We start from the raw sequence: 72,089 nt of genomic DNA on the forward strand, positions 1-72,089 counted from the left end.
ATCGATTTATTTCTGTACATCTAACTGTGGACAACTAGTTATAGGTTACTAATGAGGACAGCTGACTTAATAAACTTAAAACATCAAAATATATTAAAAGTGTTGTAAATATATTTTGAACATACTTTAATATATATGTATATATTGTTATAGGTTCGTGAATCAACAGTGGCCAAGTCTTACTTCCCGACGAAGTAAAAATCTGTGAAAGTGAGTTATAGTCCCACTTTTAAAATCTAATATTTTTGGGATGAGAATACATGCAGGTTTTATAAATGATTTACAAAATAGACACAAGTACGTGAAACTACATTCTATGGTTGAATTATCGAAATCGAATATGCCCCTTTTTATTAAGTCTGGTAATCTAAGAATTAGGGAACAGACACCCTAATTGACGCGAATCCTAAAGATAGATCTATCGGGCCCAACAAGCCCCATCCAAAGTACCGGATGCTTTAGTACTTCGAAATTTATATCATATCCGAAGGGTGTCCCGGAATGATGGGGATATTCTTATATATGCATCTTGTTAATGTCAGTTACCAGGTGTTCACCATATGAATGATTTTTATCTCTATGTATGGGATGTGTATTGAAATATGAAATCTTGTGGTCTATTGTTACGATTTGATATATATAGGTTAAACCTATAACTCACCAACATTTTTGTTGACGTTTAAAGCATGTTTATTCTCAGGTGAATATTAAGAGCTTCCGCTGTTGCATACTAAAATAAGGACAAGATTTGGAGTCCATGTTTATATGATATTATGTAAAAACTGCATTCAAGAAACTGATTTCGATGTAACATATTTGTATTGTAAACCATTATGTAATGGTCGTGTGTAAACAGGATATTTTAGATTATCATTATTTGATAATCTACGTAAAGCTTTTTAAACCTTTATTTATGAAATAAAGGTTATGGTTTGTTTTAAAAATGAATGCAGTCTTTGAAAAACGTCTCATATAGAGGTCAAAACCTCGCAACGAAATCAATTAATATGGAACGTTTTTAATCAATAAGAACGGGACATTTCAGTTGGTATCCGAGCGTTGGTCTTAGAGAACCAGAAAATTTGCATTAGTGTGTCTTATCGAGTTTGTTAGGATGCATTAGTGAGTCTGGACTTCGACCGTGTTTTCTTTAAAAATGATTACTTAACATTTTTGTTGGAAACTATATATTTTTAACATATGAATATTATGTGATATATTAATCTCTTAACGTGTTTGATATTATGTGATAGATGTCTACCTCTAGAACAAGTCCCATTGACTCACCTAATAATAATGAAGAGTCAAATGTAAATTGGAATGATTTGTGGACTGATTCACAAGTTCCCGAAGAGGAACCGGAAGAAGAGTCGGAACCGGAAGAAGAATCGGAACCGGAAGAAGAATCGGAACCGGATGAAGAAATAGAACCGGTGGGGGAAATAATAAAACGGTTAAGTAAAAGAAAATCCTCAACCAACTGACCAAAGTTAATTATGGTCAATGGTGTTTCCGCCAAGGAAGCAAAATATTGGGAGGATTACCAATTCTCCGATGAATCGGATTCCGACGAGAATTCCGATGATGTTATAGAAATTACCCCAACTGAATTTAAAAAGCCAAAAGAAAATAATAAGGGAAAGGGCATAAAAATAGAGAAATCTAATTCCAACCCCGATGAACTTTATATGTATCGTCAACCCCCGAAGTCCTTAAGTTGTAACAATGACCCGGGAACCTCTAAACCACCAGGTTTTTCTAAACCAATGTGGACAACGACGGCTCGTATTAGGGGAACATCATATATCCCTAGAAACTTGACAAAACGAACCAAAACCGAAGAAGAAGAAACGACCGAGTCGGAATAAGATAGTTGTATTCGTGTGGTGTAATATATGTAATATAGTGTTCTTATGCTTTATGATATATGTAAAAATTTCTTGTATTAATAAGTATTTTTTTATGAATCTAACTCTTGTCTATTTTACAGTTTAAAAACACATAATGGATAGACAACCCAATATTTTAAGAGACCTACCCGGAGACATGATTGATGAAATCTTGTCTAGAGTCGGCCAGAATTCCTCGGCACAACTATTTAAGGCGAGATCAGTTTGTAAGACATTCGAAGAACGTTCCAAGAATGTCTTGGTTTATAAGAGACTCTCGTTTGAAAGATGGGGGATATCACATTGGGAAACCCATAAGTTACGATGTGTTTACTTTGACGCATATATTGCGGGGAACCCAAATGCTATTTTACGCAACGGGTTAAGAAATTATTTTGACTCAATATATCCGAATATTGGACTTCGTGATTTAGAAAAAGCGGCTAACATGCAACATAAAGAAGCATGTTATGCTTACGGATTAGTAATGTTCGCTTCTCACCAAAGTGAGAACAAGAACATCGGGCTACAACTATTAAACAAAACGTTTCCACAAGTGACGGAGTCGGTAATTGGGGTAAGAAATGAGGTTTTTAGATTATTACGGGACTGTTGGACATTACGTAACCCTCGTCCCTTTGATGACGTTACAACACGCTGTCTTATCAACGGCCATAACGGTTATGTTGCACAAGACCAAGGATGGGAAGTAGTCCTAGTAAAACCAGAATGCATGACTTGTTTCTGGACGTATGAATTACGTGTCTTTATTGCCTTTGCTGAACGACTTGTGTACTAGCTAGAATTGTCTTCACAACTATCTTGTATCAAAGTTATTGTGTGCTATATTTCATGCTTTATGTAAAATAAGCGGTATTGTAAGTTTGTAAAATATTGTATAAAAGTTTGAACGCGAAATATTATTATAATCAGTTTTTCATATAGAATTGTAGTAGTTGAATTGTATATTAGCTACTAAGTATGAACTTAACGGGTAGGTACTACCCGAATTTAAACTTATAAAACGCTAATATGAAGAAAAAGCTTTTATAAATGAGTTCATATTATGCTACGAAATACTATTAACTACTCTTAATATTCTGTATGATTAACTTGTTCCATTTAACTACTTTGAAGGAAATGGCACCGACTACTCGACACACCGTAAATATGAATGAAGAGGAATTCCGTACTTTTCTAGCTTCAAACATAGCCGCAGTACAGGCTGCGCTACATACCAACAATAACCTTGGATCTAGCAGTACAGGAAATCGTGTAGGATGCACCTACAAAGAATTCACTGCCTGCAAACCTTTGGAATTTGATGGAACCGAAGGACCGATCGGATTGAAACGGTGGACCGAGAAGGTTGAATCGGTGTTTGCCATAAGTAAGTGTACTGAAGAGGACAAAGTGAAGTACGCTACGCATACCATCACAGGTTCTGCGTTAACATGGTGGAATACCTATCTAGAGCAAGTGGGACAAGATGATGCGTACGCACTACCGTGGTCAGCATTCAAGCACTTGATGTACGAGAAGTACCGTCCCAGAACCGAGGTCAATAAGCTCAAGACAGAACTTAGAGGGTTACGAACCCAAGGATTTGATATTACCACGTACGAAAGACGATTCACAGAATTGTGCCTATTGTGTCCGGGAGCATTCGAAGATGAGGAAGAGAAGATCGACGCGTTTGTGAAAGGATTACCGGAAAGAATCCAAGAAGATATAAGTTCACACGAGCCCGCCTCCATACAACAGGCATGTATAATGGCTCACAAACTAGTGAACCAGATTGAAGAAAGAATTAAAGAACAGACTGCTGAAGAGGCCAATGTAAAGCAAGTCAAAAGAAAGTGGGAGGAAAACGGTGATAAGAATCACCAATACAACAACAACAGCAATTACAACAATAATCGCAACAATTATCCCAACAATCGCAACATCAATCGCAACTACAACAAACGGCCCAACAACAACAACAACAACATCAACTACAACAATCATCCCAACAACAATAATAACCGCAACAACAACAACAATCAGAAGCAGCTATGCCAAAGGTGTGAAAAGAATCACTCGGGGTTCTGCACCAAATTTTGCAACAAGTGTAAAAGAAATGGTCATAGCGCGGCGAAGTGTGAGGTCTACGGACCAGGGGTTAATAGAACGAAAGGAACAAATGGTGTCGGAACGAGTAATGGCGGAGCAAGTAGTGTCGGAGCAAGTTATGCCAATGTAGTTTGTTATAAATGTGGAAAACCAGGCCACATTATTAGAAATTGCCCGAACCAGGAGAACACGAATGGACAAGGCCGTGGAAGAGTTTTCAATATTAATGCGGTAGAGGCACAGGAAGACCCGGAGCTTGTTACGGGTACGTTTCTTATTGACAATAAATCTGCTTACGTTTTATTTGATTCGAGTGCGGATAGAAGCTATATGAGTAGAGATTTTTGTGCTAAATTAAGTTGTCCATTGACGCCTTTGGATAGTAAATTTTTACTCGAATTAGCAAATGGTAAATTAATTTCAGCAGATAATATATGTCGGAATCGAGAAATTAAACTGGTTAGCGAAACATTTAAGATTGATTTGATACCAGTAGAGTTAGGGAGTTTTGATGTGATAATCGGTATGGACTGGTTGAAAGAAGTGAAAGCGGAGATCGTTTGTTACAAAAATGCAATTCGCATTATACGAGAAAAAGGAAAACCCTTAATGGTGTACGGAGAAAAGGGCAACACGAAGCTACATCTTATTAGTAATTTGAAGGCACAAAAACTAATAAGAAAAGGTTGCTATGCTGTTTTAGCACACGTCGAGAAAGTACAAACTGAAGAAAAGAGCATCAATGATGTTCCCATTGCAAAAGAATTTCCCGATGTATTTCCGAAAGAATTACCGGGATTACCCCCACATCGATTCGTTGAATTTCAAATAGATCTTGTACCAGGAGCTGCACCAATAGCTCGTGCTCCTTACAGACTCGCACCCAGCGAGATGAAAGAACTGCAAAGCCAATTACAAGAACTTTTAGAGCGTGGTTTCATTCGACCAAGCACATCACCGTGGGGAGCTCCTGTTTTGTTTGTCAAGAAGAAAGATGGTACATTCAGGTTGTGTATCGACTACCGAGAGTTGAACAAACTTACCATCAAGAACCGCTACCCACTACCGAGAATCGATGACTTATTTGATCAACTACAAGGCTCGTCTGTTTATTCAAAGATTGACTTACGTTCCGGGTATCATCAAATGCGGGTGAAAGAAGATGATATTCCAAAGACTGCTTTCAGAACACGTTACGGTCATTACGAGTTTATGGTCATGCCGTTTGGTTTAACTAATGCACCAGCTGTGTTCATGGACCTTATGAACCGAGTGTGTGGACCATACCTTGACAAGTTTGTCATTGTTTTCATTGATGACATACTTATTTACTCAAAGAATGACCAAGAACACGGTGAACATTTGAGAAAGGTGTTAGAAGTATTGAGGAAGGAAGAATTGTACGCTAAGTTTTCAAAGTGTGCATTTTGGTTGGAAGAAGTTCAATTCCTCGGTCACATAGTGAACAAAGAAGGTATTAAGGTGGATCCGGCAAAGATAGAAACTGTTGAAAAGTGGGAAACCCCGAAAACTCCGAAACACATACGCCAGTTTTTAGGACTAGCTGGTTACTACAGAAGGTTCATCCAAGACTTTTCCAGAATAGCAAAACCCTTGACTGCATTAACACATAAAGGGAAGAAATTTGAATGGAATGATGAACAAGAGAAAGCGTTTCAGTTATTGAGGAAAAAGCTAACTACGGCACCTATATTGTCATTGCCTGAAGGGAATGATGATTTTGTGATTTATTGTGATGCATCAAAGCAAGGTCTCAGTTGTGTATTAATGCAACGAACGAAGGTGATTGCTTATGCGTCTAGACAATTGAAGATTCACGAACAAAATTATACGACGCATGATTTGGAATTAGGCGCGGTTGTTTTTGCATTAAAGACTTGGAGGCACTACTTATATGGGGTCAAAAGTATTATATATACCGACCACAAAAGTCTTCAACACATATTTAATCAGAAACAACTGAATATGAGGCAGCGTAGGTGGATTGAATTGTTGAATGATTACGACTTTGAGATTCGTTACCACCCTGGGAAGGCAAATGTGGTAGCCGATGCCTTGAGCAGGAAGGACAGAGAACCCATTCGAGTAAAATCTATGAATATAATGATTCATAATAACCTTACTACTCAAATAAAGGAGGCGCAACAAGGAGTTTTAAAAGAGGGAAACTTAAAGGATGAAATACCCAAAGGATCGGAGAAGCATCTTAATATTCAGGAAGACGGAACCCGGTATAGGGCTGAAAGGATTTGGGTACCAAAATTTGGAGATATGAGAGAAATGGTACTTAGAGAAGCTCATAAAACCAGATACTCAATACATCCTGGAACGGGGAAGATGTACAAGGATCTCAAGAAACATTTTTGGTGGCCGGGTATGAAAGCCGATGTTGCTAAATACGTAGGAGAATGTTTGACGTGTTCTAAGGTCAAAGCTGAGCATCAGAAACCATCAGGTCTACTTCAACAACCCGAAATCCCGGAATGGAAATGGGAAAACATTACCATGGATTTCATCACTAAATTGCCAAGGACTGCAAGTGGTTTTGATACTATTTGGGTAATAGTTGATCGTCTCACCAAATCAGCACACTTCCTGCCAATAAGAGAAGATGACAAGATGGAGAAGTTAGCACGACTGTATTTGAAGGAAGTCGTCTCCAGACATGGAATACCAATCTCTATTATCTCTGATAGGGATGGCAGATTTATTTCAAGATTCTGGCAGACATTGCAGCAAGCATTAGGAACTCGTCTAGACATGAGTACTGCCTATCATCCACAAACTGATGGGCAGAGCGAAAGGACGATACAAACGCTTGAAGACATGCTACGAGCATGTGTTATTGATTTCGGAAACAGTTGGGATCGACATCTATCGTTAGCAGAATTTTCCTACAACAACAGCTACCATTCAAGCATTGAGATGGCGCTGTTTGAAGCACTTTATGGTAGAAAGTGCAGGTCTCCAATTTGTTGGAGTGAAGTGGGGGATAGACAGATTACGGGTCCAGAGATTATACAAGAAACTACCGAGAAGATCATCCAAATTCAACAACGGTTGAAAACCGCCCAAAGTCGACAAAAGAGCTACGCTGACATTAAAAGAAAAGATATAGAATTTGAAATCGGAGAGATGGTCATGTTTAAAGTTGCACCTTGGAAAGGCGTTGTTCGATTTGGTAAACGAGGGAAATTAAATCCAAGGTATATTGGACCATTCAAGATTATTGATCGTGTCGGACCAGTAGCTTACCGACTTGAGTTACCTCAACAACTCGCGGCTGTACATAACACTTTCCACGTCTCGAATTTGAAGAAATGTTTTGCTAAAGAAGATCTCACTATTCCATTAGATGAAATCCAAATCAATGAAAAACTTCAATTCATCGAAGAACCCGTCGAAATAATGGATCGTGAGGTTAAAAGACTTAAGCAAAACAAGATACCAATTGTTAAGGTTCGATGGAATGCTCGTAGAGGACCCGAGTTCACCTGGGAGCGTGAAGATCAGATGAAGAAGAAATACCCGCATCTATTTCCAGAAGATTCGTCAACACCTTCAACAGCTTAAAATTTCGGGACGAAATTTATTTAACGGGTAGGTACTGTAGTGACCCGAACTTTTCCATGTTTATATATATTAATTGAGATTGATATTTACATGATTAAATGTTTCCAACATGTTAAGCAATCAAACTTGTTAAGACTTGATTAATTGAAATATGTTTCATATAGACAATTGACCACCAAGTTGATCGGTGATTCACGAACGTTAAAACTTGTAAAAACTATATGATGACATATATATGGATATATATATATATAGTTAACATGATACTATGATAAGAAAACATATCATAAAGTGTATTAACAATGAACTACATATGTAAAAACAAGACTACTAACTTAATGATTTTTAAACGAGACATATATGTAACGATTATCGTTGTAAAGACATTTAATGTATATATATCATATTAAGAGATATTCATACATGATAATATCATGATAATATAATAATTTAAAATCTCATTTGATATTATAAACATTGGGTTAACAACATTTAACAAGATCGTTAACCTAAAGGTTTCAAAACAACACTTACATGTAACGACTAACGATGACTTAACGACTCAGTTAAAATGTATATACATGTAGTGTTTAACATGTATTTATACACTTTTGAAAGACTTCATGACACTTATCAAAATACTTCTACTTAACAAAAATGCTTACAATTACATCCTCGTTCAGTTTCATCAACAATTCTACTCGTATGCACCCGTATTCGTACTCGTACAATACACAGCTTTTAGATGTATGTACTATTGGTATATACACTCCAATGATCAGCTCTTAGCAGCCCATGTGAGTCACCTAACACATGTGGGAACCATCATTTGGCAACTAGCATGAAATATCTCATAAAATTACAAAAATATGAGTAATCATTCATGACTTATTTACATGAAAACAAAATTACATATCCTTTATATCTAATCCATACACCAACGACCAAAAACACCTACAAACACTTTCATTCTTCAATTTTCTTCATCTAATTGATCTCTCTCAAGTTCTATCTTCAAGTTCTAAGTGTTCTTCATAAATTCCAAAAGTTCTAGTTTCATAAAATCAAGAATACTTTCAAGTTTGCTAGCTCACTTCCAATCTTGTAAGGTGATCATCCAACCTCAAGAAATCTTTGTTTCTTACAGTAGGTTATCATTCTAATACAAGGTAATAATCATATTCAAACTTTGGTTCAATTTCTATAACTATAACAATCTTATTTCAAGTGATGATCTTACTTGAACTTGTTTTCGTGTCATGATTCTGCTTCAAGAACTTCGAGCCATCCAAGGATCCATTGAAGCTAGATCCATTTTTCTATTTTCCAGTAGGTTTATCCAAGGAAATTAAGGTAGCAATGATGTTCATAACATCATTTGATTCATAGATATAAAGCTATCTTATTCGAAGGTTTAAACTTGTAATCACTAGAACATAGTTTAGTTAATTCTAAACTTGTTCGCAAACAAAAGTTAATCCTTCTAACTTGACTTTTAAAATCAACTAAACACATGTTCTATATCTATATGATATGCTAACTTAATGATTTGAAACCTGGAAACACGAAAAACACCGTAAAACCGGATTTACGCCGTCGTAGTAACATCGCGGGCTGTTTTGGGTTAGTTAATTAAAAACTATGATAAACTTTGATTTAAAAGTTGTTATTCTGAGAAAATGATTTTTATTATGAACATGAAACTATATCCAAAAATTATGGTTAAACTCAAAGTGGAAGTATGTTTTCTAAAATGGTCATCTAGACGTCGTTCTTTCGACTAAAATGACTACCTTTACAAAAACGACTTGTAACTTATTTTTCCGACTATAAACCTATACTTTTTCTGTTTAGATTCATAAAATAGAGTTCAATATGAAACCATAGCAATTTGATTCACTCAAAATGGATTTAAAATGAAGAAGTTATGGGTAAAACAAGATTGGATAATTTTTCTCATTTTAGCTACGTGAAAATTGGTAACAAATCTATTCCAACCATAACTTAATCAACTTGTATTGTATATTATGTAATCTTGAGATACCATAGACACGTATACAATGTTTCGACCTATCATATCGACACATCTATATATATTTCGGAACAACCATAGACACTCTATATGTGAATGTTGGAGTTAGCTATACAGGGTTGAGGTTGATTCCAAAATATATATAGTTTGAGTTGTGATCAATACTGAGATACGTATACACTGGGTCGTGGATTGATTCAAGATAATATTTATCGATTTATTTCTGTACATCTAACTGTGGACAACTAGTTATAGGTTACTAATGAGGACAGCTGACTTAATAAACTTAAAACATCAAAATATATTAAAAGTGTTGTAAATATATTTTGAACATACTTTAATATATATGTATATATTGTTATAGGTTCGTGAATCAACAGTGGCCAAGTCTTACTTCCCGACGAAGTAAAAATCTGTGAAAGTGAGTTATAGTCCCACTTTTAAAATCTAATATTTTTGGGATGAGAATACATGCAGGTTTTATAAATGATTTACAAAATAGACACAAGTACGTGAAACTACATTCTATGGTTGAATTATCGAAATCGAATATGCCCCTTTTTATTAAGTCTGGTAATCTAAGAATTAGGGAACAGACACCCTAATTGACGCGAATCCTAAAGATAGATCTATCGGGCCCAACAAGCCCCATCCAAAGTACCGGATGCTTTAGTACTTCGAAATTTATATCATATCCGAAAGGTGTCCCGGAATGATGGGGATATTATTATATATGCATCTTGTTAATGTCGGTTACCAGGTGTTCACCATATGAATGATTTTTATCTCTATGTATGGGATGTGTATTGAAATATGAAATCTTGTGGTCTATTGTTACGATTTGATATATATAGGTTAAACCTATAACTCACCAACATTTTTGTTGACGTTTAAAGCATGTTTATTCTCAGGTGAATATTAAGAGCTTCCGCTGTTGCATACTAAAATAAGGACAAGATTTGGATTCCATATTTATATGATATTGTGTAAAAACTGCATTCAAGAAACTGATTTCGATGTAACATATTTGTATTGTAAACCATTATGTAATGGTCGTGTGTAAACAGGATATTTTAGATTATCATTATTTGATAATCTACGTAAAGCTTTTTAAACCTTTATTTATGAAATAAAGGTTATGGTTTGTTTTAAAAATGAATGCAGTCTTTGAAAAACGTCTCATATAGAGGTCAAAACCTCGCAACGAAATCAATTAATATGGAACGTTTTTAATCAATAAGAACGGGACATTTCAGTAACAGCCGAGAGTTCTTCCATTTTCTTTCTATTCGATATAAGATCTTTCAGAAATTTAGCATATCTAGGCATTCCTGAAATCACATCAATGAAAGGAAGATTTACATTTATCTATTTAAACATATCCAAGAATTTGGATTGCTCGGCTTCAAGTTTCTCTTTTTTCAATTAACTTGGGTAAGGAAGTGGTGGTTGGTATGGTTTAACATAAGGTTTATCCTTAACTGTGTTATCTTCATTAACCTTTTCAACTACCGGTTCTTTTTCCTTATCTTGTTCAGGTTGTGGTTCTTGTGGAGTAGGAATAGCTTCATCAGAAGTTACAGGTATTTCAGGTGGTTTAAGTGTTGTACCACTTCTTGTGGTAATAGCTTTAGCTGTTTCATTCCGGGGATTAGCATTTGTATCACTAGGTAAACTTCCCAGTTTTCTTTCACCTATTAACCTTGCTAGGTTATTTACTTCTTGTTCCAAGTTTTGAATAGAAGCTTGTTGATTTCTAAATGCTTGAGCATTTTGTTCATTGGTTTTTTTTTAGATGTGAAAAACTGCGTTTGAGTTCAACTAGCTTCGTCATCATATCTTCTAAATTTGGCTTTTTATCATCGGTTTGTGGTGGTTTGTTTTGAAAATTAGGTCTTTGCTGATTGTAAGTATTATTGGATACTTGTTGATTACTAGGACCTTGTTGGTTGTTGTATGGAATATTTCAATTATAATTATGGTTTTGATTGTAAATTGGTCTTGGCGGTTGATAATTATTCTGATAATTATTTCCAGGCCTTTGGTTTATGTATGAAATATTCTCTCTTTGTTCCATTGTTAGTTCAATACTGAGACAATCTTTTGTCAAATTTGGTCCTCCACACTGCTCACAACTAATTCGTATTGAGTGTATATCCTTAGTCATCTTTTCCATTCGTCTCTCCACAGCATCTATCTTTGCTGAAATGGAATCTAAGTCATGGCTAGAATCGGCTCTAGCTGCTTTAGATGATCTAACGATATCTTTTTCTTGGTGCCACTCGTGTGAGTGGGAAGCAGTGTTATCAATAATTTTATAAGCATCAGTTTCGGTTTTCTTCATAATAGAACCACCAGCTGCTATATCGATGTCTTTCCTTGTAGTGATGTCGCATCCTTGGTAGAATATTTGTACTATTTGACAGGTGTCTAAACCATGTTGCGGACATCCTCTTAATAACTTTCCAAATCTAGTCCACGCCTCATATAGAGTTTCATTCGGTTTCTGTGTGAACGTAACAATTTCTCCTTGAAGTCTTACGGCTTTAGATGCCGGAAAGAATTGTTTAAGAAATTTTTCAACTAAAACATCCCATGTCTCAATCGCCCCTTCAGGTAACGATTCCAACCAATCTTTGGCTTCTCCCTTTAAATTCCAGGGAAATAACATGAGATATATCTGTTCATCTTCCACTTCTCTTATTTTAAATAGTGTGTAGATCCTATTAAAGGTACGAAAATGTTCATTTGGATCTTCCTTCGGCGCACCACTATATTGGCATTGATTAGTCACCATGTGTAGAATTTGTCCTTTGATTTCATAATCTGGCGCATTAATGTCAGGATGAGTAATTGCGTGACCTTGGCCAGTGCGTTTAGCTCTCATTCGGTCTTCCATACTTAAAGGTTCCAGATTCTCCATAATTGAATTTGTTGAATCGGAATCACTAGAGGATTCTGATTTAATGGTTCATTCCTCAACAATCTCTGTTTGAATGATTGGTGGTTCCGGAGGAAAAATTAATGGTTCAGGATCTATGAATCATCCCTGAATATTCTCCGGATTCTCAATTGTGAGGTCGGGTTCAAAAAATGGATTATCGGAAATTTGAACTGGAGTACTTGGTCGACTGGATGACGATTCTAAAGAAAAATCAACGGCGACAATATTAGCTAGATGTCTTGATCGAGTTACAGGTGGTGAACGTACAAAAGGTGGTGAACGTCTTGCTCGGTGCATTCACTGAATATCCTATTAGTTTTTTAAAAGGAAAGAAAAATTATATAAGTTATCCAATTAATAGACTTTTCTGATTTTGCCCACGTTTCGAATAGCCAAAAGATGCAGCAGAGGGGCAGCATTCGTTTGGTCTCAATATAATTGAGGACTATTTGGCTCCAATAACCCGGTCCACGTACAAATCCAACTATTACTACGAACCAGAAAATTTTGATGTCTATCAATTTAACCACTTAAAATAAATTTTCGTAATTTTAAGAAATTTAGATAAGAAGTAGAATAAAAATCTATGTCCTAAAAACTAGAATGGCGAGAAATAAGAAAGAAAAAGAGCGCGTCGAAAAAGGTCGAAAAAGAAAAGAATTGAAAAATAAAAGGCGTCGAAAAATAAGAAAGAAAAAGAAAATGACTATAAAACTTTAAAACACTCGACTAACCCAACCTTATTACTATCACTAACTTAAAATTAAAATTGCAAATTGAGATTACTAATTGGAGTGATAATTGATACATAGTTAAAAGGCGTCGAAAATAAAAATAAGAAAGTAGCGCGTCTAAACTTAAAAAGGAACTAAAAATTAAAAACTAAAAGTTGCGTCTAAAAATATTAAAGCTTACAAGTAAAACTATACCCCAAATGGAAATAACTTAAAAAGGAACTAAAACTTAAAAAGGCGTCGCAAAATTTTAAAGCACTTTAATCTTAGTCTAAAGAAAAAGCACTTAAGGGATTTTACGGCAAAGCCTAAAAATCTAGAAGTAAAATAACTATGGCAAAAACTAAGGTTAAAACTAAATACGAGCAAAAACTACAAAAGTTACGCTAAAATGAATAAAAAGGAACAAATTATAAAAATATACTAAAAGTTGCAAAAATTACAATTTTTATAAAAATATTATTTTTATATTATTTATTTTATAAAACTATTAATTTTATAAACTAATTAAACTAATTAAAATTTAAAATACAATTTATTTTAAAAATTTAAAACTAATTATAATAATAATTAAGTAATTAGGGTTAATAATAATAAATAAATAATAATTACTCCGTAATAAATGCTTTTTAGGGTTTCTGGTCACCCGTATCAGACGGCTCCGCGAGTCGCGGTGCCTCGTGGCTACAAACGCCGCAAGTCGTGGGGTTTGGAATTTCAGTTTTGGTGGGTTCTTTTGACAGGTTTCGGTTTTAATTTTTAATTATATTTATTTTTTATTTTTCTGTTTTAATATTTATATAAAATATTTATATAATTTAAATAAAAACTTATATTTAAAAACTAAAATAAAAATAGAATACTTTATAATTTTCTAAATAACAATCTAAAAAAAATAGATTTATATATATTTATTTATTTTTTATTTTTTTATTGTTTTAAATAAAAAAAATATTTAAATAAAACTTATATTTTTATAAAATAAAAATAAAGAAACTTTATAAAACTTAAATATTTAACAAATTCTTAAAAATATTTATATTTTTGTTTTCTTTTTATGTTTTCGAATATTTTAAACGTATTTTTACAAAAAGCGTATTTTTATAAAAGTAAACTAAAAATAAAAATCTTTTTTTTATATATAGCGTTGCGCTTCCGGCTTTTAAGCTAGATTTTAAGTTCCCCGGCAGCGGCTGTCATAACCCGTCCTTAACCATAAGAACGTGTTAGATAACGTATGATTTCATTGCGAGGTATTGACCTCTATATGCGACATTTTTAAAAGAACAACTGCATATATTTTACATTACAAACCATAATTCTTATTTTGATACAAGCTTTAGACAAAATAAAGATGATTATCGTTTAGCGATAATCTTAGACTTACAAACTTTACATGTGATGATAACAATACGATTTCTAGCATATTTTACATTACAAATCCTTCGATATGCAGTTTTATTTTTGACACAAATATGCATACTTAAGATCTTGTTTAAATTCAACATGTTGCAGCGGAAGCTTCTAATTATCACCTGAGAATAGACATGTTTAAAACGTCAACATAAAGTTGGTGAGATATAGGTTTAATGCCGGCAGCGATATAAATATAGACCACAAGATTTCATATATAAACATTTTAATAAAAATATTCTAAGTGGTTGAGCACTTGGTAACCATACTTAACATTTAATCACGTCGCATATTCCCTTTATTATGAAATCTTACTACACCGTACCAAGTGTAGTCACAAAACGAAGTACTGTGCAACCGTTGAATACTGGTCGTCCAGTCCGGTTGGGGTTGTCAGGCCCGATAGATCTATCAACAGGATTCGCGTTTACAATAACGCTGTAAATAACAGTTACCAAGCTACAGGGAAGTATGCCAGTGGTACAACTCAACGTAGAATATATTTTTCAGTTACTTGTGTCCATAACGTAAAACATAAAATACATGTATTCTCATCCCGAAATACTTAGAGTTTAAAAGTGGGACTATATACTCACTTTTGTCTTGAAGATATGTAATTTCGACTTGGTCTCCGATTGATATCACGAACCTATCCATATATAGTTTATCAATATATTTCTATTTTAAACAATCGTCACATATATATACTTTTTATACTTTTAATAGTTTTAATAATTTCTTAGTCCGTAGTTAGCAGTCCGATGTTAGTAATTCAATTTTAATGGTTCATTTTTAGGTGTTTAATAAACCCCCATTGAAATAAATAAAAACCCCCATCGTATATGTATTGGTCGAGATTAATCTTGACCCACGGTACCGGTGTTGTCAAATGACGTGTTGCGTACATAAAGTACCGGTGTTGTCAAATGACGTGTTGCGTACAATCATGGGATCTTATGATTAATCTTCTCGTATTGTTTACGGGTGATCCTGAACCATATAAAATTAAATTATGAGTACATATATATAAAATATCATGTTATTTTAAAAAGATGTGATTTATTTAATTTTCTCCAATTATTTTCGTAGCTAAACTAGTCTTAGATATCCGATCTCGTTTTGGTCATAGTTTCTTCGTTACAACTCCGTTTTCGTTGATTCAACTTGCCACTTCCTTGGATCGAGTCCCTCTTTAAGACTATGAACTGTAAATACCTTAGTTTGTATTCGAAATCACAGGTCATAGGTCAAACTTTAGTGAAACTTATGGAGTTGATCATTTTCCATCATGTAAACAACCTTAAATGATTATTTTTCTAAAAATACTTATACTTTGAGTTAAATCATGAAATTTTTATGTGTTAACATATTCATAGTAAATATCAATTTTCCAGAAAATAAGCCTCCAATTCAAAGTTCAAAATAGTTTTTAATTATCCAACCCAAAACAGCCCCCGGTTACACTCCGACACGGTAGATTCAGTTTTAAGGTGTTCTTTGAAAAACCAAGTTATACCTTGTTAAATTAGCATATATTTAAGTTATATTACAGGTCTTGAAGTATTTTAAAAGTTAAGTTAGAAGGATCTATTTAGTTTGCAAACAAGTTTGAAAACATTCAAACTATGTTCTTGTTGTTAAAATTTTATACCATAAAATAAGATAGCTATATATATATGAATCGAATAAGGTTATGAACAAAGTTACTACCTCAAGTTACTTGGAAAAGATTTCTATAAAAGAGGAGTAAGAACCTAGAACCAAAAGAGTGATGGAATTGGATGAAAGATTGGAAGTAAACTTGTGTTCTTGAAAGGATTCTTGAAGTGTTCTTGTATGGTTTTTCTTATGATGATTAAGGGTTGTTTTTGAAGCTAAATGATGGGGAAAATTCTTGGAGATGATCAAATATGAAGTTAAGAGTATTTTGAGAGAGAAATGGGAGTGTAAGTATGAGAAAATGGGGTGAAGAAATGGTGTGCATGCATAAAAATGTTTTTAGGTTATAAAGGAAAAAAAAGATACCTAACTTTGTTTTCTTGCTAAATAATTCATGCTACTTGACAAATGGTTGGTTCCACATGTTTCTTAATCATTTAAGGCTGCTAAGGAGCAGATTTTTATTGGTATATACCAATAGTAAATACATCTAGAATCTGCGTATGATACGGGTACATATACCCTAGATATGCGTGTAGAAATCTTTGAGAAAACGGAACGAGGATTCAAATATAGCTATCTTTTGTAAATATACTTATATTGTTTTATGTATGTAAGCCCTTTAAAAGTGATAAAATACATATCTATACGATGCATGTATAAGTATTATAGGTTATAAGTATTTATGTCGAAGAACGTTACGTATAGTTATCGTTTTGAAAACTTAAGTTAGTAGTTTCAAAATATACTTATAACTCATTGTTATTAGTACCCAATGAGATGTTAAACATTCTTAGATCATGTTAAATATATATAAATACATATATATACATAAACGTATAATTATCGTATGTTATATAGTTCGTGATATCATCGGTCAAATTGGACGGTCAAACGTTGTGTAAAACTCTTTTCAAAAACATAAATCTCAACAATTTAGATTGCTTATCATGTTGGTAAGGTTTAATTTATGTAAATATTAATCTTATAAGTATAAATTGATCGAAAAAGTCCGGGTCATTACAGTACCTACCCGTTAAATAAATTTCGTCCCGAAATTTTAAAATCGTACCTATTTTGCGTCATCGGGAAACAAATGCGGGTATTTTTGTTTCATTTGATCCTCTCGCTCCCAAGTAAACTTGGGACCTCTTCGTACATTCCAACGAACTTTAACGATCGGTATGTTGCTCTGCTTGAGCCGTTTAACTTCACGATCCATGATCTCGATTGGTTTTTCTATGAATTGTAGTTTCTCGTCAACTTGAATTTCTTCAAGAGGAATGGTGAGGTCTTCCTTTGCAAGACACTTCTTAAGGTTCGAGACGTGAAATGTATTATGTACTCCGGCGAGTTGTTGCGGTAACTCGAGTCGATAAGCTACCGGTCCAATGCGTTCGATGATCTTGAACGGGCCTACATATCTTGGGTTCAGTTTACCTCTTTTACCGAAACGTATTACACCTTTCCAAGGTGACACCTTTAGCATAACCATGTCATCGATCTGAAACTCTAATGGTTTCCTTCGGACATCGGCGTAGCTCTTTTGGCGACTACGGGCTGTTTTCAATCTCTCCTTGATTTGTACTATCTTTTCAGTAGTTTCATGTATGATCTCGGGACCAGTTAATTGTCGATCTCCTACTTCATTCCAACAGATAGGAGATCTACACTTCCTTCCGTACAATGCTTCGAATGGCGCAGCTTTAATGCTCGCATGATAACTATTATTATACGAGAATTCTGCTAATGGTAAATATTTATCCCATCCGTTTCCAAAATCGATCACACATGCCCTGAGCATGTCTTCAAGAGTCTGAATTGTTCTTTCACTCTGCCCGTCGGTTTGCGGATGATATGCGGTGCTCATATCCAAACGAGTTCCTAGGGCCTCCTGTAGTGATTGCCAGAACTTTGAGGTAAATCTACTATCACGATCAGATATAATGGAAATAGGTATTCCATGCCTTGAAACAATTTCCTTTATATACAATCGTAATAGTTTCTCCATTCTATCCGTTTCCTTCATAGGCAAGAAATGTGCAGACTTGGTGAGACGATCAACAATCACCCAAATGGTGTCGTATCCCCAGACAGTCTTTGGTAACTTCGTGATGAAATCCATGGTAATACCGTCCCATTTCCATTCTGGAATTTCTGGTTGTTGAAGTAACCCTGACGGCTTCTGGTGTTCTGCTTTGACTTTGGAACAAGTTAAACATTCCCCAACATATGTTGCAACGTCTGTCTTCAAATTAGGCCACCAATAATGCATCTTAAGATCTTGGTACATCTTTCCAACTCCAGGATGTATCGAATATCTTGTCTTATGTGCCTCGTTCAATATCAACTTCCTTAATCCACCCAACTTCGGTACCCAAATACGATTTGCAAAATATCGAATTCCATCTTCCCGCATAACGAGTTGCTTCTCATACTTCTTCATTATTTCATTTCCTATATTTTCTTTAGTAAGTGCTTCTCGTTGAACTTCTTTGATTTGTGAGTTGAGATTCATGCGAATTTTTATGTTCATCGCTCGTACTCGAATTGGTTCTCGTTCCTTTCTGCTTAGAGCGTCGGCCACCACGTTCGCTTTCCCGGGATGATAACGAATTTCACAATCATAGTCATTTATTAACTCAACCCACCTACGTTGCCTCATGTTCAGCTGTTTTTGATCGAAAATATGTTGAAGGCTTTTATGATCAGTAAACACAGTGCATTTAACCCCATACAAGTAGTGTCTCCATATCTTCAATGCAAACACGACTGCTCCCAGTTCTAGATCATGCGTCGTATAATTCCGCTCGTGAATCTTTAATTTTCGGGATGCGTATGCAATAACTTTCTTTCGTTGCATAAGAACACAACCAAAACCTTGTCGCGAAGCGTCACAATATATTTCAAAATCATCGTTCCCTTCAGGTAACGATAAAATAGGCGTCGTAGTTAACTTCTTCTTCAGTAATTGAAATGCGTTCTCCTGCTCCGAGGTCCATTCGTATTTCTTCCCTTTTTGCGTTAATGCTGTCAACGGCTTAGCTATTCGGGAAAAATCTTGAATAAACCTTCTATAATAACCGGCTAAACCCAAAAATTGGCGTATCTGCATTGGTGTTTTAGGAGTCTCCCATATTTCAATGGCTTCAATTTTTGCTGGATCAACCTGAATTCCTTTGCTACTAACAACGTGGCCAAGAAATTGCACTTCTTTCAACCAGAAAGCACACTTAGAAAATTTAGCGTATAGCTGTTCTTTTCTCAACAACTCTAATATCAACCTTAAATGCTGCTCATGCTCTTGCTCACTCTTGGAATAGATAAGAATATCATCAATGAAAACGATAACAAACTTATCTAAATACGGACTACAAACTCGATTCATGAGGTCCATGAATACAGCTGGCGCATTCGTCAATCCAAACGGCATGACCAAAAATTCGTAATGACCATAACGTGTCCGAAAAGCAGTTTTCGGAATGTCCTCTTCTTTGACACGTAGTTGATGATAGCCCGATCTTAGGTCGATTTTCGAATAAACACATGATCCCTGGAGTTGATCAAATAAGTCGTCAATTCTCGGTAGTGGATACCGATTTTTGATAGTTAACTTATTTAATTCACGATAATCTATACACATCCTAAAAGATCCATCTTTCTTTTTAACAAATAGAATCGGAGCTCCCCACGGTGAAGTACTTGGTCGTATGAATCCATGATCCAGTAATTCTTTTAACTGACTCTGAAGTTCTTTTAACTCGGACGGTGCAAGTCTATATGGAGCACGAGCCACTGGTGCGGCTCCTGGTACTAAATCTATTTGAAATTCTACAGATCTAAATGGAGGTAATCCCGGCAACTCTTCCGGAAAAACTTCAGGAAAATCTCTTGCCACAGGCACGTCGTTGATGCACTTCTCTTTTTCTTTCTTTTCGACTTTATTAACATGTGCTAAGATAGCATAGCACCCTTTCTTCAAGCACTTTTGAGCTTTCAAATAACTAATGAGTTTTAGCTTTGAGTTACCCTTCTCTCAATAAATCATCACCGGCATTCTATCCTTACAAGGAATGCGAATTGCCTTCTTGGCACACACAACTTCAGCTCCTACTTTGGACATCCAGTCCATGCCGACTATTACATCAAAACTTCCTAATGCTACGGGTATTAAGTCAATTTTAAATGTTTCTCCGGCTAAATTTATTTTACAATCACGGCAAATTTTATCGGCTTTAATTAGTTTACCATTAGCTAACTCAATCATGTACTTAGCATCTAGAGGTAATGATGAACAATTCAATTTAGCGTAAAAGCCTCTACTCACGTAACTTCTATCGGCACCAGTATCAAATATAATAGATGCGGATAAGTTATTAATGGTAAACGTACCCGTAACAAGCTCCGGGTCTTCACACGCCTCTCTAGCATTAATAACAAATGCTCTTCCACGTGCAGATCCATTATTCTTCTCTGGATTCGGACACTGGCTCTTATAGTGACCTTGTTTTCCACACCCATAACAAGTAATGGTAGCCAAAGCAGTTCTATTTGCATTGGTGGCAGGAGTCTTGGTACCATTTGTATTTGTAACGAGAGCCCTACAATCTTCAGCAAGATGACCCTTTCGATTACATTTGTTGCATACCACATTACAGTAGCCAGAGTGATGTTTGTGGCATCGGTTGCATAAAGGATTTTGTCCTTTGTAACCAAAGCTTGAACCACTACCTGCACCTTGTATGGTTTCTTGTTTCTTAAAAGATTGTTGTTGGTTACCTCGATCATAATTTCCATTCCACTTTCTTTTGTTACCTGATACCTTCACATCATTATTGGATGCTTTCTTATCCATGATGACCTGATCCATTAGCTCGTTTGCCATGGTTATAGATTCATGAATTGTCTTAGGTTTCGATGCTGTAACGTTTGCCTTGACCTTTTTGGGCAAACCATCTTTGTACATTTCAATCTTCCGTTCTTCGGTTGGAACCAATTCAGGACATAGCAAAACTAATTCCATGAATCGCTGATTGTAGTTGGTGATTTCAGTACCAACAACCTTCAGGCTTCGTAATTCATCTTCCAACTTCCTAACCTCGTTCCTTGGACAATACTCGTTGATTAACATTGTTTTGAATTCTTCCCAAGGAGTATCATAAGCTACATCTCCTCCTACAGCCTTCACATAATTTTTCCACCACGTGAGTGCACTATCTTGTAAAGTGCACGATGCATACTTGGTCATGTCCTTTTCAACACAACCACTTATTTTAAACACAGTCTCCATCTTTTCTATCCACCGGGTTAAACCGATCGGTCCTTCTGTTCCACTGAATGATGAGGGCTTGCAAGCTTGAAAAGTTTTGTAAGTGCACCCCACACGAGGATTTGGGTTAACTGCAGTACCTCTTGCAGCCTCGACCCATAACATTCTGTCGTTCACTCGCTGATTGATGAGTTCCTGGATTTCTTGTTCCGTCATTCGGTTCAATCGCGCCATATTCTTCTATAAGAATGAAAAGAAAATAATTATTCACATGGAATATTATAGATGTAGTGTATATTTACAGTACATTATAGCTTATTAATAATATGAACCAGGTATTATTATAAAAGCCTTTTCTTCTTATTAGCGTTTTATAATTATATCTAGGGTAGTACCTACCCGTTAATGTCCATACTTAATAGCTTAGTACAGAATCAATTACTACCATCTAAGTAATACTTAACCATGGAAAATTATTGCATTCACACTTCACTATTTTACATATGCTTATCTTACATCGAACATTAAGCAAACCACACTAATAATATTGTACAAAACATTATATGATCCCATGGTTTAATACGGCAGCGCATCGTTTGGTCTATTTTCTAGGACGTTTAGGTTCAAAGAATCGCTTAACGCTTATCCTGGCTGTCTGCCTATATTTTGGCTGTGGGGCTGAAGAACTGGATGCCGGGATAGAACGAATAGGAATAGCGGGAATAGGGGTGGTAGTGTCTAGTGGAGTTGGTGCCACATCATCTTACTAAACTCGGGATTTGAATTTTCTAATTCATTAGCCTTTCGTTTCTTTCCTAGTTCGAACTCGTCTTTTGTAATTTCCTGTATTTCTTCCTCGGGTTCACTTTCCTCCTCGGGTTCACTTTCCTCCTCGGGTTCACTTTCCTCCTCGGGTTCACTTTCCGGGTTCTCTATAGTCGGTTCATCCGGAATTTGTGAGTCTTCCCCAAAGATATTATTTTCGTCATCGGATAGGTTAATGACTGGAACACCATCTGAAGATTCTGGTTCGGAGTCGCTGAATGTGATGACAAGTTTTGAGCCCGACATCTATCACACAACAACTAACCCATTAGTACTACATAATATTTACATATAAATTTTAACCAACAATGATAAGCAATGGTTTTTAAATCAGACCCGGTCAAAGTCCAGACTTACTAATGTATCCTAACGACTTATCGGTTTAGACACACTAATGCAAACCTGGTTCGCTAAGACCACCGCTCTGATACCACATGTCATAACCCGTCCTTAACCATAAGAACGTGTTAGATAACGTATGATTTCATTGCGAGGTATTGACCTCTATATGCGACATTTTTAAAAGAACAACTGCATATATTTTACATTACAAACCATAATTCTTATTTTGATACAAGCTTTAGACAAAATAAAGATGATTATCGTTTAGCGATAATCTTAGACTTACAAACTTTACATGTGATGATAACAATACGATTTCTAGCATATTTTACATTACAAATCCTCCGATATGCAGTTTTATTTTTGACACAAATATGCATACTCAAGATCTTGTTTAAATTCAACATGTTGCAGCGGAAGCTTCTAATTATCACCTGAGAATAGACATGTTTAAAACGTCAACATAAAGTTGGTGAGATATAGGTTTAATGCCGGCAGCGATATAAATATAGACCACAAGATTTCATATATAAACATTTTAATAAAAATATTCTAAGTGGTTGAGCACTTGGTAACCATACTTAACATTTAATCACGTCGCATATTCCCTTTATTATGAAATCTTACTACACCGTACCAAGTGTAGTCACAAAACGAAGTACTGTGCAACCGTTGAATACTGGTCGTCCAGTCCGGTTGGGGTTGTCAGGCCCGATAGATCTATCAACAGGATTCGCGTTTACAATACCGCTGTAAATAACAGTTACCAAGCTACAGGGAAGTATGCCAGTGGTACAACTCAACGTAGAATATATTTTTCAGTTACTTGTGTCCATAACGTAAAACATAAAATACATGTATTCTCATCCCGAAATACTTAGAGTTTAAAAGTGGGACTATATACTCACTTTTGTCTTGAAGATATGTAATTTCGACTTGGTCTCCGATTGATATCACGAACCTATCCATATATAGTTTATCAATATATTTCTATTTTAAACAATCGTCACATATATATACTTTTTATACTTTTAATAGTTTTAATAATTTCTTAGTCCGTAGTTAGCAGTCCGATATTAGTAATTCAATTTTAATGGTTCATTTTTAGGTGTTTAATAAACCCCCAATGAAATAAATAAAAACCCCCATCGTATATGTATTGGTCGAGATTAATCTTGACCCACGGTACCGGTGTTGTCAAATGACGTGTTGCGTACATAAAGTACCGGTGTTGTCAAATGACGTGTTGCGTACAATCATGGGATCTTATGATTAATCTTCTCGTATTGTTTACGGGTGATCCTGAACCATATAAAATTAAATTATGAGTACATATATATAAAATATCATGTTATTTTAAAAAGATGTGATTTATTTAATTTTCTCCAATTATTTTCGTAGCTAAACTAGTCTTAGATATCCGATCTCGTTTTGGTCATAGTTTCTTCGTTACAACTCCGTTTTCGTTGATTCAACTTGCCACTTCCTTGGATCGAGTCCCTCTTTAAGACTATGAACTGTAAATACCTTAGTTTGTATTCGAAATCACAGGTCATAGGTCAAACTTTAGTGAAACTTATGGAGTTGATCATTTTCCATCATGTAAACAACCTTAAATGATTATTTTTCTAAAAATACTTATACTTTGAGTTAAATCATGAAATTTTTATGTGTTAACATATTCATAGTAAATATCAATTTTCCAGAAAATAAGCCTCCAATTCAAAGTTCAAAATAGTTTTTAATTATCCAACCCAAAACAGCCCCCGGTTACACTCCGACACGGTAGATTCAGTTTTAAGGTGTTCTTTGAAAAACCAAGTTATACCTTGTTAAATTAGCATATATTTAAGTTATATTACAGGTCTTGAAGTATTTTAAAAGTTAAGTTAGAAGGATCTATTTAGTTTGCAAACAAGTTTGAAAACATTCAAACTATGTTCTTGTTGTTAAAATTTTATACCATAAAATAAGATAGCTATATATATATGAATCGAATAAGGTTATGAACAAAGTTACTACCTCAAGTTACTTGGACAAGATTGCTGTAAAAGAGGAGTAAGAACCTAGAACCAAAAGAGTGATGGAATTGGATGAAAGATTGGAAGTAAACTTGTGTTCTTGAAAGGATTCTTGAAGTGTTCTTGTATGGTTTTTCTTATGATGATTAAGGGTTGTTTTTGAAGCTAAATGATGGGGAAAATGCTTGGAGATGATCAAGTATGAAGTTAAGAGTATTTTGAGAGAGAAATGGGAGTGTAAGTATGAGAAAATGGGGTGAAGAAATGGTGTGCATGCATAAAAACGTTTTTAGGTTATAAAGGAAAAAAAAGATACCTAACTTTGTTTTCTTGCTAAATAATTCATGCTACTTGACAAATGGTTGGTTCCACATGTTTCTTAATCATTTAAGGCTGCTAAGGAGCAGATTTTTATTGGTATATACCAATAGTAAATACATCTAGAAGCTGCGTATGATACGGGTACATATACCCTAGATATACGTGTAGAAATCTTTGAGAAAACGGAACGAGGATTCAAATATAGCTATCTTTTGTAAATATACTTATATTGTTTTATGTATGTAAGCCCTTTAAAAGTGATAAAATACATATCTATACGATGCATGTATAAGTATTATAGGTTATAAGTATTTATGTCGAAGAACGTTACGTATAGTTATCGTTTTGAAAACTTAAGTTAGTAGTTTCAAAATATACTTATAACTCATTGTTATTAGTACCCAATGAGATGTTAAACATTCTTAGATCATGTTAAATATATATAAATACATATATATACATAAACGTATAATTATCGTATGTTATATAGTTCGTGATATCATCGGTCAAATTGGACGGTCAAACGTTGTGTAAAACTCTTTTCAAAAACATAAATCTCAACAATTTAGATTGCTTATCATGTTGGTAAGGTTTAATTTATGTAAATATTAATCTTATAAGTATAAATTGATCGAAAAAGTCCGGGTCATTACAGTACCTACCCGTTAAATAAATTTCGTCCCGAAATTTTAAAATCGTACCTATTTTGCGTCATCGGGAAACAAATGCGGGTATTTTTGTTTCATTTGATCCTCTCGCTCCCAAGTAAACTTGGGACCTCTTCGTACATTCCAACGAACTTTAACGATCGGTATGTTGCTCTGCTTGAGCCGTTTAACTTCACGATCCATGATCTCGATTGGTTTTTCTATGAATTGTAGTTTCTCGTCAACTTGAATTTCTTCAAGAGGAATGGTGAGGTCTTCCTTTGCAAGACACTTCTTAAGGTTCGAGACGTGAAATGTATTATGTACTCCGGCGAGTTGTTGCGGTAACTCGAGTCGATAAGCTACCGGTCCAATGCGTTCGATGATCTTGAACGGGCCTACATATCTTGGGTTCGTTTAATGACCGGTTTGTCGATTTTAAAACTTTAGTCGCAGTTAAAACCTAATGTAAAATATTAAAAATAAATACAAGACTTAATTTAAAGCGTAAAGTAAATAACGATAAAGAAATTGCGATAAATAAAAGTGCGATAAAATAAAATTGCGATAATTAAAAAGTACGATAATTAAAAGTGCAATTAAATACAATAACAATAAATAAAAGTGCGATAATTAGAAGTGCAATTAAATATAAAATAAAGAAAATTAAATATGAAATAAAAGAATTATGCTTATTTAAACTTCCGTAATCATGATGTTTGACGTGTTGATTTTAGTGTTATGCTCATGGGTTAATTGTTCTTTGTCCTGAATTATTTAATATGTCCATACGGATTTGTCCATAATAGTCCATCAGTCATAAATATAAAGAGCGAAAGCCTTCGTCAAATTATTCTTATTCCCGAAGTCAAATATTCCAACTAATTGGGGATTCGAATTGTAACAAGGTTTTAATACTTTGTTTAATGAATACACCAGGTTATCGACTGCGTGTAAACCAAGGTTTTACTACTTTGTTAACAATTACACCAATTACCCTTGAATGTAATTCACCCCTATTTCAACAAGCCTATTAACTATTAATCCAGTTCCGTGTCCGGTAAAATGAATAATTATTGGTATTTATAGATATCCCGACCACCGTACCCAGTCAAGCGTATGTGGTTATATATAAATACGTCAAATTATAAGTTTGTATATTAAATTAACAAGGTATTGTTTAGTTAATATAAAACCCATTAATAGCCCATAGTCTAATTTCCACAAGTGTCGTTCTTTTATTCAAACCCCAATTATGGTACAAAGCCCAATTACCCAATTTTAGTAATTAGACCAACATCATGATTACTTCGATTTAAATAAGCATAATAATAACTTAGCTACGAGACATTAATAAAAATAATATAAACATAACTTACAATGATTAAAAATAGCATAGCGTTACACGGACAGAATTTTGACTTACACCCTTACAACATTCGCTAACATACCCTTATTATTAGGATTTAAAATTAAAATTAAAATTAAAATATAAATTATATATATATAATTACGTATATATTGAGAGAGAGATAGATTATATGATATTAAAAACGATCAAACTGCGTTGCCTTTTATAGGGATTTGAGTCCAGGGAAGCTCCGCGACTCGCGTAATTTTTGCATTGCAAACTCCGTAACTCGCGGAGTTCGTTTTTCCAGCTCACACTAATTTGGAACCTTTCTTGCCGACGATTTTTAAATATAATATAATATATATATATATATATATTAATTTTAAGAATTAATTATATATTATATTATATTCATGTGCATAGTTGACTTGTAATTTTTAGTCCGTTGCGTCGAGCGTTGAGAGTTGGCTCAGGTCCCGGTTCCAGATTTTTGAACGTCCTTGCGTACAATTTAATATCTTGTACTTTGCGTTTTGAATCTTGTACTCTTGTAATTTTGAGACGTTTCTCATTAATAATTGGAACCTTTTTGATTGTATTTTGTACTTTTGAGCTTTGTGGTCGTTTGCGTCTTCAATTCGTCGAATCTGTCTTTTGTCTTCACCTTTTATTATTTAAACAAATATCACTTATAAATAGAACAATTGCAACTAAAAGCTTGTCTTTCTTGAGGAATAATGCTATGAAATATATGTTCGTTTTTAGCATTATCATTTATATTATGAAGTTCCATCCTTTTGTTTTCTCTTCTCGAATTTAAGTCAAGCGAATAATGGCCCAAAATTCATAAATATGAATTTCAGAATGAACATAGTTAATGTTCTAAGAAAGAAACGGTAATAGCACAATCTGACTTGTCAAATTACCAGAATTCAAGAGAAAGATAGGACTATCAAGAAAATACGTTCTTGATATGTTTATAGATTAGATAGAATGTATGAGTCTTGTAACATGGCACATGATAACGTTATAGTCTGTGAATCATCATGTTCCATTAGAAACTCAGCATGACTTACTGTAATGTAATCACGTTGATCAAGTGTCATTATATTATACTAACTCATGCTTCAGTCCCCAACACTACTTCGAAAACATTCATATTTTAAGCTCAAAGGTTTACAGAATATAGAAACTAAACAGTTTCCTTTCTGATGTAACACTGATATCGCTAAGAGATAATTGATTTCAGATAAAAATAGTTATGAAAATATCTTCAGAAATATCGAGGATATTTATAATGAAAGATACGATGATATCTTAGAATTTCTAATATAGATGGATGATGAAGAAGATTTGTCCGTAAAAGTGTAGAGTCGGGAGCAAGGTATTCATTAATGACTTCAGCAGATACTGAATCATTTGGATTCTTTGAAGGCAAGTTTAGTATTTGTGATTTTGTCCACGGCCTCCTTCATGGTTTGCTCAATCCTTTTTCCAGTATCAACTTTTCTGAGCTTTGCCAACATACTATTCTTTATCATCAAACTTCCGACTGTTAAAGTCGTTTATCGTTTTTGTTGCTGTATCAGCATTATTCAAAATTTTAAGAACTGATTCATAAATTGGAGTGCGTTTCAGAATTTTAGAATTCCAAGAGATAAATGTTATATGTATACTTATAACTATTGATGTAGGCATGCTGCGAGATTTCAAAATACGGATTGCTGATTCTCGGTAATTGGTATGGAAATTCTCGTTATAAGGTACGAATGAGTATATGATAGGGTTGCAACGAATATAATGATTTTTCTAAAAATCAAAGATCAACACAGTTTTTGGTAAATTTACTTCTAATGTGGTGGAATATAAAAGGTTCCCCGGTAACGATGACGAAAATTAAACTTATATATCAAAGTTATAATAAGGCTTATTCGAATGAAAAGTCGTAGTTGATTTGTTGGAGCTGTGACAAAATTGGCTACTTTGGAAAGGGATTGCAAAGTTATTTTCGGTAATAACAACGCCAAAGGAGCTAGCACAGATACGTGTTAAACGTTTACTCAGGTTCCGAGTGTTTTCAGGTGCATAACTATATGCATCAATCTTTTCTTCCGTAGATGAAGTGCGGTTGGTTCATCCTCTCGATTGAGGTATTTTTCAAGAATCATGAAAGGTTTGAACGCAGATTGTAATCGTCTAGATACAAATGAGGTTTAAGATGAAATCAAGTGGAAAACTTGAAGAAATGTTTAGTTTCATTTGTTATAATCAGTATTTTAATTCATTTTAATTGTCCAATGTTAGTAGTCCACCGTTAGTAGTCCACAATTAGTAATTCAACAATTCATATATAGTTTAATATATAATATTCGAATTAATTAATACGTATCGTGACCCATTGTGTACATGTCTCAGACTCGATCACAACGCAAAGTATATATATTATTTTAGAATCAACCTCAACCCTGTATAGCTAACTCGATTATTACCGCATATAGAGTGTCTATGGTTATTTCAAATAAAATATATAGATGACGTCGATATGATATGTCAAAACATTGTATACGTGTCCCGATTTATCCGACGATATTTAAAGTGCGTAAAATAAATAACAGAAATTAAATGACGATAAATAAAATTGCGAGAATTAAAATTACGATAAATAAATGTAATAAGGAATTAACAGTTAGCTAGAAACAGTTAGATAGGATTTTGTTAGCGTGGATTCTTAACAAAATTTCTCATAGTTAATTTGTTTATTTCTAACAAATTTTATTTTGTCCAATGTTTTCTTCATTATGCCACTTGTTGGATTCTGATAGGTCAAAATCCAAATATGAAATTAAATGAAAATGGTTATTCTGTGGTGAACGGATTCGTATATCTGTGGATGTAAGTAGGATAGTAAATGACGGTTGAATCAGATTCGAAGAATGTACAGTGTAACTTATTAATGTGAAATCTAAATATTCCTTGGGTATTACCTATCCGTTAAAATATTTTCACCATTAACAGTTTGTACAAAAGAATTTTTAATTACAATCTTTATGAAAACATATATACATATATTTTCTTCAGATGTAATCGTGAATTTAATGAGTCAATATGATATTAATCTCATTTGATTTACCGTTAGAACAAGAGTATATAATCTCTAAAATATTAGAGATTACATAATCGCCATGTAGATCGAAGAATATGATGTAGAACGATACGTAGGACGAAGATAATCGATGTAGAACAAGATGTAGAACGAAGATTATGCTCGAGATATAGATTGTGATGTTGAGGCATGTAATGAGAATGTTGTTGTTGGTGGTACTGTTGGTGCTGGTGATGTTGCTGAAGCTGGTAAGTTTTGCACCGTATTCTCCAAATTGATTACTTGAGCATGAAGCTCGTTGACTTTTTCCATTATTCTGGGATGATTGTCGGTCAGAACGAGCGGATGAATAAGGTTTAGAATTGTGGATAGAATATAATCGTGATGAGATACCCTGGAAATGAGGCTGAAAATGGTGTTTCGGATAGGTTCTCCGGTGAGTGCTTCAGGTTCTTCGCCAAGAGTGAAATGTGGTGGACGAAAGGGATCACCTTCTTCTTGTCTCCAATGATTTAGTAGACTACGAACCCATCCCCAATTCATCCAGAATAGATGATGGCTAATTGGTTGCTCCATTCCGGTCACACTTCTTTCGGGGCTCGAGTGAAAATCCATACCGGAATCCGAGGGACTTGAACTAGTGACGAGTTCCATTTCGTACGATTGAATAAAGAATTTTTGATATGAAATGATTTTCCGGCTATTGGATGATATTCTAACTACATAGAATATCTATATATATATAGTACTAAAGATTTCGTAGACTACGGAGGAATTTACGGCATATGTCAGGCAAGTCTACAGTGACAGATACGCTAAGATATGAATTATCAGATACGCTAAGATATGAATTTTGTCTATACACTATTCATGCAGTCAATGCAGTAAAACGTGTCTAGACTAAGAATGATAAGCAGGTAATTTCAGACAAGAAATGATAAGCAAAAATTTTGACATGCAGACACGGTCAAAGTCCAGACCCACAAATGCATCTAAACAACTATCAGTTAGACACATTAATGCAAGACCTGGTTCGCTAAGACTACCGCTCTGATACCAATTGAAAGGACCCATTCATACCGATTATAAACGATTCATAATAGTTGATTTTATTACAAGGTACTTGACCGCTACATGATACATTTTACAAACATTGCATTTGTTTTTAAAAGACAAACTTTCATTACATCGAAAGTTGACGGCATGCATATCCTTTCATAATATATCCAACTATAATTGACTTAATATTAACCTTGATGAACTCAACGACTCGAATGCAACGTATTTTGAAATATGTCATGAATGACTCCAAGTAATATCTCTAAAATGAGCAAATGCACAGCGAAAGATTTCTTTCATACCTAAGAATAAACATTCTTTCAAGTGTCAACCAAAAGGTTGGTGAGTTCATTAGTTTATCATAATCAATCATTTCCATAATTTTAATAGACCGCAAGATTTTCATTTTTCATAAACATCATTCTCATATCAGGCATTTCGCAAACTGCATAGAGATAAAAATCATTCATATGGATTGAACACCTGGTAATCGACCTTAACTAGATGCATATAGAATATCCCCATCATTCCGGGACAACCTTCAGACATGATAAATTCGAAGTACTAAAGCATCTGGTACGTTGGATGGGGCTCCTTGGGCCCGATAGATCTCTCTTTAGGATTCGCATCAATTAGGGTGTCTGTTCCCTAATTCTTAGATTACCAGACTAAAAAGGGGCATATTCGGTTTGATAATCCAGCCATAGAATGTAGTTTCAATTACTTGTGTCTATTTCGTAAAACAGTTATAAAAGCAGCGCATGTATTCTCAGTCCCAAAATATATATTGGAAAAACATTTAAAAAGGGAGCAAATGAAACTCACGATACTGTATTTTGTAGTAAAAATACATATGACGAAACTGAACAATGCAGGGTTGGCCTCGGGTTCACGAACCTGTATCATTCATATATATATTAAAACATATACTTGTAATCAAACAATACAATAACAACAACAACAACAATACCCAATCCCGCATATGCGAGGTATGGGGAGGTGAGATGTAGAAAATCCTTCCTCTATCCTAGAATAGAGGAGAAGTCGTTTCTCTATCCACGAGTCGAGAAAAATTCTCTACCCACATGAAGAGAAAGTCATCCCTCTCCCTACCCCAGAGTAGAGAGATTGCTTCCGTGCGGACCTCCGGCCTCTATATAAAAAAAAATTAATAATAATAATAATAATAATAAAATAAAATAAAAATAAAAATAAAAATAAAAAAATAGAAATAAATAAGGATAAATAAATAAATAAAAAGTAAAAGTAGAAAAGATACGCCATGAAAATGGTAGAAATCAAATTTCCATGGGTATTTAAACCTGCCTGAAAAATTAATTTAGGCTCTAAGCGGCATTCAACACGCCACAAAATCGACGCTTGTTGTTGCCTCGAATAGTAGAGCCAAAAGACCTTGTAAACATAACTCGAGAGGCATGCCAGGTGGGAGTTGTTGCGCACGCAAAGAGCCAACCACCTAGAACAAAACCAAACACAACTCATGCACTTTTACGGTAAACATCCCCGAAGCCACACAACTAAAAGAAAACCAACGAAGCTCAAAAGCAAAGAAGGTCGTCCTCCGTCCTAATAGCCCCAAGATGCACCGAACGATGCGAGACGCACTCACACAGATACACACCCCACCCCCACCCACCCTCCCACACCCACAAGTACTCACCCACCATACACACACACCGCCACTCCCCCACACACACACCCCTACACACACAAAACACACCTAAAACACACACCACACAACATTCCCGAAACACTCACACGTACAAAAACACACCTATATACATACCAATATACATTCGTACATAAGCAAAACTACATACATACATGAAACTTGTACGTGCATACATACCTATATCCATACATACAAGCAACCATACAAACATATCTACATAAGCATACAAATCTACGTACGTACATATTACATATATACATAGATACATACATCCTTACCTACATACAAAACGTACCTACATAAGCAAACAAACATGAAAAGGCATACCTCCATAACATACAATATACAACCATAAACAAGCGTTCATACATACATACAAACAAACGAACATACAAACAAACAGACATACAATCAAACCTAAAAAATAAAAAAAATAAAAAAATAAAAAACTAGTCTACAAGTTATACAAAAGTACATAAAACGGATAGTAAAGATAGAAGTAATAATACAAATAATAGTAGCTATTAAAAGTTACCAGAAGAAATAATAATATCAATATTAATAAAACTAATAATAATATTAATATTAATATTAATACTACTACTAATATAATAATAATTGTAAATAATAGAGGTAATAGTAAAACGTAATAATAAAAAAATATTAATAGTAATAATAACATAAAAATAAAAATAGTATTAGTAATAATCAATACTAATAAAAATGGCAATGAAACGGGTAATAATAATACAAATACAAATTACAAATAACAGTAATAATAGTAATAATACAAATAATAATCATAATAATCCTAATTATAGTAATAATAGCACTAAGAATAATAATAATAATAATAGTAAAAATAATAGTAATAATAATAATAATAATAAAGTAATAATAATATTAATACAAATAATAATACTAATAATAAAATAGAAAGCAACCCTACTCGACAATTCTTATTCTAGCCCTCCACGCATTCCTATCTGAAGTCATGTCCTCGGTCAACAAAAGCTCTCTCATGTCGAGCTTTAGTCTATCCATCCACCTACGAGTAGGTCTACCCCTTCTCCTTACGCCGTCAACCGTGAGTGCCTCGACTCTCCTGACAGGGGCACTATGTTGTTGCCTCATCACGTGCCCATACCATCGAAGCCGTTCTTCTCTTAGCTTGTCGGTGATGCTTCTGACTCCAAGGTTTTCCCTAAACACACCATTTGGAATCATATCTAACATGGTTTTACCACACGTCCACCTAAGCATTCTCATTTCTGCCACTTCCATCCTTCTCTCATGGGCTTACATCATTGGCCAACATTCTGATCCGTACAACATGGAAAGTCTAATTGCCACCTTGAAAAATTTCGCTTTCAATTTGAGCGGTATCTTCTTGTCACACAAGACCCCTTTCGCTGCTCTCCACTTCAACCAACCTACCTTGATACGATGGGAAACGTCCTCGTCTATTCTCCCCAATTTGTGTAGGACCGAACCTAGATATCTGAACGACTCTTGAGGATGCAAGGTCTGGTCCCCGATGCTGATACTCTCTCCAACATTTTGTTCATCCTCAGTCCTGACGAAGTCACACCTAAGATATTCCGTCTTTTATCTACTAATCCGTAGACCATTTTGTTCTAAGGACTCTCTCCATTGTTCTAGTCTACTATTTAGCTCATTCTTGGATTCCGATACAAGCACAATATCATCGGCAAAAATCAAACACCAAGGGATGTTCTCTTGTATCCCTCGACACAGCTCGTTGATGATCAAGGCGAAAAGAAAAGGGCTAAGAGCATATCCCTGGTGCAGGCCTACTTCTATCCCGAAAAACTCCGTGTTTCTGACAGGGGTCCTAACGCAAGACTTTGCCCCTTCGTACATATCAATAATTGCTTTAATATATCTGCTTGGGATACTTCTCGCATTCAGGGTCTTCCAAATCAGCTTCCGCGGGACACAATCATATGCCTTTTCTAAGTCTAAGAAGGCCATATATAGGCTCTTTTGCTTTTCCCTATACTTTTCCATAAGGCTCCTTATGATATGAATTGCCTCTAACGAAGAGTGTCATGGCATGAAACCAAATTGGTTCTCCGAAACGGTAGTTTCGCGTCGAAGTCTAGTCTCAATCACTCTCTCCCAAAGCTTCATAGTATGGCTAAGTTACTTAATACCTCTATAGTTACCGCACATTTGGGCATCCCCTTTATTTTTGTAGATGGGGATAATCTCGCTGAGTCTCCATTCCGTAGGCATTTTATAGCTTCTAAACGTCTTGTTGAAAAGGCACGTCAACCACCGAAGACCGTCCTCACCAAGGCACCGCCACGCCTCTATTGAGATCTGATCAGGTCCCACAGCTTTGTTTCTTCCCATCTTTCGTAGTGCCGATCTTACTTCTTCCTGACAGATCCTCCTGCAGAAATTGTTGTTCTAGAATTGTCCTACTCCCAAGTCCTGTAGGTACTCTCGACTCCCGGGTCCTCTCCCAACGAAAAGAGATGAGAAATACTCTTCCCATCTTTTTCTAATTTCATCTTCCTTCATTATGGTTCTCCCGGCTTCATCCTTGATAAACTTGATGTTATCTATATCCCTCCTTTTGCGCTCCCTATCTTTTGCAATCCTATAGATATCATTAGCTCCTTCTTTAGAATCTAGTTTCTTATACAATTCTTCATACGCATTAATATTGTAATCAAACAATATTTATATTTTTATTAATGATAATTTTATATTAATAACATATATTTTTAATTTGTGTATACATCCAAATGATTAATATTTTTATAGTTATATTAATATATATTTATATCTGTTTAGTGTTATATTAAAAATACCTAAATTGTTATATATGAATATTTATATAAATTTGTTAATATAGTTAATATATACTTGTAATTTTAATAATAATATTCTTAAAACTTTTATAATACTTTTAATAATAATGATAATATTAAGATAGTACTTATAATAATAATAATAATGATAATAATGACATTACAAATTTTAAGTATGTTAATAATACTAATAGAAATGACACTAATACTAATATTAATGAAAAACAATAATTTTATTATTTTCATAATAATACTAAATATTAATAGTTATTATCATAGTAATAATAAATGATAATTTTTATCCTAATACTTATATTTGTAATTATAATAATAATTATAATACCAATAATAATGATATTGATAATTATAATAATGATGATCTTAATAATAATAATACTACTAATAATTATAGAAATGGTACTAATATTAATATAAATGAAAATAATAATAATTTGTATCATTTTCATAATAATATTTATATCCAAGATTTCTATATTCGTAATCTTTGTGTTAAATTTCTAAACTAATGACTAAAGCTTCTATAACATAAATTCGTAATCCTAATCATAATAATGTTAATAATACCTAAAATGATAAAATTATTAATAATAATAATAATAATAATAATAATAATAATAATAATAATAATAATAATAATAATAATAATAATAATAATAATAATAACATTAGTAATACTTGTAATAACACTAATTAATATTAATAATAATAATAATAACAACATTAATAATAATAATAATAATAATAATGATAATAGTAATAATAATAATAATAATAATAATAATAATAATAATAATAATAATAATAATAATAATAATAATAATAATAATAATAATAATAATGACGATGATGATGATAATGGAAATGAAAATAAAAGTGTATACCCTTTCAAAAATGCTTTTCTAAAAAGAATTGCCCCAGATGAGACTCGAACCCGCGACCTCCCGTTTGCCCAACACACCTCCAACCATTCAACCATTTATGTTTTTCAGTAATTATACGTATCGAATAACTATTTAACTCATCCTTAGTACAAAATCTGGCCCAGACTTGCCTCGGCTGAAACGCCCCGTCCTAATCCATCCGGACGAAGTCCATATCGATTATAAACGATTCACAACAGTTGATCACATCGCGAGGTACTTGACCTCTATATGATACATTTTACAAACATTGCATTCATTTTTGAAAAGACAATCTTTCATTACATCACAGTTGACAGGCATGTATAGCATTTCATAATGTATCCAAATATAATTGACTTAATAATAATCTTGATGAACTCAACGACTCGAATGCAACGTTTTTTGAAATATGTCATGAATGACTCCAAGTAATATCTTTAAAATGAGTAATTGCACAGCAGAAGATTTCTTTCGTACCTGAGAATAAACATGTTTTAAAGTGTCAACCAAAAGGTTGGTGAGTTCATTAGTTTAACATAAATAATCATTTCATAATTTTAATAGACCACAAGATTTCATATTTCCATTTCTCATAAATATACATCCCGTGCATAGAGACAAAAAAATCATTCATATGGATTGAACACCTGGTAACTGACATTCACAATATGTATATAAGAATATCCCCATCATTCCGGGATCCTCCTTCGGACATGATATAAATTTCGAAGTACGAAAGCATCCGGTACTTTGGATGGGGCTTGTTGGGCTCGATAGATCTATCTTTAGAGTTCGCGTCAATTAGGGTTTCTGTTCCCTAATTCTTAGATTACTAGACTATATAGGGTGATATTCGATTTGATAATCCAACCATATAATGTAGTTTCGATTACTTGTGTCTATTTCGTAAAAACAGTTATAAAAGCAGCGCACGTATTCTCAGTCCCAAAAATATATATTGCAAAAGCATTTAAAAAGGGATTAATGAAACTCACCAAATGTATTTTGTAGTAAAAATACATATGATTATATTACCATTTGGGGTTGGCCTCGGATTCACGAACCTATATCATTTGTATATTTATTAATATATATAATCATAACCGAACAAATTTATTTATTATCTCTTTATTTCATATAATTAATTTGTGTATATATTTAAAATGATTAATATTCATATAGTATATTAATATATCCATATTTATATACGTGATTGTTTAAATGTTATACTTAAAAAAAATCGATAGTTTTGTTATTTGTATGTTTTTATGTAACTAATATTAATAAAGTTGATATATGTAATTATATGGTATTTTAATATAATTTTAGTATATGTAGTAAGTGTATTTTAAGTACAAAATATTTATTTGTTTAAAAAAAAATTGATAGTTTTGATATTAATAATTTACTAATAACATTAATAATAACTTTATTAAAATGATATTATTAATTATAATAATGATATTGTTAATAACTATACTTTTGTTAAATAATAATAATAATTATAGTAATCAATATATTTATAACACCTAATAGTAATAATACTTATACTTATAAGATGATATAATACTACTATTAATGAAAATAATGATATTTTGTGTTATATTTCATAGTAACACTAATAATAATAATCATAATAATGATAATACCTTCTATTAATAATTACTAAGTTATTGATAACATTGAAATAATGATAATCACAATTACATTTAACAATAATAATAGTTAATAATAATAATAACAATAATAACAATCCTACTAATAATAATACTAATGTTTATAACATTAGTAATAATAATAATAATAATATTAATGATAACAATTATCTCAATGATGATAATAATACTTAAAATGATAAACAGATGATACAAAAAAAAATAAAAAATAATAAGAACTACCTTCTAAGCCTCCTAAAAAGAAACTGCACCAAGACGGGTTTGAACCCGAGACCTCTCGCCCATCACTAACACCCTTAACCAATCGACCAAATTTGTTTTTCTGATTTATAACCGTTCCTAATTATATTTAACACCTTCATTCTGTTTCTCCCCTTTCTTCTTCATCTCCCACTTTGAAATCGACCAGGAACAATTATCCATCAAAACCACAATTTACAAAACGGTTTTTGGGTTCTTCAAAATAATTAGAATCATCAATAATTTAATGATTGTATTATTAGGAAGCGAAATAAAAAAAAATACAAAAAAGGACCTGCTGTATGTGTCGCTGAAAAAAAAAATTCAATCTCCAATCTTGATTTTAAGAACGTTTCAGATTAAAGTTTCTACATGAAAGTGGTTTTAAATCAAACGTATAAACAAAATGTACCCTCAATTTGATCCAATATTTTGAATTGAACTCGAATTTTGCTGAAGAACTCGACTGTTGACTTTTTCAAGATAACTTTGACTCCAAAATTCGTGCTTGATTTTAAGAATTAGCAATTGAAACTTTCCAGATAGTTTCGATGAGTAATTCCTAACAGAACTACACTTTTACATTTTTGAAAAAGGTTAGAAATCGATTTATGAAGTTATGAGTTGAAGAATAGAAGGGACGAGATCTTTCTGTTTATTCAATTGAATTCTTTTAATCTACCAACTTGAATAATTATAACAGATAATACTTAACACTGATTAAAGGATCACATAACATAAATAATTGAGTTATTTGTTGTTTAGCTGTGAAGAAAAGTCCACCCTTGTTCACGAGAATAAAAGAAAAGATAAAAGTGAAAATGACAAATCTTTAGGTATCTGATATGCGTTATATAAATTTGGCAGTGTCTAAAATATTATAAATAATAATTAATAATTAATAATAATAATAATAATATTAATATAAATAAAAAGTTAATAATAATTGTAATATTGATAATATATTAATAGTAAAAAAATATAATACAGTTAATATTAATAATAACTATCATAATAATTATACTTTTAATAATAATGTAATATTTTAAATTTGTAGATAAGTTTGTATGTTTCAACTTTTATTATTTATTTATTTTTTTTATTTTTTTATATAACATACATATATTAGTATTATTTTTAACATTAATATTAATAATAATGAAAGCAATTCTAATAATATTGATATAACAACTTATGCTTATCAACCTCATATATATATATATATATATATATATATATATATATATATATATATATATATATATATATATATATATATATATATATATATATATATATATATATATATATATATATATATATATTTAACTTGTAATTAAATTTAATACATATATTACACATTATAAATTATGTAATGCTTATAACTTATTTAATATTTATATAATTTATATACATTACAATATTTATTGTATACAGGAATCATGTTTGGATAGACTCATTCTAATAACAATTTGATTATTTTGTAAATTATTTATCTATTTAATTCAAATGATAAATTTGTATTTTATTAAGTCAAATCATTATATATATACATACATATTTATATTTACATATTTATTACACATAATTGTTCGTGAATCGTCGGGAGTTTTCAAAGGTTAAATGAATATTTTAAAACATTTTAAAAATTTTGAGACTCAACATTACAGACTTTGCTTATCGTGTCGGAAACATATAAAGATTAAGTTTAAATTTGGTCTGAAATTCCCGGGTCATCACAGTACCTACCCGTTCAAGAAATTTCGTACCGAAATTTGAATGAGGTGGTCATGACTAACAATAAAAATGTTTTTATGACGAATATTAGTTGATATATGGAGTTTTCATCATTACAGAATAATACAGATAAAATAATTCGATTATTCGAAGAGCACGAATGAAACTACCATGAGAGAGGTCCCAACGGGCATCGTCTACCGTCGCCCAAAAACTTGCCCAAAATTTTTTTTTTTAGCCGTTAGTAAAATAAGATAAAAAAAAATAATTTCCAACAGATATCCCAACGGTCACTTTTACACTATAAAAACACCAACCATATACTTCATTTTATACACTCAAACATATATTTCTTTTATATTTCCACCTTTCTCAAAATCAAAATCAAACACTCCCAAACTGCAAAATGTTAACACTTCCCCCAATGATTGTTTCATTCGATGTTCATTACGGAGGTGATTTCCGTAATCAAATGAAGGAATATAAGTGGGGCGACAGTATTTTGTTTGAAGATATCGACATTCGTGATGTTGGTTTACAAGACTTGCTATCCTTTCTGAAGGAAAAAGTTCCGTGTGAATTCATGTCTGTGTTCTTTTATAAAGACAATTATGATGCGGATTGTAGGGCAAGTTTTCTGTGTACCGATGATCAATGGTACTTTATAAAAGATACCATTGAAGATCGCGGTAAACGCATTTCTTTGTATGCGGTTCTTGAAGATGAAGAGACGTTGGGTGATGTTATGCGAGGTGTATATAAAATAGCTTTATATTTTACAAGGAAATACTATTAAATACGATACAATTTTACACAAGATATTTATTTATTTATTGAATGGATATACTTAAACCTTGCTACAACACTTATAGGCAGTGTACCTAATCGTACAGTAGTGTAGTTTTTAGTAAGTCCGGTTCGTTCCACAGGGAATCTTTTTCACAAAGCTTAACGCTATATTAGTTTAAATTTATAAAAATACAAATATATATATAAGTAATATTATTATTATAAAGGGGGGTTTTTACCGTTTAATGACCGGTTTGTCAATTTTAAAACTTTAGTCGCAGTTAAAACCAAATGTAAAATATTAAATAAAAGACTTAATTTAAAGCGTAAAGTAAATAACGATAATGAAATTACGAATAATAAAAGTGAGATAAAATAAACTTGCGATAATTAAAAAGTACGATAATTAAAAGTGCAATTAAATACAATAACAATAAATAAAAGTGCTATAATTAGAAGTGCAATTAAATATAAAATAAAGGAAATTAAATATGAAATAAAAGAATTATGCTTATTTAAACTTCCGTAATCATGATGTTTGACGTGTTGATTTTAGTTTTATGCCCATGGGTTAATTGTCCTTTGTCCTGGATTATTTAATATGTCCGTCTGGTTTTTGTCCATAACAGTCCATCAGTCATAAATATGAAGTGCGAGTGTCCTCGTCAAATTATCCTTATACCCGAAGTTAAATATTCCAACTAATTGGGGACTTAAACTGTAACAAGATTTTAATACTTTGTTTAATAATTACACCAGGATGTCGACTGAATGTAACCCAAGGTTTTAATACTTTGTTATCAATTACGCCAAGTGTCCTTGTACATAATTTCACCCCTGTTTTAATAATTCTAGTGGCTATTAATCCATTCCCGTGTCCGGTTAAATGAACGATTATTCGTACATATAAATACCCCGCCCATCGTGTCCGATCGAGTGTAAATGGTTATTTATAGGGACGCCCAATTGTAAATCTTTATATTAACATTAACAAACTATCATTTAGTTAATCAAATATAAAGCCCATTAATAGCCCATAGTCTAATTTCCACAAGTGTCGTTCTTTTGTCCAAACCTCAATTATGGTACAAAGCTCAATTACCCAATTTTAGTAATTAGCCCAACATCATGATTACTTCGGATTAAATAAGCATAATAATAACTTAGCTGCGAGACATTAATGTAAAAAGGTTGAACATAACTTACAATGATTAAAAATAGCGTAGCGTTACACGGACAGAATTTCGACTTACACCCTTACAACATTCGCTAACACCCCCTTATGATTAGGATTTAAAATTAAAATTAAAATTAAAATATAAATTATATATACATATACTACGTTGAGTGAAGAAGAAAAAGATGTGTTTTTGTGGTGCACCAAAGCTCGATTTTTATTGGCATGTGGGCTGGAACTGGGGCTCATGCGATCGCATGGATTTATGCCTTCTAGGCCATACGATCGCATGGCCAGCTGGGGAGGCTCACATTTGGTTGTTTTCTTCTGCCGACGGTTTTATAATATAATATAATATATATATTAATTTTAAGAATTAATTATATATTATATTATATTTATGTGCATAGTTGACTTGTAATTTTTAGTCCGTTGCGTCGAGCGTTGAGAGTTGACTCTGGTCCCGGTTCCGGATTTTCGAACGTCCTTGCGTACAATTTAATATCTTGTACTTTGCGTTTTGAATCTTGTACTCTTGTAATTTTGAGACGTTTCTTATCAATAATTGGAACCTCATTGATTGTATTTTGTACTTTTGAGCTTTTTGGTCGTTTGCGTCTTCAATTCATCGAATCTGTCTTTTGTCTTCACCTTTTATTATTTAAACGAATATCACTTGTAAATAGAACAGTTGCAACTAAAAGCTTGTCTTTCTTGAGGAATAATGCTATGAAATATATGTTCGTTTTTAGCATTATCAAATATTCCCACACTTGAGCGTTGCTTGTCCTCAAGCAATATAGTCTTGAAATACTAGAATCACTTCTTTATTCTTCACACTTTGTACATCAGTGATTTCAATACGGCGGTATAAACAATGGTAGTAACGATGTGGTTTACAGTCCCACATGACTATAAAATTTAGATCCATTAAGGAAATTGGATCTTTATGAAAACATTTGATCTTTTGAAAATTAAATCTAGTTTTTACCCTAGATAAGTTTTCCGGAATAACCCTTCACCGGTGTTTGCAAAATATTTTTTTGTGGGCTTGGTGGGTTTCAGATTTGAAAATTTTAGCTCAAAACTCGTGGTTTTGTGTCACCCACTTGCTAACCTTGTATTAGGAAAGCAACACATCCAGTATACTTGCTCCGTATATTACCTTTCGTCAAACTACCATCCGGTTATAAAGGAAAGCGTTGAACAAGCAACTGTTAAGGCAATGTCCCCTGACATGCTTTTAATTATGGTCTATAACGTGTCGGACGCAATTACTATCCTTTGTAGGAGCAATAGTAAAGCTCACCCTTATAATTTGTCGGTCTGGCACAAGGTCCAGTCTTTAACCATGCTTTTCAACCACCGTTCTTACGGTTGACACCCGATTTGGTTCAGATGACCTAATGAATTCCAGGTGAATTCCTAGGATTTTACGTTCAATGGTAATGAAAGCATTGAAAATGGGTTTTCAGAAAACAAATCGGTTTATAATTTGATCAAAATATTTTCTCGTTCAAGCTCGAGTTTAGATATCATTGAATTCCATGAGTTTGAATTCTCAATCTTTAAGGTCAATCTCTAGGATTGAGTAATATCAGGCTTAAAAGCTGATTTTTAATCTTTAAGGAGATTATCCTTTCTGGGGACCTGATTCATTAGTCTTATCCAGCTAATTTGCACGGTGCCCCCCATTTTACGAGATAAATCCTTCTCATGGTTAGGATAAATCTGACCACTTGGCGACCCTGTTTTATGCTGAGGTCCGTGGATTTCCTGCTGATTTTAGTGATGACTTTTCTAGATTTTTCGTCAACCTACAGCTGGTCTGGACGACAACTTCCTGACCTAAATCAAGAAGCGCGTTTCTTTTTCGAAAGACTTTACTTCCTTTTAATTATGGAATTGATTCATCGTGTAGATCCATCTCTTCTTTTCTTTCATCGGGTAAAATAGTTTAGTTTAGTCCAAAGCAAAAGTATTTTCAGTTATTTGTTACAGAAATATGTGACATATGTTTAAGATAACTTGGTAATTTTTTCCACACTTGGCTTTTATTTTCCTTTTTATTGTCCTCTATTCCATTTTAAATGAATTTTAACATTTTGGTTTGTTTCTCAATTTATGTCCTTTCTGAGGTAACAATAATTTCGGTGTTAACACTTAGTTTTATCATTCATAAATATGTATAAACATGATTTTGAGTTCATTTAATTGAAAATTTTGAAAAATTTTACTAGAATTGGGTAGTCAGTATATAAGACTAGGGCTGTTCTTTATCATCAGAGAGCACTAGATTCTAATAAACTACTACGTTACTAGTATTTTTAATGGTAATCAAGTGTTTAAGATAAAAATTTTAAAAATCCGAAAGAATTTAACCCCTTCCCACACTTAAGATCTTGCAATGCCCTCATTTGCAAGAAATCAGTAACAATTTAAATTATTGAGGGTGATTAGCGTAAAAATGATTAAATTTTACCAAAGTTTCCAAACATATTGGCGTTTGGTTGCTGAATGATAAATGGTGCATATCATTTGTTCATTTCGCCTGTTGTTACATCACATTTATTTGTCATCTTGTCGTCAAAATTAGTAGCTTTTGCTGAACTTAATGCCAGTCTTTGAAAATGCGCTGTTTTACCCTGTTTTGTACAATTTACAATATACATACATACAAATATAAACATGCATGGCAATTTGAAATGGGACTTAATATCCCACTTTCAAATCCTAAATGTGAAATATTAGTACACAATAATAATAAAAATGATAAAGATTACATAAGTATATTCAATAACATAAGTTTAAACATGAATAAGTAAAAAGATAAAAACATAAAAATCATATAAATAACCAAATGGAACTAAATCAGTCTGGATATGGGTTCCAGTTCATCTCGTCAGGTGGGTTCCATTGTTGGTTATAGGTGTTTTGATAGGCTTGGTTATAGTCATACCTGTTAAAGGGTGGTCGGATATCGGGGCTATGTGGCGAAAAATGAGCAGGTCGAGTAGGTACGTAATTATTTGGTACCTGATATGATAGCTGGCTCATGATTTGGTGCTGATGAACTAACCAGCTATTGTGTTGGCGTCGCCTATAATCCTCGTATACTCGCTCAGAGTTCCACTGCTCATACATACTATGTCTGGCCGCGTTCGTCATTGCTTCCTCATCGGACGTCAAGAATAGCATCTCGAAAGACATCCCTAATGTCTTCCGCCTCCTCCATTTCCTCGTCTGAGCCTCTCTCTACCTGAGGATGAGATCCCTCATAGGGTACTGCCTGGTTACGTCTACTTTTCAATACCTTAGCACCCACATAAACTTTCAATCCTAAGGGCTCAACCTGTTCTCTACAAAGCTGTAATGGACCCCCTTGGTTCCTATCAACACCTAAATACTCTCTCCAATGAGAGTAACAAAAATACCTCCTCCTATTATACTCCCGTCCTGCATTCCCTCTACCATTTTAGATAAATAAAAAGCAACACAGTAAGGGATATTGACAAAGCTTCTAGGATCCCGAATACACTTTAGGTAGAATAAATCATGTAAGGTAATTTTTTCTTTATTATGACCTCTCTGTGTAATCGAGTTAGCCAAAAATCTATGAATAATACGAAGCTCGGCTCTGTCAATATGTGTATAGGAGTGTCCTCCTGCTCGTGTAAAAACATCAAAATGTGACATACGCCTCCAAATGGCGTCAGCGTCAAAGTTACTATCTACCCTTTCACCATAATGAATCAAATTTGTACAATCGGGTAATAGCAACTCACCAGGAGTATATATCTGTAAGGCCCTGGCCATGTCCAGCATGGACATTCTGTACATCCTACCGCCAAGGATAAACCTAAGAAATCTTCTATCATCTATTCTAACTATATTTGTATCAAGTGATACAGTACTCATCAACTCAACACACCATTCCTTATATACAGGTCTACGAATTGTGAAAAGACGTTCCCAATCTGTAAAAGAAGAACTGCCATACCTTTGAACTAAAAGTTGTCTAACACGGTCAGCTAGATGGACCGTTTCCAAAGGGGCCCAATCGATTACCCTTGGCACCTCTACATTTTTTGTTACCAATTTGAATTTGTTCCTTTGATATGTCTCGTAATCTCTCCATCTTCTATCAAATCTCAGATTAGGATGTAGAGTGTGCTCAGGAATCGTTGGGAATTCTACTGGCGGCCTCATTGGGAATACTATGAATTCATCAACAAACTGTACCGGATCATAATAAGGTATGTGCTGATCAGGCTGTTGTTGTGGTTCTTGTTGGTGTTGCATTTCTGGTTCTGGTTCTGGTGCTGGTGTTGGTCGTCTAGATGATGATGCTCCTGAACCTCCAGTATCGGCTTTCTGCAAAACACATTAAACACAAATTTTGTGCATCCAAATATGCATTAGTGTCAGCAAAATAACAACTTAAAACAATCACTATAACATGTTAAATCAAAATTAAACTTATACACATTTTCACAATTTTTCACAATTCTACACTTTTCAAATAAGCACATATGAAAATGTATACAAAGTTCATAAGTATTTAACTCAAATAACATGTCAAAATAGTCATTACTAATAATTAAACAAGTCTCAAATGGCATTTACATCAAATTAATCAAGTTCATGAATTTTGGATTTAAAAAGTCCACTTTAATCTCTAAAAATCATGTTTAGGATCAATGTTTGGATCATTTAACTACATAAACATGTTACACTACTCAATTTAGCAATAATTCACGATAAAAATTGGCCATAACCTGTTTATATCAAAAAGCCCCAAATTGCTCAAGAACACAAACACTAGATTTCTAAAAATTTTGAAGTTTTTGGCTTCAAATCATGTTAAATAGCATCAATCTAGGTTATACATGCATAAAATACTAACAATTTAACACTAATTACACTAGAAATTAACAAAATTGCATTAGGTAAAAAATTGGTAATTATCACAAAAACTAGGAATTTATAGAGTTTAGGGGTGTAATTTTTACCATTTTGCTGAAGAATGAGAATCTAGGCATGATTAGAGCAAGAAAAATGACGAATTACGGTGAAAAATGGCGAATTTTAGAGGTGATTTAGGAGTATTTTCGTATGTTTGTGTGTTGTGGTGTGAAGAACTCAGCTCTCTGAGCTATTTGTTTCTGGCCTGCATTTGGTCCCCATGCGATCGCATGGGTTCCAAGTGCAAACCCCATGCGATCGCATGGGGTGCCTGCTACAGTACTTTCAGCTTTTTTTTATATATCTTATACTAATTAAAACAATTAAGTAATTAATTTCAAAATTTTGTTTCCCTTGTTATTTAGGACGAGGTCGTTTCGGATCGATGTCCTAGTCCGTCCTTTGACAAAATTTTAAAATTTGTCTTTTTGTAGCGATTGTTTTAAAAGCTAAGATTTTTAGGTTTTTTTAATGTTTTTGGCATACTTTAATTCAATAAGATTAAAAATAATGATAATAAAAGTTCTCGTCCCTCCCTCGGGTAAAGCAATTTCGGTTCAATGACCTAGTCTTCAACTTACGACGAATTTTAAAAATCATATTTTTAACTTAATGAGATAAAGTAAATTTTTGCTTTTAAATTCACACCAGACTTAAAATAAAAATACATAAAATTCAAAATTAATATTAAAAATTCACACCAAACTTAAAATTTGAAATTCATAAAATTAAAAATTCTTATTTTAAAAATTAAAAATTCACACCAAACTTAATTTAAAAATTCATATTATAAAATCACACCAAACTTATATTATATTTTTCAAATATTTACAATTTTAAATATATTGTTTTTACAAAGTTTACAATATTAATTTAAGATTTATATATTAATTTTAAAAACATGATAAATAAAATTAAAAATCTTTTTGGCTTTTTATCCCACTTTAATCAATCAAATATTATCAAAAATATGCGCCCCTCTTTTCGGTAAAGTAATTTCGGTTCCATGACCTAATTTAACTCATGACGAATTTTTGAAATATTTTGGGTTGATTGATTAAAGATAATTATACCTTAAGAATAAACGTTAAATTTCGCAGTGATGTAATAAATTTTTGTATGATATCAATAATTTCGGTCGCCAAACCTAATTTTATTTAATATCAATTTAATACTTTATAGCGAACAAATTAGCGTTTATTATCAAAAGGTTAAAAATAAAAATAAAAATAAAAACTGTACAGACTTACCTGTGAGATAGTATTCTTAGTTATATGATCTATCCCATTCATAAGATAGTCGGTTTAATTGGTTTTCCATGGCTACATAGGCGTAACCTCGAGCATTCAATGTTTTTTCTTCTAAACATATGAACGGTCCGTCTCTGCATAAAGTAACAAATTCGGTATTTGAATAGGTTTGATTATTTGAACATTTACCTCCATGTGACTATTTTCCGCATTTGTGACATCTTTCAATGTGTCGTACTCTTCTTTTCGCTGCGGATTTTGATTTTCCTTTACCAAATTGTAACTTATTATCTTCGCATCTGGATTCTTTTCTTATGCCGTCCAATCTTTCTCGGATTACTGATACTATTTCACTCGATAGTGTGTCATTATTACGTTTAGTGATCAAAGCGTGTAGCATTAGACCATGGTTTAGTTCACAGGCAGTCTTCATTTCGTAAAAACCTAAAAAAATAAAAATTCAGAATGGGGGGAGAAGACTAGTTCTTTAGGGTCTGCTAGGGAAAGACCATTCGGGTTCCATTTTCGAGAACTACACGAAAACAGAAAATCTAACTCTAACAGAAATACATATTATCCTTTAAAGACTTGATTCTCCCCACACTTAGTTAGCTGTGGTATCGAAATTGTGATTAACTTCATTGTCGAATTCCATCGGACTATCTATGTAGTGTTTAACTCTGTGACCATTAACTTTAAATTCAATCCCATTTGAATTTATTAATTCTATCGTTCCGTATGGGAAAACTCTTTTGACTATGAATGGTCTAGACCATCTTGATTTCAATTTTCCAGGAAATAGCTTGAATCGTGAATTGAAAAGAAGAACTCTGTCTCCTTTTTTAAATTCTTTTAAACTTCTGATTCTTTTATCATGCCATTTCTTCGTTCTTTCTTTATAGATTAACGAATTTTCGTATGCTTCATGTCTTAATTCTTCTAATTCGTTTAGTTGACTTAATCGTAGACGTCCAGCTTCATGTATATCAAGATTACATGTCTTCAAAGCCCAAAATGCTTTGTGTTCAATTTCTACTGGAAGATGACATGCTTTTCCATAAACAAGTCTAAAAGGTGTGGTTCTAATTAGAGTTTTGTAGGCTGTTCTAAAAGCCCAGAGTGCATCCTCCAATTTAATGGACCATTCCTTCGGATTTGATCCTACGGTTTTCTCTAGAATACGTTTTAAAGCTCGGTTGGTATTTTCAACTTGTCCACTTGTTTGTGGATGATATGCGGTGGAGATTTTATGAGTTACTCCATATCTTTTAAGAACTTTCTCAAGTTGATTATTACAAAAATGAGTACCCCGATCACTTATTAAAGCTTTCGGTGTTCCAAACCTTGCAAAAAGACGTTTTAAAAAGTTAACTACAACTCGTGCATCGTTAGTTGGGAGAGCTTGTGCTTCCGCCCATTTGGATACATAATCAATGGCTACGAGAATATAGAGATAATTATGAGATTTTGGAAATGGACCCATAAAGTCAATACCCCAAATGTCAAATACTTCGCATACTTGAATGACATTTTGTGGCATTTCATCACGTTGACTTATTTTTCCGGCCCTTTGACAAGCATCACAGGATTTGCAAAGAAGGTGTGCGTCTTTGTAAATTGTAGGCCAATAGAATCCAGCATCATAAACTTTTCTTGCTGTTAGTTGAGGCCCATAATGCCCTCCTGTTGGTCCTGTGTGACAATGGTTTAAAATTTTACTAGCATCATCTCCGAATACACATCGGCGTATTATTCTATCTGGACAACTTTTAAATAGATGTGGATCTTCCCAGAAATAGTGTTTTATATCACTGAAGAATTTCTTTCGTTTTTGGTACGATAATCCTTTTTCAGGGAATCCACATACTAAGTAGTTTGCATAGTCTGCAAACCATGGTATTTCATTATAATCTATCTTCAATAGATATTCATCAGGAAAGTTGTCTTGTATGGCCGATTCATTTAGAACTTCTAACTCAGGATTTTCAAGACGAGAAAGATGATCAGCGGCGAGATTTTCTGCTCCTCTTTTATCTCGGATTTCAATATCGAACTCTTGTAAGAGTAAGATCCAACTGATTAATCTTGGTTTGGCATCTTGTTTCGAAAATAGGTATCTAAGATCAGAATGGTCGGTATAGACCACCGTTTTAGCTAGAACGAGATATGATCGAAATTTGTCAAAAGCAAAGACAATAGCAAGGAGTTCTTTTTCAGTAGTTGTATAGTTCGTTTGTGCTCCTTGTAATGTATTACTAGCATAATATATAGGTTGAAATTGTTTTTCAATCCTTTGTCCTAAAACGGCTCCCATTGCAAAATCACTTGCATCGCACATTAATTCAAACGGTAGATTCCAATTTGGTGTTATCATGATCGGCGCATTAGTAAGTTTCTCTTTAAGAATATTAAAAGATTTGATACATTCATCTGAAAAGATGAATGGAGCATCCTTTTCTAGGAGTTTATTCATAGGAGTGGCAATTTTAGAAAAATCTTTTATGAAACGTCGGTAAAAACCGGCATGCCCTAGAAAACTCCTAACTCCTCTAACATTGGTGGGATGTGGAAGTTTAGCAATTACATCTACTTTAGCTCTATCCACTTCAATTCCTTCTTTTGAAATTTTATGTCCAAGAACGATGCCTTCTTTAACCATGAAATGGCATTTCTCCAAATTAAGTACTAGATTTGATTGTTCGCATCTAATAAGCATTCGTTTCAGATTAACTAGACATGATTCAAATGTATCACCGAAGACTGAAAAGTCATCCATGAAAACTTCCAGGCATTCTTCTATCATGTCGTGAAAAATCGCCATCATAAACCTTTGAAAGGTTGCAGGGGCATTGCAAAGTCCAAATGGCATGCGTTTGTAAGCAAAAGTACCATAAGGGCACGTGAACGTGGTTTTCTCTTGATCTTCGGGTGCTATTGGAATTTGAAAGTATCCGGAAAAACTATCAAGAAAACAATAGTAACTATTTCTGGCTAATCTTTCCAACATCTGATCAATAAAAGGTAAGGGAAAGTGATCTTTTCTGGTGACGTCATTTAATTTTCTATAATCAATACATACACTGTAGTGACCCGAACTTTTCCATGTTTATATATATATTAAATTAAATTGTTATTTACATGATTAAGTTTTGGGTTAGTTAATTAAAAACTATGATAAACTTTGATTTAAAAGTTGTTATTATGAGAAAATGATTTTTATTATGAACATGAAACTATATCCAAAAATTATGGTTAAACTCAAAGTGAAAGTATGTTTTCTAAAATGGTCATCTAGACGTCGTTCTTTCGACTGAAATGACTACTTTTAAAAAAATGACTTGTAACTTTTTTTTCCGACTATAAACCTATACTTTTTCTGTTTAGATTCATTAAATAGAGTTCAATATAAAACCATAGCAATTTGATTCACTCAAAACGGATTTAAAATGAAGAAGTTATGGGTAAAACAAGATTGGATAATTTTTCTCATTTTAGCTACGTGAAAATTGGTAACAAATCTATTCCAACCATAACTTAATCAACTTGTATTGTATATTATGTAATCTTGAGATACCATAGACACGTATACAATGTTTCGACCTTTCATGTCGACACATCTATATATATTTCGGAACAACCATAGACACTCTATATGTGAATGTTGGAGTTAGCTATACAGGGTTGAGGTTGATTCCAAAATATATATAGTTTGAGTTGTGATCAATACTGAGATACGTATACACTGGGTCGTGGATTGATTCAAGATAATATTTATCGATTTATTTCTGTACATCTAACTGTGGACAACTAGTTGTAGGTTACTAACGAGGACAGCTGACTTAATAAACTTAAAACATCAAAATATATTAAAAGTGTTGTAAATATATTTTGAACATACTTTGATATATATGTATATATTGTTATAGGTTCGTGAATCAACCAGTGGCCAAGTCTTACTTCCCGATGAAGTAAAAATCTGTGAAAGTGAGTTATAGTCCCACTTTTAAAATCTAATATTTTTGGGATGAGAATACATGCAAGTTTTATAAATGATTTACAAAATAGACACAAGTACGTGAAACTACATTCTATGGTTGAATTATCGAAATCGAATATGCCCCTTTTTATTAAGTCTGGTAATCTAAGAATTAGGGAACTGACACCCTAATTGAATCCTAAAGATAGATCTATTGGGCCTAACAAACCCCATCCAAAGTACCGGATGCTTTAGTACTTCGAAATTTATATCATATCCGAAGGGTGTCCCGGAATGATGGGGATATTCTTATATATGCATCTTGTTAATGTCGGTTACCAGGTGTTCACCATATGAATGATTTTTATCTCTATGTATGGGATGTGTATTGAAATATGAAATCTTGTGGTCTATTGTTACGATTTGATATATATAGGTTAAACCTATAACTCACCAACATTTTTGTTGACGTTTAAAGCATGTTTATTCTCAGGTGATTATTAAGAGCTTCCGCTGTCGCATACTTAAATAAGGACGAGATTTGGAGTCCATGCTTGTATGATATTGTGTAAAAACTGCATTCAAGAAACTTATTTTGTTGTAACATATTTATATTGTAAACCATTATGTAATGGTCGTGTGTAAACAGGATATTTTAGATTATCATTATTTGATAATCTACGTAAAGCTTTTTAAACCTTTATTGATGAAATAAAGGTTATGGTTTGTTTTAGAATGAATGCAATCTTTGAAAAACGTCTCATATAGAGGTCAAAACCTCGCAACGAAATCAATTAATATGGAACGTTTTTAATCAATAAGAACGGGACATTTCAGTTGGTATCCGAGCGTTGGTCTTAGAGAACCAGAATTTTGCATTAGTGTGTCTTATCGAGTTTGTTAGGATGCATTAGTAAATCTGGACTTCGACCGTGTTTACTTGAAAAATGATTGCTTAACAAATTTTGTTGGAAACTATATATTTTTAACATGTGAATATTATGTGATATATTAATCTCTTAACGCGTTTGATATTATGTGATAGATGTCTACCTCTAGAACAAGTCCCATTGACTCACCTAATAATAATGAAGAGTCAAATGTAAATTGAAATGATTCATGGACTGATTCACAAGTTCCCGAAGAGGAACCGGAAGAAGAGTCGGAACCGGAAGAAGAATCAGAACCGAAAGAAGAATCGGAACCGGATGAAGAAATAGAACCGGTGGGGGAAATAATAAAACGGTTAAGTAAAAGAAAATCCTCAACCAACCAACCAAGGTTAATTATGGTCAATGGTGTTTCCGCCAAGGAAGCAAAATATTGGGAGGATTACCAATTCTCCGATGAATCGGATTCCGACGAGAATTCCGATGATGTTATAGAAATTACCCCAACTGAATTTAAAAAGGCAAAAGAAAATAATAAGGGAAAGGGCATAAAAATAGAGAAATCTAATTCCAACCCCGATGAACTTTATATGTATCGTCAACTCCCGAAGTCCTTAAGTTGTAACAATGACCCGGGAACCTCTAAACCACCAGGTTTTTCTAAACCAATGTGGAAAATGACGGCTCGTATTAGGGGAACATCATATATCCCTAGAAACTTGGCAAAACGAACCAAAACCGAAGAAGAAGAAGAAACGAGCGAGTTGGAATAAGATAGTTGTATTCGTGTGGTGTAATATATGTAATATAGTGTGCTTATGCTTTATGATATATGTAAAAATTGTTTGTATTAATAAGTATTTTTTTTATGAATCTAACTCTTGTCTATTTTACAGTATAAAAACACAAAATGGATAGACAACTCAATATTTTAAGAGACCTACCCGGAGACATGATTGATGAAATCTTGTCTAGAGTCGGTCAGAATTCCTCGGCACAACTATTTAAGCCGAGATCAGTTTGTAAGACATTCGAAGAACGTTCCAAGAATGTCTTGGTTTATAAGAGACTTTCGTTTGAAATATGGGGGATATCACATTGGGAAACCCATAAGTTACGATGTGTTTACTTTGACGCATATATTGCGGGGAACCCAAATGCTATTTTACGCAACGGGTTAAGAAATTATTTTGACTCAATGTATCCGAATATAGGACTTTATGATTTAGAAAAAGCGGCTAACATGCAACATAAAGAAGCATGCTATGCTTACGGGTTAGTAATGTTCGCTTCTCACCAAATGAGAAAAAGAACATCGGGCTACAACTATTAAACAAAACGTTCTCACAAGTGACGGAGTCGGTAATTGGGGTAAGAAATGAGGTTTTTAGGTTATTACGAGACTGTTGGTCATTACGTAACCCTCGTCCCTTTGACGACGTTACAACACGCTGTCTTATCAACGGCCATAACGGTTATGTTCCACAAGACCAAGGATCGGAAGTAGTCCTAGTAAAACCAGAATGCATGACTTGTTTCTGGACGTATGAATTACGTGTCTTTATTGCCTTTGCTGAACGACTTGTGTACTAGCTAGAATTATCTTCACAACTATCTTGTATCAAAGTTATTGTGTGCTATATTTCATGCTTTATGTAAAATAAGCGGTATTGTAAGTTTGTAAAATATTGTATAAAAGTTTGAACGCGAAATATTATTATAATTAGTTTTTCATATAGAATTGTAGTAGTTGAATTATATATTAGCTACTAAGTATGAACTTAACGGGTAGGTACTACCCGAATTTAAACTTATAAAACGCTAATATGAAGAAAAAGCTTTTATAAATGAGTTCATATTATGCTACGAAATACTATTAACTACTCTTAATATTCTGTATGATTAACTTGTTCCATTCAACTATTTTGAAGGAAATGGCACCGACTACTCGACACACCGTGAATATGAATGAAGAGGAATTCCGTACTTTTCTAGCTTCAAACGTAGCCGCAGTACAGGCTGCGCTACATACCAACAATAACCTTGGATCTAGCAGTACAGGAAATCGTGTAGGATGCACCTACAAAGAATTCACTGCCTGCAAACCTTTGGAATTTGATGGAAACGAAGGACCGATCGGATTGAAACGGTGGACCGAGAAGGTCGAATCGGTGTTTACCATAAGTAAGTGTACTGAAGAGGACAAAGTGAAGTACGCTACGCATACCTTCACAGGTTCTGCGTTAACATGGTGGAATACCTATCTAGAGCAAGTAGGACAAGACGATGCGTACGCACTACCGTGGTCAGCATTCAAGCACTTGATGAACGAGAAGTATCGTCCCAGAACCGAGGTCAATAAGCTCAAGACAGAACTTAGAGGGTTACGAACCTAAGGATTTGATATTACCACGTACGAAAGACGATTCACAGAATTGTGCCTATTATGTCCTGGAGCATTCGAAGATGAGGAAGAGAAAATCGACGCGTTTGTGAAAGGATTACCGGAAAGAATCCAAGAAGATATAAGTTCCCACGAGCCCGCCTCCATACAACATGCATGTAGAATGGCTCACAAACTAGTAAACCAGATTGAAGAAAGAATTAAAGAACAGACTGCTGAAGAGGCCAATGTGAAGCAAGTCAAAAGAAAGTGGGAGGAAAACGGTGATAAGAATCACCAATACAACAACAACAGCAATTACAACAATAATCGCAACAATTATCCCAACAATCGCAACATCAATCGTAACTACAACAAACGGCCCAACAACAACAACAACAACAACAACAACAACAACAACAACAACAACAACAACAACAACAACAACAACAACAACAACAACAACAGCAACTACAACAATCATCCCAACAACAATAATAACCGCAACAACAACAACAATCAGAAGCAGCTATGCCAAAGGTGTGAAAAGTATCACTCGGGGTTCTGCACCAAATTTTGCAACAAGTGTAAAAGAAATGGTCATAGCGCGGCGAAGTGTGAGGTCTACAGACCAGGGGTTAATAGAACGAAAGGAACAAATGGTGTCGGAACGAGTAATGGAGGAGCAAGTAGTGTCGGAGCAAGTTATGCCAATGTAGTTTGTTATAAATGTGGAAAACCGGGCCACATTATTAGAAATTGCCCGAACCAGGAGAACACGAATGGACAAGGCCGCGGAAGAGTTTTCAATATTAATGCGGCAGAGGCACAGGAAGACCCGGAGCTTGTTACGGGTACGTTTCTTATTGACAATAAATCTGCTTACGTTTTATTTGATTCGGGTGCGGATAGAAGCTATATGAGTAGAGATTTTTGTGCTAAATTAAGTGTCCATTGACGCCTTTGGATAGTAAATTTTTACTCGAATTAGTAAATGGTAAATTAATTTCAGCAGATAATATATGTCGGAATCGAGAAATTAAACTGGATGGCGAAATATTTAAGATTGATTTGATACCAGTAGAGTTAGGGAGTTTTGATGTAATAGTTGGCATGGACTGGCTGAAGAAGGTGAAAGCAGAGATCGTATGTTATAAAAATACAATTCGCATTGTACGAGAAGAAGGAGAACCCTTAATGGTGTACGGAGAAAAGGGCAACATGAAGCTACATCTTATTAGTATTTTGAAGGCACAAAAACTAGTAAGAAAAGGTAACTATGCTGTTCTAGCACAAGTCGAGAAAGTACAAACTGAAGAAAAGAGCATCAATGATGTTCCCGTCGCAAAAGAATTTCCCGATGTATTTCCGAAAGAATTACTGGGACTACCTCCACATCGATCTGTTGAATTTCAAATAGATCTTGTACCAGGAGCTACACCAATAGCTCGTGCTCCTTATAGACTCGCACCCAGTGAGATGAAAGAACTGCAAAGCCAATTACAAGAACTTTTAGAGCGTGGTTTCATTCGACCAAGTACATCACCGTGGGGAGCTCCTATTTTGTTTGTCAAGAAGAAAGATGGTACATTCAGGTTGTGTATCGACTACCGAGAGTTGAACAAACTTACCATCAAGAACCGCTACCCACTACTGAGAATCGACGGCTTATTTGATCAACTACAAGGCTCGTCTGTTTATTCAAAGATTGACTTACGTTTCGGGTATCATCAAATGCGGGTGAAAGAAGATGATATTCCAAAGACTGCTTTCAGAACACGTTACGGTCATTACGAGTTTATGGTCATGCCGTTTGGTTTAACTAATGCACCAGCTGTGTTCATGGACCTTAAGAACCAAGTGTGTGGACCATACCTTGACAAGTTTGTCATTGTTTTCATTGATGACATACTTATTTACTCAAAGAATGACCAAGAACACGGTGAACATTTGAGAAAGGTGTTAGAAGTATTGAGGAAGGAAGAATTGTACGCTAAGTTTTCAAAGTGTGCATTTTGGTTGGAAGAAGTTCAATTCCTCGGTCACATAGTGAACAAAGAAGGTATTAAGGTGGATCCGGCAAAGATAGAAACTGTTGAAAAGTGGGAAACCCCGAAAACTCCGAAACACATACGCCAGTTTTTAAGACTAGCTGGTTACTACAGAAGGTTCATCCAAGACTTTTCCAGAATAGCAAAACCCTTGACTGCATTAACGCATAAAGGGAAGAAATTTGAATGGAATGATGAACAAGAGAAAGCGTTTCAGTTATTGAAGAAAAAGCTAACTACGGCACCTATATTGTCATTGCCTGAAGGGAATGATGATTTTGTGATTTATTGTGACGCGTCAAAGCAAGGTCTCAGTTGTGTATTAATGCAACGAACGAAGGTGATTGCTTATGCGTCTAGACAATTGAAGATTCACGAACAAAATTATACGACGCATGATTTGGAATTAAGCACGGTTGTTTTTGCATTAAAGACTTGGAGGCACTACTTATATGGGGTCAAAAGTATTATATATACCGATCACAAAAGTCTTCAACACATATTTAATCAGAAACAACTGAATATGAGGCAGCGTAGGTGGATTGAATTGTTGAATGATTACGACTTTGAGATTCGTTACCACCCGAGGAAGGCAAATGTGGTAGCCGATGCCTTGAGCAGGAAGGACAGAGAACCCATTTGAGTAAAATCTATGAATATAATGATTCATAATAACCTTACTACTCAAATAAAGGAGGCGCAACAAGGAGTTTTAAAAGAGGGAAATTTAAAGGATGAAATACCCAAAGGATCGGAGAAGCATCTTAATATTCGGGAAGACGAAACCCGGTATAGGGCTGAAAGGATTTGGGTACCAAAATTTGGAGATATGAGAGAAATGGTACTTAGAGAAGCTCATAAAACCAGATACTCAATACATCCTGGAACGGGGAAGATGTACAAGGATCTCAAGAAACATTTTTGGTGGCCGGGTATGAAAGCCGATATTGCTAAATATGTAGGAGAATGTTTGATGTGTTCTAAGGTCAAAGCTGAACATCAGAAACCATCAGGTCTACTACAACAACCTGAAATCCCGGAATGGAAATGGGAAAACATTACCATGGATTTCATTACTAAATTGCCAAGGACTGCAAGTGGTTATGATACTATTTGGGTAATAGTTGATCGTCTCACCAAGTCAGCACACTTCCTGCCAATAAGAGAAGATGACAAGATGGAGAAGTTAGCACGACTGTATTTGAAGGAAGTCGTCTCCAGACATGGAATACCAATCTCTATTATCTCTGATAGGGATGGCAGATTTATTTCAAGATTCTGGCAGACATTACAGCAAGCATTGGGAACTCGTCTAGACATGAGTACTGCCTATCATCCACAAACTGATGGGCAGAGCGAAAGGACGTTACAAATGCTTGAAGACATGCTACGAGCTTGTGTTATTGATTTCAGAAACAGTTGGGATCGACATCTACCGTTAGCAGAATTTTCCTACAACAACAGCTACCATTCAAGCATTGAGATGGCGCCGTTTGAAGCACTTTATAATAGAAAGTTCAGGCCTCCGATTTGTTGGAGTGAAGTGGGGGATAGACAGATTACGGGTCCGGAGATAATACAAGAAACTACCGAGAAAATCATCCAAATTCAACAAAGATTGAAAACCGCCCAGAGTCGACAAAAGAGCTACGCGGACAGTAAAAGAAAAGATATAGAGTTTGAAATTGGAGAAATGGTCATGCTTAAGGTTTCACCTTGGAAAGGCATTGTTCGATTTGGTAAACGGGGGAAACTAAATCTAAGGTACATTGGACCATTCAAGATTATAGATCGTGTCGGACCAGTAGCTTACCAACTGGAGCTACCTCAACAACTCGCGGCTGTACATAACACTTTCCACGTCTCAAATTTGAAGAAATGTTTTGCTAAAGAAGATCTCACTATTCCGTTGGACAAAATCCAAATCAATGAAAAACTTCAATTCATTGAAGAACCCTTCAAAATAATGGATCGTGAGGTTAAGAGACTTAAACAAAACAAGATACCGATTGTTAAGGTTCGATGGAATGCTCGTAGAGGACCCGAGTTCACCTGGGAGTGTGAAAATCAGATGAAGAAGAAATACCCGCATTTATTTCCAGAAGATACGTTAACACCTCCAACTGCTTAAAATTTCGGGACGAAATTTATTTAACGGGTAGGTACTGTAGTGACCCGAACTTTTCCATGTTTATATATATATTAAATTAAATTGTTATTTACATGATTAAGTATTTCCAACATGTTAAGCAATCAAACTTGTTAAGACTTGATTAATTGAAATAGGTTTCATATAGACAATTGACCACCCAAGTTGACCGGTGATTCACGAACATTAAAACCTGTAAAAACTATACGATGACATATATATGGTTATATATATAGTTAACATGATTTTATTATAATTATGTATCTCATTAGGTATTTTAACAATGAGTTATATACATAAAAATGAGACTATTAATTTAAGAAACTCGAAAACGATATATATATATATATAACGATTATCGTTATAACAACGTCTTACTAGGTACATATGAATCATATTAAGATATTGATACACTTGGTTAATTATGTTAAATGATAAGTAAATATATTATTAAGTGTATTAACAATGAAATACATATGTAAAAATAAGACTACTAACTTAATGATTTCGAAACGAGACATATATGTAACGATTATCGTTGTAACGACATTTAACTGTATATATATCATATTAAGATATATTATATATCATAATATAATGATAATATAACAATTTAACATCTCATTTGTTATAATAAACAATGGGTTAACAACATTCAACAAGATCGTTAACCTAAAGGTTTCAAAACAACATTTACATGTAACGACTAACGATGACTTAACGACTCAGTTAAAATGTATATACATGTAGTGTTTTAATATGTATTCATACACTTTTGAAAGACTTAAAGACACCTATCAAAATACTTCTACTTAACAAAAATGCTTACAATTACATCCTCGTTCAGTTATATCAAAAATTCTACTCGTATGCACCCGTATTCGTACTCGTACAATACACAGCTTTTAGATGCATGTACTATTGGTATATACACTCCAATGATCAGCTCTTAGCAGCCCATGTGAGTCACCTAACACATGTGGGAACCATCATTTGGCAACTAGCATGAAATATCTCATAAAATTACAAAAATATGAGTAATCATTCATGACTTATTTACATGAAAACAAAATTACATATCCTTTATATCTAATCCATACACCAACGACCAAAAACACCTACAAACACTTTCATTCTTCAATTTTCTTCATCTAATTGATCTCTCTCAAGTTCTATCTTCAAGTTCTAAGTGTTCTTCATAAATTCCAAAAGTTCTAGTTTCATAAAATCAAGAATACTTCCAAGATTGCAAGTTTACTTCCAAGTTTTCTAAATCCATTCCAAGTAATCATCCAAGATCAAGAAACCTTTGTTAATTACAGTAGGTTATCTTTCTAATACAAGGTAATAATCATATTCAAACTTTAATTCAATTTCTATAATTATAACAATCTTATTTCGAGTGGAAATCTTACTTGAAATTGTTTTCGTGTCATGATTCTGCTTCAAGAACTTTCAAGCCATCCAAGGATCCTTTGAAGCTAGATCTATTTTTCTCATTTCCAGTAGGTTTATCCAAGAAACTTGAGGTAGTAATGATGTTCATAACATCATTCTATTCATACATATAAAGCTATCTTATTCGAAGGTTTAAACTTGTAATCACTAGAACATAGTTTAGTTAATTCTAAACTTGTTCGCAAATAAAAGTTAATCCTTCTAACTTGACTTTTAAAATCAACTAAACACGTGTTCTATATCTATATGATATGCTAACTTAATGATTTAAAACCTGGAAACACGAAAAACACCGTAAAACCGGATTTACGCCGTCATAGTAACACCGCGGGCTGTTTTGGGTTAGTTAATTAAAAACTATGATAAACTTTGATTTAAAAGTTGTTATTTGGAGAAAATGATTTTTATTATGAACATGAAACTATATCCAAAAATTATGGTTAAACTCAAAGTGAAAGTATGTTTTCTAAAATGGTCATCTAGACGTCATTCTTTCGACTGAAATGACTACCTTTACAAAAACAACTTGTAACTTATTTTTCCGACTATAAACCTATACTTTTTCTGTTTAGATTCATAAAATAGAGTTCAATATTAAACCATAGCAATTTGATTCACTCAAAACGGATTTAAAAATCAGAAGTTATGGGTAAAACAAGATTGGATAAGTTTTCTCATTTTAGCTACGTGAAAATTGGTAACAAATCTATTCCAACCATAACTTAATCAACTTGTATTGTATATTATGTAATCTTGAGATACCATAGACACGTATACAATGTTTCGACCTATCATGTCGACACATCTATATATATTTCGGAACAACCATAGACACTCTATATGTGAATGTTGGAGTTAGCTATACAAGGTTGAGGTTGATTCCAAAATATATATAGTTTGAGTTGTGATCAATACTGAGATACGTATACACTGGGTCGTGGATTGATTCAATATAATATTTATCGATTTATTTCTGTACATCTAATTGTGGACAACTAGTTGTAGGTTACTAACGAGGACAGCTGACTTAATAAACTTAAAACATCAAAATATATTAAAAGTGTTGTAAATATATTTTGAACATACTTTGATATATATGTATATATTGTTATAGGTTCGTGATTCAACCAGTGGCCAAGTCTTACTTCCCGACGAAGTAAAAATCTGTGAAAGTGAGTTATAGTCCCACTTTTAAAATCTAATATTTTTGGGATGAAAATACATGCAAGTTTTATAAATGATTTACAAAATAGACACAAGTACGTGAAACTACATTCTATGGTTGAATTATCAAAATCGAATATGCCCCTTTTTATTAAGTCTGGTAATCTAAGAATTAGGGAACAGACACCCTAATTGACGCGAATCCTAAAGATAGATCTATTGGGCCTAACAAACCCCATCCAAAGTACCGGATGCTTTAGTACTTCGAAATTTATATCATATCCGAAGGGTGTCACGGAATGATGGGGATATTCTTATATATGCATCTTGTTAATGTCGGTTACCAGGTGTTCACCATATGAATGATTTTTATCTCTATGTATGGGATGTGTATTGAAATATGAAATCTTGTGGTCTATTGTTACGATTTGATATATATAGGTTAAACCTATAACTCACCAACATTTTTGTTGACGTTTAAAGCATGTTTATTCTCAGGTGATTATTAAGAGCTTCTGCTGTCGCATACTTAAATAAGGACGAGATTTGGAGTCCATGCTTGTATGATATTGTGTAAAAACTGCATTCAAGTAACTTATTTTGTTGTAACATATTTGTATTGTAAACCATTATGTAATGGTCGTGTGTAAACAGGATATTTTAGATTATCATTATTTGATAATCTACGTAAAGCTTTTTAAACCTTTATTGATGAAATAAAGGTTATGGTTTGTTTTAAAATGAATGCAGTCTTTGAAAAACGTCTCATATAGAGGTCAAAACCTCGCAACGAAATCAATTAATATGGAACGTTTTTAATCAATAAGAACGAGACATTTCATACACGCCATCCTGTTACAGTCCTAGTAGGAATAAGCTCATTTTTTTCATTTGTAATGACAGTCATGCCACCCTTCTTAGGCACGCATTGAACTGGGCTTACCCATGGACTATCAGAAATTGGATAAATTAAACCTGCATCTAGCAGTTTAATAATTTCCTTTTTAACTACATCTTGCATATTAGGATTTAGTCTTCATTGGCGTTGCACATACGTTTTATGACCTTCTTCCATAAGGATTTTATGTGTGCAATACGAAGGACTTATTCCTTTAATATCATGAATCTTTCATGCAATGGCTGGTTTACGAGCTTTCAACACAGAAATGAGTTGTGATTTCTCATTTTCAGTAAGAGAAGACGATATTATTACAGGTAATTCAGATTCACCATGTAAATAAGTGTATTCCAAATGGTTTGGAAGTGGCTTTAACTCTAATTTCGGAGGTTCTTCTATCGATGATTTATATCGATATCTGTCTTCTTCTTTTAGCATTTGAATTTCTTCTGTTGTTGGTTCATATCCATTAGCTATAAGTGTAGCTAACATTTCAACTTCATCAATTGGTTCAGTTCCTTCTCCTAAAGAACATTCTCCTGTTCCTTGTAATTCTGGAAATTCTTCTAATAATTCTGCATGTGAATCTATAGTTTGAATATAATAACATGTATCATCTGCAGATTGTGGTTGTTGCATTGCTCTATCAACTGAAAAGATAACACTCTCGTCCTCTATACTTAGGGTCAATTTCTTACCAAACACGTCTATCATTGCTTTAGCCGTGTTTAAGAATGGTCTTCCTAATATGAGAGGAACTTGAGAATCTTCTTCCATGTCCAGAACAACAAAATCTACTGGAAATACTAAATTACCAACTTTAACTAGCATGTTCTCCATTATCCCTCTAGGATATTTTATTGATCGATCGGCTAGCTGTATGCTTATTCTTGTTGGTTTCAATTCTCCAAGGTCTAGTTTAGCGTATAGTGAATATGGCATTAAATTTATACTAGTACCTAAGTCTGCCAATGCTTCTATTGAACTAAGACTACCCAGAAAACATGGAATTGTGAAACTTCCTGGATCAGATAGTTTTTCTGGTATCTTATTCAACAGCACTGCTGAACAATTAGCATTCATAGTAACAGCCGAGAGTTCTTCCATTTTCTTTCTATTCGTGATCAGATCTTTCAAGAATTTAGCATATCTAGGCATTCCTGAAATCACATCAATGAAAGGAAGATTTACATTTATCTGTTTAAACATATCCAAGAATTTGGATTGCTCGGCTTCAAGTTTCTCTTTCTTCATTTTACTCGGGTAAGGAAGTGGTGGTTGGTATGGTGTAACATAAGGTTTATCCTTAACTGTATTATCTTCATTAACCTTTTCAACTACCGGTTCTTTTTCCTTATCTTGTTCAGGTTGTGGTTCTTGTGGAGTAGGAATAGCTTCATCAGAAGTTACAGGTATTTTAGGTGGTTTAAGTGTTGTACCACTTCTTGTGGTAATGGCTTTAGCTGTTTCATTCCGGGGGTTTGCATTTGTATCACTAGGTAAACTTCCCGGTTTTCTTTCACCTATTAACCTTGCTAGGTTACTTACTTCTTGTTCCAGATTTTGAATAGAAGCTTGTTGATTTCTAAATGCTTGAGCATTTTGTTCATTAGTTTGTTTTTGAGATGTGAAAAACTGCGTTTGAGTTTCAACTAGCTTCGTCATCATATCTTCTAAATTCGGCTTTTTATCATCGGGTTGTGGTGGTTTGTTTTGAAAATTAGGTCTTTGCTGATTGTAAGTATTGTTGGATACTTGTTGATTGCTAGGACCTTGTTGGTTGTTGTATGGAATATTTCGGTTATAGTTCTGATTTTGATTGTAAATAGGTCTTGGCGGTTGATAATTATTCTGATAATTATTTCCAGGTCTTTGGTTTAGATATGAAACATTCTCTCTTTATTCCATTGTTAGTTCAATACTGAGACAATCTTTTGTCAAATGTGGTCCTCCACACTGCTCACAACTAATTCGTATTGAGTGTATATCTTTAGTCATCTTTTCCATTCGTCTCTCGACAGCATCTATCTTTGCGGAAATGGAATCTAAGTCATGGCTAGAATCGGCTCTAGCTGCTTTAGATGATCTAACGATATCTTTTTCTTGGTGCCACTCATGTGAGTGGGAAGCAGTGTTATCAATAATTTTATAAGCATTAGTTTCTGTTTTCTTCATAATGGAACCACCAGCTGCTATATCGATGTCTTTTCTTGTAGTGATGTCGCATCCTTGGTAGAATATTTGTACTATTTGACAGGTATCTAAACTATGTTGCGGACATCCTCTTAATAACTTTCCAAATCTTGTCCACGCCTCATATAGAGTTTCATTCGGTTTCTGTGTAAACGTAACAATTTCTCCTTGAAGTCTTACGGCTTTAGATGCAGGAAAGAATTGTTTAAGAAATTTTTCAACTAAAACGTCCCATGTATCAATCGCCCCTTCAGGTAACGATTCCAACCAATCTTTGGCTTCTGCCTTTAAAGTCCAGGGAAATAACATGAGATATATCTGTTCATCCTCAACTTCTCTTATTTTAAATAGAGTGCAGATCCTATTAAAGGTACGAAGATGTTCATTTGGATCTTCCTTCGGTGCACCACTAATTTGGCATTGATTAGTCACCATGTGTAGAATTTGTCCTTTGATTTCATAATCTAGCGCATTAATGTCAGGATGAGTAATTGCGTGACCTTGGCCAGTGCGTTTAGCTCTCATTCGGTCTTCCATACTTAAAGGTTCCAGATTCTCCATAATTGAATTTGTTGAATCCGAATCACTAGAGGATTCTGATTTAATGGTTCGTTCCTCAACAATCTCTGTTTGAATGATTGGTGGTTCCGGAGGAAAATTTAATGGTTCAGGATCTATGAATCGTCCCTAAATATTCTCCGGATTCTCAATTGTGAGGTCGGGTTCAAAAAATGGATTATCGGAAATTTGAATTGGAGTACTTGGTTGACTGGATGACGATTCTAAAGAAAAATCAACGGCGGTAATATTTGCTAAATGTCTTGATCTAGTTACAGGTGGTGAACTTACAAAAGGTGGTGAACGTCTTGCTCGGTGCATTCACTGAATATCCTATTAGTTTTTTAAAAGGAAAGAAAAATTATATAAGTTATCCAATCAATAGACTTTTCTGATTTTGCCCACGTTTCGAATAGCCAAAAGATGCAGCAGAGGGGCAGGATTCGTTTGGTCTCAATATAATTGAGGACTGTTTGGCTCCAATAACCCGGTCCACGTACAAATCCAACTATTACTACGAACCAGAAAATTTTGATGTCTATCAATTTAACCACTTAAAATAAATTTTCGTAATTTTAAGAAATTTAGATAAGAAGTAGAATAAAAATCTATGTCCTAAAAACTAGAATAGCGAGAAATAAGAAAGAAAAAGAAAGTGCGTCGAAAAAGAAAAAGAAAAGGGTTGAAAAATAAAAGGCGTCGGAAAATAAGAAATAAAAAGAAATGACTTATAGAACTTAAAAACACTCGACTAACCCAACCTTATTACTATCACTAACTTAAAATTATAATCGCAAATTGAGATTATTAATTGGAATGTTAATTGATACATAGGTAAAAGGCGTCTAAAAATATTAAAGCTTACAAGTAAAACTCTATCCCAAATGGCAATAACTTAAAAAGAAACTAAAACTTAAAAAGGCATCGCAAAATTCTAAAGCACCTAAATCTTAGTCTAAAGAAAAAGCACTTAAGGGATTTTACGGCAAGGCCTAAAAATCTAGAAATTAAAATAACTATGGCAAAAACTATGAATTAAAACTAAATACGAGCGAAAAATACAAAAGTTACGCTAAAACTATTAAAAAGGGACAAAATATAAAAATATATAAAAAGTTGTAAAAATTACAATTTTTATAAAAATATTATTTTTATATTATTTATTTTATAAAACTATTAATTTTATAAATTATTAAAACTAATTTAGACTTAAAATACAAATTATAAATAAACTAAACTAAATAATAAAATAATTATAACCTAATTAGGGTTATTAATTAATAATAATTATTATTATAAACCCTAAGTTCGTACAGCTTATGTTTCAGACGAGTCAAATCACTCCATGCGATCGCATGGAGTGTATGCTATATATTCATGCGATCGCATGACGTAGAAAATTGGGCCAGATGGGTTGGGCTGCTACAGTGTAGCCCGTAAACTTTTATATATATATTTTTTTCTTTTTTGCTGTTTTGATGTGTTATAAAAAAAACACAATATTTAAATAAAATTTATATTTTTAAATACTAAAAATAAAAATAAAGAAACTTTATAAAACTTATATATTTAACAAACTCTTAAAAATATATAAATTTTTGTTTTTCTTTTTATATTTTTGAATTTTTAAAACGTATTTTTACAAAAACGTATTTTTATAAAAGTAAACTAAAAATAAAAATCTTTTTTTTTATATATAGCGTTGCGCTTCCGGCTTTTAAGCTAAATTTTTAAGTTCCCCGGCAGCGGCGCCAAAAATACTTGATGTTATGCGAGGTGTATATAAAATAGCTTTATATTTTACAAGGAAATACTATTAAATACGATACAATTTTACACAAGATATTTATTTATTTATTGAATGGATATACTTAAACCTTGCTACAACACTTATAGGCAGTGTACCTAATCGTACAGTAGTGTAGTTTTTAGTAAGTCCGGTTCGTTCCACAGGGAATCTTTTTCACAAAGCTTAACGCTATATTAGTTTAAATTTATAAAAATACAAATATATATATATAAGTAATATTATTATTATAAAGGGGGGTTTTTACCATTTGATGACCGGTTTGTCGATTTTAAAACTTTAGTCGCAGTTAAAACCAAATGTAAAATATTAAATAAAAGACTTAATTTAAAGCGTAAAGTAAATAACGATAATGAAATTACGAATAATAAAAGTGCGATAAAATAAACTTGCGATAATTAAAAAGTACGATAATTAAAAGTGCAATTAAATACAATAACAATAAATAAAAGTGCTATAATTAGAAGTGCAATTAAATATAAAATAAAGGAAATTAAATATGAAATAAAAGAATTATGCTTATTTAAACTTCCGTAATCATGATGTTTGACGTGTTGATTTTAGTTTTATGCCCATGGGTTAATTGTCCTTTGTCCTGGATTATTTAATATGTCCGTCTGGTTTTTGTCCATAACAGTCCATCAGTCATAAATATAAAGTGCGAGTGTCCTCGTCAAATTATCCTTATACCCGAAGTTAAATATTCCAACTAATTGGGGACTTAAACTGTAACAAGATTTTAATACTTTGTTTAATAATTACACCAGGATGTCGACTGAATGTAACCCAAGGTTTTAATACTTTGTTATCAATTACGCCAAGTGTCCTTGTACATAATTTCACCCTTGTTTTAATAATTCTAGTGGCTATTAATCCATTCCCGTGTCCGGTTAAATGAACGATTATTCGTACATATAAATACCCCACCCATCGTGTCCGATCGAGTGTAAATGGTTATTTATAGGGACGCCCAATTGTAAATCTTTATATTAACATTAACAAACTATCATTTAGTTAAATAAATATAAAGCCCATTAATAGCCCATAGTCTAATTTCCACAAGTGTCGTTCTTTTGTCCAAAACCCAATTTTGGTACAAAGCCCAATTACCCAATTTTAGTAATTAGCCCAACATCATGATTACTTCGGATTAAATAAGCATAATAATAACTTAGCTACGAGACATTAATGTAAAAAGGTTGAACATAACTTACAATGATTAAAAATAGCGTAGCGTTACACGGACAGAATTTCGACTTACACCCTTACAACATTCGCTAACACCCCTTTATTATTAGGATTTAAAATTAAAATTAAAATTAAAATATAAATTATATATACATATACTACGTTGAGTGAAGAAGAAAAAGATGTGTTTTTGTGGTGCACCAAAGCTCGATTTTTATAGGCATGTGGGCTAGAACTGGGGCTCATGCGATCGCATGGATTTATGCCTTCTAGGCCATGTGATCGCATGGCAAGCTGGGGAGGCTCACATTTGGTTGTTTTCTTCTGCCGACGGTTTTATAATATAATATAATATATATATTAATTTTAAGAATTAATTATATATTATATTATATTTATGTGCATAGTTGACTTGTAATTTTTAGTCCGTTGCGTCGAGCGTTGAGAGTTGACTCTGGTCCCGGTTCCGGATTTTCGAACGTCCTTGCGTACAATTTAATATCTTGTACTTTGCATTTTGAATCTTGTACTCTTGTAATTTTGAGACGTTTCTTATCAATAATTGGAACCTCATTGATTGTATTTTGTACTTTTGAGCTTTTTGGTCGTTTGCGTCTTCAATTCGTCGAATCTGTCTTTTGTCTTCACCTTTTATTATTTAAACGAATATCACTTGTAAATAGAACAGTTGCAACTAAAAGCTTGTCTTTCTTGAGGAATAATGCTATGAAATATATGTTCGTTTTTAGCATTATCATTGGGTTATCGTTACCTCGATAAATTAGCTAAAGCAGCAGTTGAGGCATCAAGAGAGATACCGATGTCTCTAGAGTACCTTACGGATGGTGAAATGACTGGTGAACGCTACTTTGCAGATGACAATTGACGACGACGAGTAGTTTGATTGTCGTGATGTTTTAATTTTTGATTATTGTAATTTCAGTGTTGTTATCGAGTTTTATATTTTCCTTTATGTTTTGGAGCTCTTCGTCTTTTTAATCTCCTCTCGATCTCTAGTAAAACGAGTAATGGTCTAGAATTTGTAAGTATGAAGTTTCGAATGAATTTAATGTTATAATCAAGAAAGAACGTAATAGCACGATTTGATTCGTCAAATTACCAGAATCATTGAGAATAGAGCTATCAAGAATATACTTTCTTGATATGTTCAGAAGTTAATTAGAATGAAAGAGTTATGTAACATGACACATGATGGTAGTATGATCTACTGTGAACCATCATATCCCATTAGAACTTAGCATGACTTACTGTAATATAATCACGTTGATCAAATGTCATTATATTATACTAACTCATGCATCAGTTCCCAACATTACTTCAATAGCTTTCATATGTTAAGCTCGAAAGTTTATAGAAACTAACAGTTTCTATATGATGTAACACTGATAGTACGAAGAGATTAATGATTTCAGATAAGAATAGTTATAAAAATATCTTCAGAATATGAAGGATATTTATAATGAAAGATACGATAATATCTCGAAATATCTAAGATCAGAGGATGATAGAAACTATTGTCTGCAAGGGTTTAGAGTAATGAGCAAGATATTCACTAAAGACCTTAGAAGACATTGAATCATTTGAATTCTTTAAAGTCAGACTTATTCTTTGTGATTTGTCCACGACTTTCTTCATAGTTTCGCATAATCTGCTTTTCGGTACTAAATTTTCTATTGAATGTTTCCAATATAATGATACACAGGAAGCACGAAGAGGTATATAATTTCGGACGAGAATATTTATGAAAATATCCTCAGAAATATCGAAGATATTGATGATGATATTTTGGAATTTCTAAGTTCGATGGTTGATGGAGGAAAATTTTCCGCAAGATTTTAAGATGACTTCGGAGCAAGATATTCTCTAAAGATTTCAACAGATCCAGAATTATCTGGATTCTTTGAATATAGGGTATGGTCCTTGTATTTGTCCTTAGTCTCCTTCATGGTTAACTCTATCCATTTTCCAGTTCTAACGTTTCTGAGCTTTTCCAACATATTATTCTTTATCATTAAACTTCCGATGATTAAGGTCGTTTACGGTTGTCTATGGTTTCTGCTGCTTCATTTAACTTTCTCAACATTCATAGTATTGATTTGTGACAGAGTTCTTTTCAGAATTTCAGAATGAGAGATCATAATTCTAAGAGATAAATGTCATACATATAACTGTTGATGTAGATATGATGTGAGTTTTCAAAGTATTGATTGCTGATTCCAGGTAATTGGTATGGCAGTTCTCGTTACAAGATGCGGATGAGTATATGATAGAGTTTCAATGAATAAATATAATGATTTGTCAGAGAGATCTAAGCCAAGAAGCAACGAGGTTGTTGGTACGTCTGCTGGTAATATGGTGGAATATAAAAGAATTCTCCGGTATCAAAAGGGTAATCGTATATATTTCAGGATTATAGTAAGGTTACTCCGAATGAAAAATCGAAGTTGACTTGCAGGAGCTGTGACAAAATTGGCTACGTTGAAAAGGGATGGCAAAATTATTTTTGCTAATAAATGCCAAAGGATCTAACGCGGCTACGTGTTAAACTTTTACTCAGTTGTCGAGAGTTTCTTAGGTGCATAACTATATGCATAAATCTTTCCTTCCGTAGGTGAAGTGCGGTTGGTTCATCCTCTCGATTGAGGTGTTTTCAAGAATCATGAAAGGTTTGAACGCAGAATGTAATCGTGAAGATACAAATGAGGTTTAAGACGAAATCAAGTGGCAAACTTGAAGAAT

This window comes from Rutidosis leptorrhynchoides, chromosome 7, assembly GCF_046630445.1.
Source record: "Rutidosis leptorrhynchoides isolate AG116_Rl617_1_P2 chromosome 7, CSIRO_AGI_Rlap_v1, whole genome shotgun sequence".
NCBI lineage: Eukaryota > Viridiplantae > Streptophyta > Magnoliopsida > Asterales > Asteraceae > Rutidosis > Rutidosis leptorrhynchoides.